Source organism: Nicotiana tabacum, chromosome 19 (genome assembly GCF_000715075.1).
Source record: "Nicotiana tabacum cultivar K326 chromosome 19, ASM71507v2, whole genome shotgun sequence".
In the NCBI taxonomy this organism is placed as follows: Eukaryota; Viridiplantae; Streptophyta; class Magnoliopsida; order Solanales; family Solanaceae; genus Nicotiana; species Nicotiana tabacum.
Genome location: NC_134098.1, coordinates 79,806,458 through 79,878,546, shown reverse-complemented (window position 1 = coordinate 79,878,546; position 72,089 = coordinate 79,806,458). Strand labels below are relative to the sequence as shown.

General features: G+C 36.5%; 3 protein-coding genes across 4 annotated transcripts in view; all 3 read left to right on the top strand.

The window, feature by feature from the left end:
- The first annotated feature begins 34,932 nt into the window (after positions 1-34,932).
- LOC107760595 (cyclase-associated protein 1) lies at positions 34,933-39,890 on the top strand. The gene is made up of 10 exons (XM_016578669.2): positions 34,933-35,348; positions 36,666-36,831; positions 36,905-36,969; positions 37,890-38,199; positions 38,270-38,417; positions 38,499-38,608; positions 38,704-38,759; positions 38,843-38,899; positions 39,033-39,176; positions 39,448-39,890. Exons 1-10 carry the CDS (start codon positions 35,064-35,066, stop codon positions 39,532-39,534), a joined length of 1,428 nt encoding a protein of 475 aa, XP_016434155.1. The 5' UTR covers positions 34,933-35,063; the 3' UTR covers positions 39,535-39,890.
- Positions 39,891-49,318: 9,428 nt separating this feature from the next.
- LOC107760596 (glucan endo-1,3-beta-D-glucosidase) lies at positions 49,319-55,377 on the top strand. 2 transcript variants are annotated; one of them, XM_016578671.2, is made up of 7 exons: positions 49,323-49,632; positions 50,018-50,392; positions 50,953-51,242; positions 53,060-53,383; positions 53,987-54,170; positions 54,277-54,332; positions 55,153-55,377. In XM_016578671.2, the coding sequence occupies exons 1-7, from the start codon at positions 49,563-49,565 to the stop codon at positions 55,207-55,209; spliced, it is 1,356 nt and encodes a 451-aa protein (XP_016434157.1). In that variant the 5' UTR covers positions 49,323-49,562; the 3' UTR covers positions 55,210-55,377. The 2 variants fall into 2 exon arrangements, with proteins under 2 accessions (XP_016434156.1, XP_016434157.1); XM_016578670.2 differs by having other exon boundaries at positions 49,319-49,632; positions 53,987-54,332.
- A 15,424-nt stretch (positions 55,378-70,801) lies between these two features.
- The window catches only part of LOC107760597 (guanine nucleotide-binding protein subunit beta-2), a 3,594-nt gene continuing 2,306 nt past the window's right edge, over positions 70,802-72,089 (top strand). The window contains 2 exon segments of the mRNA NM_001324698.1: positions 70,802-70,980; positions 71,089-71,183. Coding sequence (NP_001311627.1) covers positions 70,875-70,980; positions 71,089-71,183 — 201 coding nt within the window. The 5' untranslated portion in view covers positions 70,802-70,874.

Here is a 72,089-nt window from a genome sequence, read left to right as displayed (position 1 = left end):
ACTACGAAGTCCATGGTAATATGCTCCCACTTGCATTCCGGAATTTCAAGTCTCTGAAGTAATCCGCCCGGTCTCTGATGCTCGTGCTTCACCTGTTGACAATTTAAATACCGAGCTACAAACCCAACTATATCTTTCTTCATTTTTCTCCACCGATAGTGTTGTCTCAAGTCCTGATACATCTTTGTGATACCCGGATGAATGGAATACCGCGAATTGTGGGCTTCTTCAAGAATCAATTCACGCAGCCCATCTATATTTGGCATACAAATCCGATCATGCATCATCAATACCCCATCATCCCCAATAGTAACATCTCTGGCATTAGTGTGTTGAATTGTGCCCTTAAGGATAAGAAAATGGGGATCATCATATTGGCGCTCTCTGATGCGGTCATATAAGAAAGACCGAGAAACCACACAAGCTAGAACCCTATTGGGCTCCGAAACATCTAACCTCACGAACTGATTATCCAAGGTCTGAACATCAACTGCAAAAGGGCTTTCATCAACAGGAATAAATGCAAGGCTACCCATACTCACCGCCTTTCTACTCAAGGCATCGGTCACCACATTGACCTTCCCGGGATAATACAAAATAGTATTATCATAGTCTTTTAGTAGCTCCAACTATCTCCGCTGCCTCAAATTTAGATCCTTCTATTTGAATAAGTGTTGAAGACTCCGGTGATCTGTAAATACCTCACAAGACACACCATAGAGATAGTTCCTCCAAATCTTCAATGCATTAACAATGGCTGCCAATTCTAAATCTTGGACAGGGTAGTTATTTTCATGTGGCTTCAACTGGCGCGAAGTATAAGCAATCGCTCTACATTCCTGCATTAAGACACACCCAATACCAATCTGAGAAGCATCACAATACATTGTATAAGAACCAGAAGTTGAAGGCAAAACTAGAACTAGAGTTGTGGTCAAGGAAGTCTTGAGCTTCTGAAAGCTCTCTTCACACTCATTCGACCACCTGAATGGAGCACCCTTCTGGGTCAATTTAGTCAACGGCGATGCAATAGACGAGAAACCCTCCACAAAGCAACGATAATAACCAGCCAAGCCAAGAAAACTCTGAATCTAAGTAGCTGAAGATAGCCTATGCCAACTCTGAACTGCCTCTATTTTCTTCGGATCCACCTTAATTCCTTCACTGGACACTATGTGTCCCAAGAATGCCACTGAACTAAGACAAAACTCACACTTGGAGAATTTGGTATAAAGTTTCTCATTCCTTAGTCTTTATAGTACAATACTTAAATGTTGTGTGTGTTCCTCCTAGCTACGTGAGTACACCAGGATATCATCAATAAATACTACGACAAACAAATCAAGATACGGCTGGAATACACTATTCATCAAGTGCATAAATGTTGTTGGGGCGTTGGTCAACCTAAAAGACATCACGAGAAATTCATAGTGACCATAACGAGTCCTGAATGCCGTCTTTAGAATATCCGAGTCCCGAATTTTTAACTGGTGATACCCGGATCTCAAATCAATTTTGGAGAATACCTCGCTCCCTGAAGCTGGTCAAATAAATCATCAATGTGCGACAAAGGATACTTGTTCTTGATTGTAACTTTGTTCAACTCCTTGTAGTTGATGCACATCCACATAGTACCATCTTTATTTTTCACAAATAGGACTGGTGCACCCCAAGACGACACACTAGGCCTAATAAACCCCTTATCAAAAAGTTTCTGAAGTTGCTCTTTCAATTCTTTCAATTCAGCTAGTGCCATACGATACAGAGGAATAGAAATGGGCAAAGTGCCCGGCACCAAGTCAATACCGAAATCAATATCCCTGTCGGGTGGCATACCCGGCAGGTCTACAGGAAATACATCCGGAAGGTACACTATCGGTACAAAATCAATAGTATGAGTATCTGTATCAACATCTATTACAAAGGCCAAATATGACAAACACCCATTCCCAACCATATGTTGGGCTTTCAAATAAGAAATTACCCTGTTGGGAACATAATCTGGAGAACCTCTCCACTTGACCTTCGGTAATCCCGGTATCGCCAACGTCACTGTTTTTGTGTGACAGTCCAGAATAGCATGACATGGAGACAACCAATCCATACCCAAGATAACATCGAAATCGACCATACTAAGCAATAAAAGATCAACTCTAGTCTCCAGTTCCCCAATAGTTAGCACACACGACCGATACACACGGTCCACAATAATAGTATCACTCACCAGTGTAGATACACGAACAGGTGAAACTAAGGACTTATGGAGCATATTCATATAATGAGTAAAGTACGATGATACATACGAATAAGTAGAACCAGGGTCAAATAATATAGAAGCTTCCCCGTGGCACACTGAGATAATACATGTGATCACTGCATCTGAAGCAATGACATCTGGCCTGGCAGGGAAAGCATAAAATTGGGCCTGGCCGCCACCTGATCGGCCTCCCCCACTTGGGCGACCCCTAGCTGACTGATCCCCACCCGAGCTGGCTGGGCGGGTGGTGGAGCAGCTAGTGCAGGAGTTGTAGCATGACTCATATACTAAACTGGACCTCGCGAAAAGCGGGGATAATATTTCCTCACATGACCCATCTCTCCACACTCATAGCAATCTCTCTCGAAAAATAGTGGCGAGTTTTGAGGCGGGCCTCAAGAACCAGAATAACTACCAGAAGAACCTGGTACCGATGAACCCTGAACTGATGGGGCACGAGATGAACTCGGAACTGGAAGTGCACGAAAAGAAGACTGACTATGTCAAGCATTGTATGGACCATGGCTAGTTGATGCGCCACAATGAGCTGAACGAGCCATCTGAGCGGGCCTATAAGGTCAACCCCTGTTGTGATAGGACTTTCCCTCAGAAGGAACACCACTGGAATTTCCCGGTCCACAAGACCTCTTGGACTCCCTCTCCTCACACTCCTGAGTATGGACCATCTCTAGTCGTCGAGCACTGTCAACCACCTCGTCGAATCTAGCACCTGCTATATTCCCCATAGTCATAACAAAACGAAACTGTTGGTTGAGGCCATTAATGAACCTCTTGATCTTTTCCCTCTCAGTGGGAATCAACCAAACTAAATGATGAGCCAACTCTAAAAATCGCATCTCATACTGAGTCACGGACAAGTCCTCCTGACGTAAATAGTCTAACTACCTGCACAGTTCCTCTCTGCGGGTTTCTGGCACAAACTTCTCCAGAAATAATACGGAGAACTCATGCCATGAAAGTGGTGCTGCACCAACTGGTCTACTCCTCTCATAAGTCTCTCACCATCTAAAGGCAGCCCCAAAAAACTGAAAAGTAGTGAACGAGACCCCACTGGTCTCCAGAATACCCGCTGTCCGAAGCATTCACTGACATTTATCCAGAAAACCCTGAGCATCCTCTGACACAGCACCGCTAAATGATGGAGGTCGAAGCCTCCAAAATCTCTCAAGTCTCCTCTGCTCATCATCAGCCATAATGGGGACTACTGGGGCCTGAGCAGCTGCAACCGACTAGACTGGTGGTTCTCCCGGTATATGAAGTCCCTGCACTACCTGCTCTGGAGTACGGGAAATAGGGGTATGAGTACCTCCCCCGGCCTGAGAAGTGGCTGGTGCGGCCTGAGCCGAAACCACCTGAGCAAGGCCATTGAAAACCGTCAATATTTGTGCTAGAGCCTCCTCAAGACCTGGAATCACAATAGGCACGACTGGTGCCTGAGCTGGTTCTGTTAGCTCAGCTATATATGGAATCTGCTCCTAAGCTGGAGCAACTGGTAGTGCTACGGGTGTTGCTCCAACTGATGTACGAGCTACACCTCGACCTCTACCTCGGTCTCGGCCTCTACCACGACCCCGGCCTCTCGCGGTCCTAACTGGTAGCACTGGTGGCTGGCCGTCCAATCCGATAGTACGTGTCCTCACCATCTGTGAGAGAATAGAATAACATGAATTTAGTTTTCGGAATCAACAAATCCGCACGACAGAATACAAGAAAGTGAAATTTCCTAAGGGTTTGGCAGTCTCTCGAAGATAAGTACAGACGTCTCTGTACCGATCCGCAAGACTCTACTAAACCTGCTCATGACTCATGAGACCTATGTAACCTAGGCTCTGATACCAACTTGTCACGACTGAAAATCACACCTGTCGTGATGGCGCCTATCTCAATACTAGGTAAGCCGGCAACCTCAATAAAACACAATATCTTTTAAATTTGAAAACATAATATTTGGATTCAATAGAAAACCTCACAATTTATGATACAAAACACTCCCAAAACCGGTGTCACTGAGTACATGAGTATCTAAATGATAACAAAGTCTGACTGATAAAAACATTGTCTGAAAATATAGAACATTACAATAACTAAAAGGAAGAGAGTCAAGGTCAATGGACGCCAGGCAACTACCTTGATAGTCTCCCACTGATAACGCTCTAAGATCTAACAATCATCGTGTCCGGAAGCACCTGGATCTGCACACGAGGTGCAGAGTGTAGTATGAGTACAACCATCTCAATAAATAACAAGACTAACCTCTAGGTTGAAAGTAGTGATGAGCTCAGCAGGTACAGTTCAGTATAAAAATAATAATACAGAAATATAGGCATGCTTTCAAGTTCAACAGTTAACCTCAGTACAAGTAAAATAGATCAATACTGAATAATATGAGGAATATGATATCTTAGTGGGAAAACCTCGTGTACTCACGATCACAAATTACTTGGCACTCAGTACTGTACATGGCCCATCCAGCCCAGGGATGTTCCATCCCATATATATATACATCAACTGACAGGATGACTCAGTACCGTATAAGACCAAATCCAACCTAGGGGTAAATTTATCCCCAAACTATAATGATTTGGACAAAATCCATGTCGAGAAAAATTCATCACAAATATAAATAAGTAAGTCAAGTCCATGCCCTGGGAAGTCCATCCCGAATATAAATCATCTACGCGAACTGTGGGGGGTGTCACGACCCGCTTTTCTCGCGAAAATCGGGCTTCGACAAGTGACAACTCCTTTTAGAATGGGAGATAGAGTGCTAAAGGAGAAGAGTCGCCACCTAACAATTTTTTAAGGTGTGTTAGGGCACCTATTATACAGATAACTTTGTTTGACTAGTTAACGCTACCAAAGATCGGGTAAGGGCTCAAGTTACCTCAAAGAGAAGGTGTTAGGCACTCCTCGAGGTCCACAACTGTGGGTCCCGACTGAACTTTAGATTATGTGGATTACGATTAAGCTAGGTGATCAAGTAAATAAAGGGAATTCAAAAGTCAAAGAACTTTATCACAACATGATTAATGCAGAACTTAGTGCGAATATAGGGATACAACTATTTAGATCTAATAACAACATATAAAGAGGAGGGGGTCCTAAGTTTTTTTAGCCTAAAGGATCACCCCGTGCAACATAAATAATACTTCATAACTCCTTCAAGATGGGGTGTTATTCATATTATTCAGCGGGCACAGACTATCATCTCTTGCTACCCGATTACTATGTTAAAGTTGTTACATAAAAGCGTTCTAATTCAATTATAGGTCGTACCCTATGCGTGCACTTCCCGTCCCAAACCTATGGTCCAAGAGGTATTGGACCTTTACTTTGGATGGTTCTAGACCTCACTTAGGCTGCTCAGAAATGTCAAAACTAGTAGACATACAAAACATATTGGACCTCACATATAGGCAGTCAAGGCTCAAGTTTCCACACTTAAGCAACAAATGCACGCAAGACAAATTGTATGTTGAGCAGTCAAGAATTAAGAACTTAGATCCATATAGACCTAATTTCTATGTGACAAGGAATTAAGGCATGCAAGCAGTTTCAGAAACTAAGCGTCGCCCATAGACAGGATTGTACAGTTGTCGCATATTGATTGTTAAAATTGCAGATTTCCAGTTATTAATCCTGTAGATGTCGTGTCGAAGTGATTTATGTAGTAAAGACAGTGGAATCTATCGGGAGAAACCCAGAATTACTCACGCTTTTGATAGTGGTCTAAGTGAACAATAAACAATGTTGAGAGGGGCATCATTAACAGTTATTAAGGCCAATTGTGGTATCCTATAGGCAGGATCTTTAACGATTAGCACTTGGAACTGATTTTATTGTTATACTTAGTCCTATAGGCATGGTTTCTAGTGAACAATGCGATACAGCATACCCAGGCCTTCAACAAAGCGCCACATTTAATATATGACTCAGGGATCCATAGAGGGGTCCAGAACCAGTTTACTCAACCAAGGAACCAAGTGTTGCACCATTTAAATCTGCCAATTCAAGTACACAATACATAACAGGGGGAAGTAGAGTGAATAGGAACAGTTTGAGATTGAGGGAGTGACTAAGGACCAAGCCCTAGTCTGTTAGAGTTCACAAGAGTCTCAATTGGACCTCGAGAAGTGCTTACACTAGGGAGACCAATAATAGAACCTAGGTAGCCTTGGCTTTCAGCCGGCTAAGAATGAAGAGTTCAGAATAGCATAAGTTGCCAGTGAGGAAAATGGACAGAAGTTAGGAGACACATTCATATCCTAAAGTAGATATAGCCAAATTGAGCATATAGAGTAATTAATCAAATAGGCCAGTAGGTTCAGCAGGACAGCAAAGCACCACATGGATAGCCTCATATTGAAAGAAATTGGGGATGAAACGGATTTGCAAGATATACATAGATTATGACATTAAACCAATTGAGACCTAATAGGTTCGGATTAAGCTAAGCATGCATCTTAGGGTCATGCTAATAAGTATTTAGACATTGTGATAAACACTGGAAGAGACAGGGTATCAAATGAACAAAAGACATACTGGAAACATATTAGCATGGAAGCAAGATCATAGTCGATAGAAAATGGTTTTAATACAAATTACAACACATTGTACATGCAAGACAAACATTGCAAAGATTCAGGACAGTGTGTGATAGCAAACACATGTAGGTATTCTGGGATTAATATAATAGACTAATCTACTAGAGAAGATCTAAGTTATGTCAAAAAGCAAAATAGTTCAAAAAGGGCAGAGAGATCAAGTTGAGATATCTGTCAAGATTTTAGTCAATCACTAATGGGGTAGGGGGATCATGCTGAGTGACAAAAGAGCAGGTGAACATGTCACAATTACCACAGGAAGTTCTAACACAAGTATGAAGCATTCATTATAGAGATTAAGGACAAAGCAAGTAAGCATGTATTAGGGAACATCCAGACACCCATACACTTAAGAGGATCAGATTATCCAAGTTGGACTTAGGCATACTCAAAACTAGTAGCATTAGGAAGAAGTTAGATGCTAAAAGACTTAGAACAAAGTAGAATTAACAAAATCATGTACAAAAGTAATCTAGAAAAATATATTAAGCTAGGAATTTCAGAGGCCAGAACATATGCAAATCAAAGGCACATAGGGATGAAATTGCAAGAGTCAAATAGCTTACTAGTTAATGGAAAATAATAAAGAACAAAAGATCCACAAGAACCCAGAAACCTCGATGCGTCAAAGTTCCCAAGAGCTTCGATGAACTCAGGGCAATGCTCGCACCAAGAATAGGTAACAAAATGCTAATGGCCTTAGCTTTCAGCCGGCCAGTACATAATACCAAGCAAGAGAGTAGCAACACCCAAATTTTAGTAAGAATCGATTCTTCCCCCCTCCCCCCCCCCCTAAAGAAGGAAAAATGAGGGGGTTTATATAGCAGTCAAAAATCGAGCAAACACATAGAGAAACGGAGTAAATTAAGTAACAAATAAGGAAAGAAAATATGCAAATCAATTTGAAATTGATTTAAGAGAGAAATCCGGTAAACCCTAGGTTTTTAGGGAAAGTGTAAATCAGCAGAAATTCAAACGAAATCGGACTCACACAATATAGTATTGAATGTATGTAGACACGATATGGCGCAGATTCAAATGATTGAAATTGAATGGGCAGAATCAGAGAGATAGTACTTGCCATATTTTGGCAAGTACCAAGTGATACCATGGAGGAACTACTAGTAGCGGAAAAGCACAGATATGGCAAGTAAATGAGAGGAGAATCCCATTAGGAGAGGGATTTAGGGAGTGACAGCGATTTATGGTTCTTCAGAGAAGGGGGAGGGTTCCAGGGCGGCAGGTGAGAGGGAAATAGGGATTAGGGTTTGGGGGTTGGGCAAATAAGAGGTTAGGTTAGTTGTGGGTCGTTGATCTTAGAGATCAACGGTCAGGATTTAAAGAGGGATTGGGGCGGGTTAATTAAACGGGTCGCGACCGGGTTGGATTAGAAAGGTTGTTTGATTTGGGTTGGGGTTATTGGGCTAAGGTACTGGGCTAATTTAGTCCGAAAAATTACTTAGAAATTGGGCCAGCCTTTTAAACACATGTAATTTAGCAAAAGAAAATAATTTATATAAAACAAATAATTAGTAAATGAGTGAAATATTTTTTTATGCACTAAAATGATTGAGAATGATGATTTAACATTATAAAATATAAAATACTATTTTTGACACAAATAGTATAAATTAGGAGCATTTGTATATGAATATAGGCCGTTTTTGCAAAATTAAATAAATCTCTTAAACAATTCTAACGTAATTATATGGAATGAAATAAAATGTTTGAAACATATATTATAGGTGTAAAATAATTATTTTAGGTAACTAAGTCATTAAAAATAATTTAAAAGGATAATTACTAGATATTTACATATAATTTAAATATAAAAAAATTAATTTAAAGCTTTAAAAATTATGAAAGATTATAGAAAATGCTTGTATAGGTTTGTAAACTAAATAATAATGCAAAAAATGCTATTTTGATAGTATATATATATATTTTAAAAAATATGAGGGCAAAATTGGGTATCAACAGCTGCCCCTCTTTACCCGAGAATGATGAAAGAGTTGTCGGGTAAAGAATATGATGACCAATTCTGGCCGGATTGAGTGAGGGATGGTGTGATTTGAAAAAATGGGGGCCGATCCCTGGTTCCTGAGTTGCCTACATATCCCTGGTGTTACGGGAATCAGGTCGTGTGTAGTTCTGGATCCAACGTTAACTGAACTGATGGAGTTTTTATAGGAACGGTCATATGCTTCGGAAAGAGTTCTTTTGAGTCTGACAATATCATATGGATTTGCGCGAAATCATGAATGTGAATCTGAAATGTTATGGATGTATCTCAAACGTTAAGAGAAAAGTTACTTCCTGGATTACTTGCAAAACTTAAAACACGATGCATGCAAGTATATATGGATTATTACGAGAATTTAAACATGATGTAAATTTCCTTTGGACCATGAAAGTTGTCTTTGGACGGTGAGGATGATGTCCTTAGACCATGACGTCCTGGGTCATAAATCATGTGATAAGGGATTCACAGGCCATGAAATGATGTCCTCGGGCCATGAAAATGGTGCCTCTGAACCATGACGACTTTGAATAATGATATGCAATACTGAGAGATCCTCAGGAAATGGAATGGTATTTTTCGGCTATGAGGATGATGCCTTCGGACTATGACACCTTTGGACAAAGATGGCGATGTTTCAGCCCATGAGATGCAAAGATATGATGCTAGGTCGTATGTAAAGCGAAACAAAGCTTAGGTAATGCTTAGCCGCAGGCGAATAGAAGACAGTGCTAGGTCTTAAATAGCATAATGGAGATAGTATTTAATCTTGAGGAAAAGGTAGTGCTTAGCCATATGCAAGAAGGGGAGGCAGGGCTTAGCCTCATGCAAAATAGGATATAGTGCTTAGTCTCATGCGAAGAAGGCAATGTTTAGCCTTATGCAATAAAGGAGGCAGGGCTTAGCCTCGTGCAAATAGGAGACAATGCTTAATCTTATGCAAAAAAAGGCAGTGCTTAGCCTTATGCAGTTAAGGAGGCAGGGCTTAGCCTCATGCAAAATAGGAGATAGTGCTTAGTCTCATGCGAAGAAGGCAATATTTAGCCTTATGCAGTTAAGGAGGCACGGCTTAGCCTCATGCAAAATAGGAGACAATGCTTAGTCTCGATGTAAGGAAAGGCAGTGCTTAGCCTTATGCAGTTGAGGAGGCAATGCTTAGCCTCATGCAAAATAGGAATGCTTAGTCTCATGCAAAGAAAGGCAGTGCTTAGCCTTATGCAGTTAAGGAGGCAGGGCTTAGCCTCATGCAAAATAGGAGACAGTGCTTAGTCTCATGCGAAGAAGGCAATGTTTAGCCTTATGCAGTTAAGGAGGCAGGGCTTATCCTCATGCAAAATAGGAGACAATGCTTAGTCTCGATGTAAGGAAAGGCAATTCTTAGCCTTATGCAGTTAAGGAGGCAATACTTAGCCTCATGCAAAATAGGAGGCAATGCTTAGTCTCATGCAAAGAAAGGTAATGCTTAGCCTTATGCAGTTAAGGAGGCAATGCTTAGCCTCATGCAAAATAGGAGACAATGCTTAGTCTCGATGTAAAGAAAGGCAATGCTTAGCCTTATGCAGTTAAGGAGGAAATGCTTAGCCTCATGCAATGAATATGAGGCAAGTAGAAAAGTATTTCTTAGTTGAAGATATTTGTGCTAGATAATCTGAAGGCAGTATCTTGATGTATCTGGAGTATTGTTATCTTATTATACCTGCATTCAAAGAAAAATTATGAGTTCTGTGGGGGAAGGTTGGTTCGCGTATTTGCCTTCTGCCTTGCTTGTGCTCATGTCTTTAGATCTTGTTTGCGTTACCCTAGGTAGCATCTAGCTACCATAGAAATAAAGTTTTTGAAAAATATGCGTGCATTTGATAAATATAGTTATTTTTAAATATAGTAGTATGCGATATCAAGTGAGTTAGATGAACCCATGATTGTGACATATTTTAGAGACATTGCGACCTCCTTGCTTTAGAATTTTGAGGGTCCTCCTCAAAATTCTGCCCCAGTTTAAAAGCAATTCTTTGATTGTTCTGTGTATGACGAAGTTGGCTGGACTTGCTTCAGAATTTTGAGGGTCCTCCTCAAAATTCTGCCTCAGTTTTTTACCATGGAAAAATGAAGATCTTATTGAGATGTGACCGAACCCACAGGGCTGCCTACGTATCCCCTCTTAAACGGGAATCAGGTCAAGCGTAGTTCAGTTACATCGAATGAAGAAATGTAAATAATCTAAACATAGTATCTCTTGACTGCGTCTGAGTTAGTAGGTTTTGGTCAAATTTCTCCGTCCATTTCTGCAAGTATGAGCGCTCCTCCTGTTAGTACTCTGTGAACCATGTAGGGCCCTTGCCAATTGGGTGAAAATTTTCCTTTGGCTTCATCTTGATACGGGAAGATCCGCTTTAGCACCAACTGCCATGGTGTGAATTGTCTGGGCCTAACCTTTTTATTAAAATCTATGGACATTCTGTTATGGTAAAGTTGACCGTGACATACTGCGTTCATTATTTTTTCGTCAATGAGAGCCAGTTGTTCATAACGACTTCGTATCCATTCTGCATCACTGAGTTCAGCCTCTTGTATGATTCCCAAAGAAGGAATTTCTACTTCGGCGGGAATGACGGCTTCAGTACGATAGACCAGCAAATAAGGAGTTTCCCTAGTTGATGTGCGAACCGTGATGCGATATCCAAGTAGGTCAAATGGTAACTTCTCGTGCCATTGTTTGTGATTATCTATCATCTTCCTTAGTATCTTCTTGATGTTCTTATTGGCGGCTTCCATAGCTCTATTCATTTGTGGCATGTATGTTGTGGAATTCTTATGCTTGATCTTGAAGGTTTCACACATGGATCTCATCAAATCACTGTTAAGGTTGGCGGCGTTGTCGGTGATAATTGACTCCGGTACCCCGAATCGACAGACAATATGATCCCTAACAAAATATGCTATGACCTTCTTAGTTACAGCCTTGTAAGATACGGCTTCAACCCATTTTGTGAAATAGTCCATGGCCACTTGAATGAGCCTGTGCCCATTTGAAGTGGCGGGTTCGATTGGACCGATGACATCCATCCCCCAAGCAGAGAAAGGCCAAGGTGCACTTGTTGCATTGAGTTCATTGGGTGACATTCGTATCATATCAGCATGTACTTGGCGTTGATGACACTTTTGGACAAACCTGATGCAGTCTGTTTCCATAGTCATCCAAAAATACCCTGCTCTTAATATCTTCTTAGCTAAAACAAAGCCATTCATGTGTGGTCCGCAAGTTCCGGCATGTATTTCTTCGAGCAATTTGGATACTTCCTTGGCGTCGACACACCATAATAACCCCAGATCTGGAGTCCTTATGTACAGAATCTCTTCGCTTTGGAAGAAGTGGTTAGATAATCTTCGGAGTGTGCGTTTCTGAGTATGATTTGCGTGCTCCGTGTATTCTCGTTTTGCCAAATATTCTTTGATGTCATGGAACCATGGATTTCCATCAATTTCTTCTTCAACGTGAGCACAATAAGCTGGATGGTTATGAATCCCTACCGGGATAGGGTTGATGAAATTCTTGTCTGGGTGTTGTATCATGGAAGATAGAGTGGCCAATGTATCTGCGAACTCATTCTGGATGCTCAGAACATGTTTGAATTCTATCTTTGTGAATCTCTTCTTCAATTCTTGTACATAGTACAAATACGGCAGTATTTTTGTATTCTTTGTAGCCTATTCTCCTAGAACCTGATGTACCAAAAGGTCTGAGTCACCAATTACCAGCAATTCCTGAACGTTCATGTCAATGGCCAACTTAAGTCCCAAGATGCAAGACTCATATTCTGCCATATTGTTGGTATATGGAAACTTGAGCTTTGCGGATACTGGATAGTGTTGACCTGTCTATGATACTAAAATTGCTCCAATACCCACTCCTTTGAAATTTGCAGCTCCATCGAAGAAAATTCTCCAACCATCATAGGTTTTGGTGATATCTTCTCCTACGAATGATACCTCTTTGTCGGGAAAATACATTTTTAGTGGTTCGTACTTTCTGTCTACAGGATTTTCTACCAAATGATCCGCCAACGTTTTCCCTTTGACAGCCTTCTGAGTTACATAGATGATGTCGAAATCACTTAGTAATATCTGCCATTTTGCTAACTTCCCCGTGGGCATGGGTTTCTAGAAGATGTATTTTAACGGATCCATCCTTGATATGAGATATGTGGTGTAGGCACAGAAATAGTGCCTCAACTTTTGAGCTATCCATGTCAAAGAGCAGCAGGTGCATTCCAACAAAGAATATCGTGCTTCGTAGGGTATGAACTTCTTGCTCAGATAGTATATGGCATGTTCCTTTCTTCTCGTCTCGTCGTGTTGTCCCAAGACATAGCCGAAAGCCCCATCTAGTATAGATAAATAGAGTATCAGAGGTCTCCCAGGTTCCGGTGGGACCAGAACAGGTGGTTTGGATAAATATTCTTTGATCTTGTCAAAGGCTTACTGGCATTCTTCAGTCCAACTTGTTGCAGCGTCTTTCTTCAACATTTTGAAAATCGGTTCATAGATCACAGTTGATTGTGCTATGAAACGGCTGATGTAATTGAGACGCCCTAAGAAACTCATCACATCTTTGTTGTTCTTCGGAGGTGGAAAATCTTGGATATCCTTGACCTTTGACAGGTCTAGCTTAATTCCTCGGTGGCTGACGATGAACCCTAACAGCTTTCCAGCAGGGACTCCGAAGGCACATTTTGCGAGATTCAGTTTCAAGTTGTACCTTCGAAGTCGATCAAAGAATTTCCTCAAATCTGCTATATGATCTGTGCTTCTCTTGGATTTGAGGATGACGTCATCCATGTATACCTCTATCTCCTTGTGTATCATGTCATGGAAAATAGTTGTCCTGACCCTCATATAGGTGGCTCCACCATTCTTTAGGCCAAACGGCATCATTTTGTAACAATATACTCCCTATGGTGTAATAAAGGTTGTCTTTTCGGCATCCTCTTCATCTATCCAGATCTAATGATATCCCGTGAAGCAATCCACAAAGGATTAAAAATCATGCTTGGCACAGTTGTCAATCAGTATGTGTATATTGGGCAAAGGAAAATCATCTTTTGGACTTGTTCTGTTTAAATCTCGATTGTCGACACACACTCTGACCTTCCCATCTTTCTTTGGAACCGACACAATATTGGATAACCGGGTTGGATATTCAACCACTCTGAGAACCTTGGCTTTGATCTGCTTGGTGACTTCCTCCTTTATTTTCAGACTCATATCCAGTTTGAACTTTCTGAGCTTCTGCTTTACAGGCGGACACATAGAGTTGGTAGGTAGTTTATGAGCCACTATGGACATGCTCAAACCAGTTATATCATCATAGGACCATGCAAAAATATTCTCATACTCCTTTAAGAACCGGATGTATTCTTCTTTCTCTAACGGCGATAGGTGAATGCTTACACGAGTTTCCGTGACTGTTTCGGAGTCTCCCAAATTAACGGTTTCAGTCTCATCCAAATTGGACTTAGGCTTGCTTTCAAAATTTTCCACTTCTCTGACAATTTCCTCGGGTATTATATCCTCTTCCAGTTCATCTGAATCACTATCCTTATGTTGCGTTGTCTCGTTATATGTCACAGTCGTAGGTTCATCAGGATAAGTAATAATAACGATGTAGAGAGAAAACGTAAAGGATAATAATAAATACTAAAATAGCAATCCACTCATAAATATTGAAAAATGTCAAACAAATGACGTTCAATGATTCGAGCAATTATTTCAAAACAAAAACGTTAACAAAATACTGAAAATGTCTTAAATGCCCATAAAATTGCTTTTAAAAATAAATGATGCTAATTGCCAGGCTACCCAGGAACTCAGCGGGCCCTTGATGGCGTAGCAGTCAAATTCTTGAGAATAGCTCCCTTCTCCTTTGTCTGAATAATAAGGTCTTCCTCCTCCTCCTCCTCCTCCTCAACTATCACACTGCAGTCCATGTCTTTGTCATCCAGAAATAGCTTCCTTATTCCAGCTAGAGCTTTATCTTCTTCAGACCCCCATATCATGTCAACTTGATGAAACGACTGGCTCAAAAGTGGTACTGGCTGCTCTAGAGGGTAATAAGGACCATGCCACGATGGCGACCAATTCTGATACTCGTGCCAGGTGTATTCATACCCAAGCCCAAAAGTTGTGTCGTGACGCTTTAGTTGTATCGGTTTGGTGATCCCTTGGAGATTCTTACCTAGAACCTTGCCAGGTTCATACCATGTCCATGCCAATATGCCTTCTATCTTACTGCTCCACTATTTGTCTTTTTCAATTGCGTTGATGTGCTCGACGCGATGGTATGTTTCTCCACCCAACTTCCTTCTATTCTTGACGACCGAAACAGTTTGATTGGTGTAAATGGGATTACTTCCATCCCAATAGATGATTACTTCCTGATGGTTCCACTAAAACTTCACGACCTGATGTAGAGTAGAAGCCACGGCCCCAGTGGCATGTATCCACGATCGACCCAACAACAGATTGTATGTAGCAGATATGTCCAATACTTGAAACTCAACATCGAACTAGGGCGGGCCTATCTGTAGGCTGAGGTTGGTCTCCCCAATTGTGGCCCTTTGAGACCCATCAAATGCTTTTACATTCATACTCGTGCAGACCTTTATCCAATCTTTTCATAGTAGTTAGTGGACAGATGTTGAGACTCGAACTCCCATCTATTAGGACCCTGGCAATGAATTTGTCCTCAAACTGCACGGTGGTATGTAGTGCCCTGTTGTGACTTAGTCCTTCCGGTGGTAGCTCGTCTTCATGAAAAGTGATCTTGTGGCTTTCTAACACTTACCCTACCATGTTGGCCATCTCTCCACTAGTGATGTTATTTGGTACATAAGCTTCATTCAACACCTTCATCAAGGCATTCCTATGTGCCTCGGAGTTTTGCATCAGTGATAAAATGGATATTTGAGCAAGGGTTTTGTTTAGATGATCAACCACAGAATACTCTCTGGCCTGCACCTTTCTCAAAAGATCATCTGGGCTAGTCTTAGTGACAGGCAGCTTAGAGGCAGCTTCTTTGATTGTTCCTCCCAAATGATTGGGTGTATAAACCTTACCAATCCTGGTCATGCCTTGCGCTGCACCTGTTTCTTCCATTTTTGCCTTTCCTTTCTTTTTTGCTTCCGCAACATAATCCCAAGGTATAACATTAGACTTAAAAGACGGCGTGGGTGCCACCATCACGGTGAAGGGTGTTGTTACCTCAACCTCAAATGGAGTTGGTATGGCTACCTCAACTTTAATCGGTGCCTGAGTTTGTACCACGATAGGTGTGAGAGTGACTGGAGATGTTTTAGGGTTATTCCCTTCTCGAATGAGTCTAATTGACCCCTCTGAGTCCCATTCTTCATCGGTCTCTATCACGTTTACCCCTTCACCCCTGTGATCTGAGAGAGGATTGTTACGGACATTGGGTGTAACCTCCTCTGCCTGTATGACTTTGGTGTCAATTAATGTCTGAATCTTATCCTTCAAAGTACGACACTCATCAATAGTATGACCCTTCATGCCTGAGTGATAGGCACATGTCTTATTTGGATTAATCCACTAGGAGGAGTTTTCCGTAGCAACAGCGGGAATGGGAGTGACATAACCAGCAGCCTTCAGTCTCTCGTAAGTTGGTCTATGGGATCCGCAATTGGGGTGTATTGTCTGGGTGGTCTGCGGTCAAAATTTTGGTCTAGGTTTTTGGTAGTTTCGGCGGGTTGGTGGTGCGTAGTAGTATGTTGGTTGGGTGTTATAAGTATGGTAAGTGGCAGCAGGTTGTTGGTATCTGGGAGGTGAAGGCTGATATGTGAGTGGGGATGTTTGGTATGTAAGAGGAGACTTTGGACCTTGGGCTACCATCATCGCACCTACTTCTTTCTTCTTGGAGATACCTCCCGACTGTAAGGCTTTATTTGTGGCTTGGAATGCTTCAACATTTGTCACCATTCCGCTTTTGATCCCTTCTTCTATTCTTTCTCCCAATGTGATGATGTCAGAAAATTTATGATTTTCAATAACCATCAGTCTTTCGTAGTATTGCGGATCCTAAGCTCTGACGAAGAACTTATTCATTTGTTCTTCTTCCAGTGCTGGCCTTACTTTTGCAGCTTCAGACCTCCACCGAGTAGCATACTCGCAGAAAGTTTCCATTGGCTTCTTCTTGAGATTCTGAATATAGAAAATGTTTGGTGCATTTTCTGTGTTAAACCTGAACCGATCCATGAAATCTGATGCCATGCTCACCCCAATTAACCCATTTCTTTGGGCTCTGACTGATTTGCCAAAACAGGGCATCTCTGATGAGGCTCCTCATGAATAGCTTCATGTGGATTCTTTCATCCTTAGCAACTCCCACAAGTTTGTCACAATACGTTCTAAAGTGCACCTTTGGATCACCAGTCCTGTCGAACATTTCAAACTTAGGAGGTTTGTAACCTTCTGGCAGTTCTACATCTGGTTGAATACACACATCTTCATAATTCAAACTCTCAATGCACTTGCCCCCTTCGACACTTTGAACTCTGCCAATAAGTTTCTTGAGTACTTCCGCCATGTTCTTGATGAGCATGTCCTTCTCGAAGGATTCGGGTATGTATAGGGTCTGTTATGGGGTGTGGGGTAAAGTTTCCACATGTATGGGATTGCTTTGGTGGACTTCGGGAATTTGGGCGTAATGGTGGTCATTGGTTGAGTTTTGCGGGTCAGGAGTATGTTATGGTACATTCTGAGTGGTGTGGTATGTGGTTGTTTGTGGGTATTGAGTTAGGTGATGATGGTGTTGTTGAGGAGTAGGTACCGGTGGAGGGTTGTGGTTCTGAGGAGGTGTGGCGTATTGATGTGGTGCGGGAGGTTTTTGCGGATTTTGATTTTGTGTGTTTTGGGGAGGTGCCAGGTTTTGGGCGTTTGTGTTTATTTGGTTAATGTCGGGGATGTTTAGGGTGAGGGAAAGGTTTCCAAAGTTTCGGACCTGCTCAAGTTCCCCTTGTAGCTCCAACGTTTTCTGTTCCAGACGTAGGACCAATTCATTCTGTGAGGGAGTATTTCGACTGTCCGAAGTTTCAACGTTCTCTGCATTGTCCTTTCTGATACCACTTAAATCGTCCATCTTTCATTTCCCTTTCCTTCTGCCTTTAGGATCACTTGGTGGAGGACCTCTGGATCTAGTGTGATATGTGGATGATGCCAGTATGCGCGAACCAACCTTTGGGGAATGGGAATAAATAAAAGAAAAGAAAAACAAAAGGGTAACCAAGTCAGTAAGGGATATTGAAAGAATGCTTGCAATATTGAACATGCTTTGCAAAATCATGTAACAGATTCGTGTCCTAATTTGGGGTACCTCGTTGTGCCCGAGGTAGGCCTAAGCGACACATAGACTTAGAGAAAATTGATGCCAATAATTGTGTCATTTCATTAATGCGAAAATGAATCAGATCCTTACTAAAACGACAATAATAAGAAAAATTACTAATGGCATTTTCCTTATTACAATCGAAATCTAAAACTAAGCTAAAAAGTGGTAAAGAACATCATTTCCTAATCTACTTGGCCCAAGAGGGACCTTCTCCATGCTTGGCCTTCTTGGATCCATCAATCAAGTTCCCCAGGTCGCGCATGTCCAATAGGAGGTAAGACCTTGCTAGATGCCCTCCCTCATTGCCTTCCGTATTCTGACAATCCGAGAGCCTCTTCCTCATTTTCCCCTCAAGTTCCATTAACCCTTGTTCCAAATATTCCAATCATTCTGTTGATTTAGTAGCGATTTCTTTCCATTCGTTAATTGCTTCCATATCCACTTTGTGTTGTTCCAAATGCCTAGCTTCAGACTCGAAAACCCTCTTGTCCAGCATCCTATACTTGACTTGTGCTTCAGCAACGTCATCTATAACCCTATTTTTCAGATTAATCCCTGGCTTGACATCTCCCGCTATATCATCTACCAACCATGATGGGTAGAAGTATACGTGGCCGGCATGGTACCTGTCTAGCACGATAGTGTCTTTCTTTACAATGACCTTTTGATTCCACATATGATGTACCTCGAACTTGAATGGAATAATGTTCCCTTTAAAGTCTGCTTTGTACTGGACCATGTTAGAAACCCGAGGTATAACCTGTTTTCTTCCCGCTTGCCTCATTACCCTTAAAGGAGCATAAGGATAGATTCCTCTTAACCTGATCAGCACTAAATGAGTGGTTTCTCTTGACCTGATGATGAACTCGCTGCTAGGGAATCATTCGAACATCCAATGTACCTTTTCGTCAGTCAAATTGCTGAAGAAACGCACCCAGCTCACAGCACTTCCAGGTTGCGCGAACCTATATGGGATAAATGTCGTTCTTTTTGGATGATGGTAGGCTATGTAGTCATTCAATGGTCGTCGCAGAAGCTCCTGACAATATTCACCTCTCGGGAAATGTTCTAATAACCAAAACTGCAGCAATAGATTACAGCCCTCGAAGTGCCCATACCCATGCTTGCATCGATTTAGAGCTCGGTACATTTCGGCCAAGATCATGGGGATGATAGTGTAAGTTTGTCCCTCAATTCCTTCCATTAGAGTCCTAGCGACCATGGCTAAGCGAGTGTGGATCTTCCCCCCTTCATTGGAAATATCAGCAACCCCAGGAAACAGACAATGAACATAAAAACTCGGCGATGTGTCCAACCCAAAGAAGTAACGACAAGTTCATCACGGTGAAGGCGATATGACTTGCTATGCCCATAACGTTCATAAAGGAATTCAAATGGTATGTATGACTCCTTCAGACAGAGTAACTCATCATTTTTCTTGAAACCCATCATTTTCAAAAAACCGCGGGGAGTGCGATTTTCTGGTACTAATAAACCCGGACTATCCCATGGCAGCCTAGCGAAGCCTCCTATTTCCTCTAAGAGAGGGGTCATTTCTACATCACCAAAGCGAAAGACAACTCTTTTCTCATCCCAAAATATATAAGCGGCCTCAATCAATGCGTTATTTGGCCGAATGTCCAATAAGGAAGGTAAATTTTCGAGGACTCTTTTCACATGATTCTTGTCACTAGGTGAGAGGTTCTTCCACTAATCAAGCAGCAAAGGTGGGATGTTTTGAACCATGCTGAACCTGGGGACTTCACGCCTTATTTTCTGTAAAACAAATAGAGTTAGCCCTTTCCACCTCCGGGTCTGACTATTTACACATTAATGATCAATATACCGGCATGTTTTCTCCAAGTAATGCACATAACGTGATGGTGTCCATTGGGATTATAGAAATCCCGTCGGGCTTTGGACAAGGCTTATCTTAGTGGATTGTCACGCGGACAATATTCTAACCCATACTAGGTTTGACATGATGCATGCACAGTTGATATTGGAGCGAGGTTTCTAGAAGGGTCTAGACTGGTACTCTCAAGTGGACAACTTGAGGGGAAAAGGCACGGAACTGTCGACTGCACCACTGATCCACTAGTTTACCGCAAATAAGCCTTTTCAATTTAAAGGGTAATTTTGGAAGAGCGCGGACACTCATCAAGTGCCGCTATTGTATTAGTTGGGCACGGGTGGAATATGATGTGGAGCATGCCTTATGTAGCAATAATAACATGTTGTCAAGTATTTGCATGATAAATATATGAAAGCAATAAACGCACTATTAAGATAAATACAAATGACGTAAAAAGAAAGATAGAAGAAGAAGTTAGTTCGTGGAATATAGGGAATATAATAAAGTAAGAAAGGGAGTAGGGGTGGGAAAGACATGATATAGCTAATAAATAGCAGTTAGAGCAACTAAAGGCGAATAGGTAAAGGGATGTGCATGTTATAATAAATTTAAGCAAATAAAGGTGGAGAAGGGAAGGGATATGCATGTTATAACGGTTTTAAACAAGTAAAGGTGAACGGGAAAGGGATGTGCATATAATAACAAATCTAACAAATAAAGATGGAAAAGGAATGTGTATTTTATAACAAAGAAAACTAATCCACATAAGCCAAGTTCATTATAGTAAGAGCCTAAGCGTAAATCCCCAGCAAAGTCGCCATGCTGTCGCGCCCCATTTTTCTCGCGAAAAGCGGGCTTCGACACTTGACAACTCCTTTTAGAATGGGAGATAGAGTGCTAAAGGAGAAGAGTCTCCACCTAAAGATTTTTTAAGGTGCGTTAGGGCACCTATTATGTAGATAACTCTGTTTGACTAGTCAACGCCACCAAAGATCGGGTAAGGGCTCGAGTTACCTCAAAAAGAAGGTACTACGCACTCCTCGAGGTCCACAACTGTGGATCCCGGTCGAACTTTAGATTATGTGGATTACGATTAAGCTAGGTGATCAAGTAAACAAAGAGAATTCAGAAGTCAAAGAATTTTATCACAACGTGATTAATACAAATCTTAGTGCGAATATAGGGATACAACTATTTAGATCTAATAGCAACATATAAAGAGGGAGGGGGTCCTAAGTTTTTTAGCCTAAAGGATCACCCCGTGCAACATAAATAATACTCCGTAACTCCCTCAAGATGGGGTGTTACTCATATTATTCAGCGGGCACAGACTATCATCTCTTGTTACCCGATTACTATATTAAAGTTATTACCTAAAAGCGTTCTAATTCAATTATAGGTCGTACCCTATGCGTGCACTACCCATCCCATACCTATGGTTTAGGAGGTATTGGACCTTTACTTTGGATGGTTCTAGACCTCACTTAGGCTGCTCAGAAATGTCAAAACTAGGCGACATACAAAACACATTGGACTTCACATATAGGAAGTCAAGGCTCAAGTTTGCCTCCACACTTAAGCAACAAATGCATGCAAGACAAATTGGATGTTGATCAGTCCAGAATTAAGAACTTAGATCCCTATAGATATGATTTCTATGTGACAAGGCATTAAGGCATGCAAGTAGTTTCAGAAACCAAGCGTCGCCCATAGACAGGATTGTACAGTTGTCGCATATTGATTGTTGAAATTGCAGATTTCCAGTTATTAATCCCGTAGATGTTGCGTCTAAGTGATTTATGTAGTAAAGACAGTGGAATCTATCAGGAGAAACCCAGAATTACTTACGCTATTGATAGTGGTCTAAGTGAACAATAAACAATGTTGAGATGGGCATCATTAACAGTTATTAAGGCGAGTTGTGGTATCCTATAGGCAGGATCTTTAACGATTAGCACTTGGAATTGATTTTATTGTTATACTTAGTCCTATAGGCATGGTTTCTAGTGAATAGTGCGATACAGTAGCAAATGAAATGATCCAAATCCTATAGGCATGATTTCTAGCAATGCAAATTGAAGGAAAGTTCAACGATATTTATTTCCTATGGGCATGTTTTCTAATAACATGTAGCAACAAGGATAATTGAAGAATTTGAGCTCATGCTTTGCTAGTAGACAAATAATGTGAGTGTGTGCTTCTCCTAATAGCATGATTTCTATAGTGTACATAGAGAGTGAACGACACATATAGCAAACACATTATTAAGTCCTATAGGCATGTTATCTACCCATCGCATGTAAATATTAAAATCTACCCCATTCCCTCTTACTAACTACCCCAATTGTTTATACAAAGATTATTACAGGCCCAACAATAAGTAAAAGTAACAGTGTTACATAACAGTGATAAGGGGCCCACAGTAGGCCTAATAAATACCCAGCATTTCTTGGCCTTCAATAGCTCTTACACAGCATACCCAGGCCTTCAACAAAGAGCCACATTTAATACATGACTCAGGGATCCATAGAGGGGTCCAAAACCAGTTTACTCAAACATGGCACTAAGTGTTGCGCCATTTAAATCAGCCAATTCAAGTACACAGCACATAACATGGGGAAGTAGAGTGAATAGGAACAGTTTGAGATTGAGAGAGAGACTAAGGACCAAGCACAAGTGTGTCAGAGTTCACAAGGGTCTCAATTGGACCCCGAGTAGTGTTCACACTAGGGAGGCCAATAATAGAACCTAGGTAGCCTTGGCTTTCAGCCGGCTAAGAATGAAGAGTTCAGAATAGCATAAGTTGCCAGTGAGGAAAATGGACAGAAGTTAGGAGATACATTCATATCCTAAAGTAGACATAACCAAATTGAGCATATAGAGTAACTAATCAAATAGGCTAGTAGGTTCAGCAGGACAGCAAAACATCATATAGATAGCCTCATATTGAAAGAAATTGGGGAAGAAACAGGCTTGCAAGATATACATAGATTATGACATTAAACCAATTGAGACCTAAGAGGCTCGGATTAAGCTAAGCATGCATCTTAGGGTCATGCTAATAAGTATTTAGACATTGTGATAAACACTGGAAGAGACAGGGTATCAAATGAACAAAAGACAGACTGGAAACATATTAGCATGGAAGCAAGATCATAGTCGATAGAAAATGGTATTAATACAAATTGCAACACATTGTACATGTAAGACATACATTGTAGAGATTCAGGACAGTGTGTGATAGCAAACACATGTAGGTATTCTGGGATTAATATAATAGACTAATCTACTAGAGAAGATCTAAGTTATGTCATAAAGCAAAATAGTTCAAAAAGGGCAGAGAGATCAAGTTGAGATATCTGTCAAGATTTTAGCCAATCACTAATGGGGTAGGGGGATCATGCTGAGTGACAAAAGAGCAGGTGAACATGTCACAATTACCACAGGAAGTTCTAACATAAGTATGAAGCATTCATTATAAAGATTAAGGACAAAGAAAGTAAGCATGTATTAGGGAACATCCAGGCACCCATACACTTAAGAGGATCAGATTATCCAAGTTGGACTTAGGCATACTCAGAACTAGTAGCATTAGGAAGAAGTTAGATGCTAAAAGACTTAGAACAAAGTAGAATTAACAAAATCATGTACAAAAGTAATCCAGAAAAACATATTAAGCTAGGAATTTCAGAGGCCAGAACACATGCAAATCAAAGGCACATAGGGATGAAATTGCAAGAGTCAAATAGCTTACCAGTTAACGGATAATAATAAAGAACAAAAGATCCACAAGAACCCAGAAACCTCGATGCGTCAAAGTTCCCAAGAGCTTCGATGAACTCAGGGCAATGCTCACACCAAGAACAAGTAACAAAATGCTAATGGCCTTGGCTTTCAGCCAGCCAGTACAGATTACCAAGCAAGAGAGTAGCAAAACCCAAATTTTAGTAAGAATCGATTCTTTTCGTTCCCCCCTCAGAAGGGAAAATGAGGGGGTTTATATAGCAGTCAAAAATCGAGCAAACACATAAGAAAATGGAGTAAATTAAACAACAAATAAGGAAAGAAAACATGCAAATCAATTTGAAATCGATTTAAGAGAGAAATCCGGTAAACCCTAGTTTTTTAGGGAAAGTGTAAATTGGCAGAAATCCAAACGAAATCAGACTCACACAATATAGTATTGAACGTATGTAGACGCGATATGGCCCAGATTCAAATGATTGAAATTGAATGGGTAGAATCGGAGAGATAGTACTTGCCATGTTTAGGCAAGTACCAAGTGATACCATGGAGGAACAACCAGTGGCAGAAAAGCATAGATATGGCAAGTAAATGAGAGGAGAATCCCATTAGGAGAGGGATTAGAAGAGGGATTTAGGGAGTGGCGGCGATTTAGGGTTCTTCAGAGAAGGGGAGGGGGGGTTCCAGGGAGGCGGGTGAGAGGGAAATGGGGATTAGGGTTTGGGGGTTGGGCAAATAAGAGGGTAGGTTAGTTGTGGGCCGTTGAACTTAGAGATCAACGGCCGGGATTTAAAGAGGGATTGGGGTGGGTTAATTAGACGGGTTACGACCGGGTTGGGTTAGAAAGATTGTTTGATTTGGGCTAGGGTAATTGGATTAAGGTACTGGGCTAATTTAGTCCGAAAAATTACTTAAAAATTGGGCCAGCCTTTTAAACACATGTAATTTAGCAAAAATAATAATTTATATAAAAACAATAATTAGCAAATGAGTGAAATATTTTTTTATGCACTAAAATGATTGAGAATAATGATTTAACATTATAAAAATATAAAATATTATTTTTGACACAAATAGTATAAATAAGAAGCATTTGTACATGAATATAGGTCATTAATGCAAAATTAAATAAATAGCTTAAAAAATACTAATGTAATTATATAGAATGAAATAAAATATTTGAAACATATATTATAGGTGCAAAATAATTATTTTAGGTAACTAATTCATTATAAAATAATTTAAAAGGATAATTACTAGATATTTACATATAATTTAAATATAAGAAAATAAATTTAAAGCTTTATAAATTATTAAAAATTATAGAAAATTCTTGTATAGGTTTGTAAACTAAATAATGATACAAAAAATACTATTTTGAAAGTATATATATATTTTAAAAAATATGAGGGCAAAATTGGGTATCAACAGGGGGTGCAGACTCCGGAGAGGCTCCTTCAGCCCAAGCGTGATATAAAGTCGATATGGCATGCTGCAGGCGGGCAGCCCCGATCCATATAATGATAAAGCCGATAAGGCCTGTTGCGGCGTGCAGCCCCGATCCATATAATAATAATAATAATAATAATAATAATAATAATAATAATAATAATAATAATAATAATAATAATAATAATAATAATAATAATAATAATATATATAGCCGATATGGCCTGCTGCAGGCGGGCAACCCCGATCCCATAAATATCCTCACAATTGATGAACATGACTGTGTATGAAATGTACTTATTAAAATAATTAAATTCAACAGCAACACAACCTTATGGGTCCCAAAATATTGGCACGTAGCCTAAACGTGATCTTTAATACGAGTCTCAACTCAATTTCTCTAACATGTGGAGAATATTTGGATAATAACATGATTCTTTAATTTTACAACTCCACAAAATTTATTTAAGTCACAATTTCTATGGTGCACGCCCACACGCTCGTCACCTAGCATGTGCGTCACCTCCAACAATTGATGTAACACAAAATTCGGGGATTCATACCCTCAGAACTAAGTTGAGAAATGTTACTTACCTCAAACCGTGTAATTCTTTATTCCGCTATGCCTTTGTCTCGCAAATTGGCCTTTGAACTCCTCGAATCTAGTCATAATTAATTTGATTTAGTCAATACAAATTATTAAAATTAATTCCATATGAAAACACCAATTTTCCAACAAAATTCAAAATTTAACTCAAAAATCGCTCGTGCGGCCCACGTCTCAGAAATCGACAAAAGTTTCAAAATATGAACACCCATTCAACCACGAGTCCAACCATACCAAATTTACCAATTTCCGACATCAATTCAACCTCCAAATCTTAAATTCTTATTTTGAAATCCTTAGGTCCAAATTCCCGATTTACACCTCAAAAACACATAATCTAGTCAGATTATTCGATGATAATTCAATATTATGGAGTAGAAATGATCACAAGTGACTTACCTCAAGTTTTTCCGTGGATTCCATCTGAAAATTGCCCCAAAACCATGCTTGAAAGCCCAAAAATGGCCAAACTCGGAATCCCTTCGAAATGTATACTTCCAGGGGTTTTGCATCTATGGTATTTTAACCGCTTCTGCGACGAGTCCAAACTCCCCACATTTCCTCTCCTGCAGTCAATAAGCCGCATCTACGACCTCGCAGGTGCGGCAAATCTTCGCACCTGCGCAACCTGCCCTTCCCTTCACTCCTAGCCGCTTCTGCGATGGTCCTTGCGCACCTGCGGTGTTGCACCTGCGATCAAACCTTCGCATGTGCGGTTACACCAGAAGCAAAAATTTCCAGATTTTCATAAGTCCAAATTTTCGATCCGTTAACCATCCGAAACTCACCCGAGGCCCCCAGGACCTCAATCAAATACACCAACAAGTCCTAAAACATCATACGAACTTAGTCGAGCCTTCAAATCACATCAAACAATTCTAAAAATACGAATCATACCCCAATTCAAGCCTAATAAAACTAAAAAAATTCCAACTTCTACATTTATTATCGAAACCTATCAAATCAAGTCCGATTAACCTAAAGTTTTGCACATAAGTCATAAATGACATAACGGATCTATGAAAATTTTCAGAACTGGATTCCGACCCCGATATCAAAAGGTCAACTCCCCGATCAAACATCCAAACTTAAATTTATATTTTAGCCATTTCAAGCCTAATTTAACTACGGACTTCTAAATAACTTTTCGGACACGATCCTAAGTCCAAAATTACCATACGGAGATATTGGAATCATTAAAATTCTATTTCGGGGTCGTTTACACATAAATCAACATCCGAACGACTATTTAAATTTAAGCTTTAAACCTTGGAACTAAGTGTTCCAATTTATTCCAAAACCTCACCGGACCCGAACTAATTACCCCGAAAAGTCATATAGCAACTGTAAAGTACAAATTAAGCAGTAAATAGGGAAGCGGGACTGTAATACTCTAAATGACTGGCCGAGTCGTTACAACTTCTTCCTTAGTTTCAACTATACCAGCGCCTCGCCCTACCCCCACCAACTTACTGTTCTTTGTTCCTTTCACTTATGTCTTCCCCAAAAACAAAACCCTTAATCCATCTCCTTCCATCGGTCTTCCCAAATAATAGAACCCTCAACCCTCATTTCTCTTATGTCTTCTACCTAATCGTCTACCTCTCTCTAACCAAAGATCACCAGACCGAACCTCGATTTGGAGATTTCAAAATTTCTTGAACAAACGCAAGATCTAGGCGGGCGAGTTCTGATATCGGGTCGGGTTCAGGAGAGGCTTGCTCAGGGAAATGAAGTGGTGAAGGAACTTGATGATGAATATGAGAAAGGCAACGAAGAAGAAGTCATTGTCGTCGAAGTCAGTGGCGGAGATAACCCAAGGGCGGAGCGAATCGGCTTGAGGGACTAAAGAATTGAACCGTTTGGAAATAAATTTTTCTTTTTTGTACTTCAAAAGAATATTGACCAATGAAGGCTCCGACCAAACTTCCGGCCATTATTCCAGTGGTAGCTTAAAAAGGTGGAGCTACTGAAATTTTGGGTGAAAAAGGTATAATATTATTGCTGAGAAAGTTTTTAGTGAGAAAAAAATATATAACGTAGGACCCATTCCAAAATTTAATTTAATTTAATTCTAAAACAAGAAATAAAAAGTCTGATAAAACCTCACGCGCCCAAAATGCAATTAAAATACACCGTAACTTGCCATGTCAATGTGAGGTGTCTGCTAGATATACTTAATTGCCACTTGAAGTGTCTAAATGGTAAAAAGGCCAGTTGAGGTATTTGTCTGATTTTTTAGGACAACTTAAAGGGGTCGTTTATGTATTTCACCTTAAAAATATAATAAGCAAAACATTAAATTTTTTCTTGGACATTGGAATTGTGAAAACGGTTACATGCAAACAAGTAATTAAACTCAAAATTCTAATTCCCAAACCTATTATGCTACTCCTACTAAAATTAAATTATTTTTGGCATATTCACTAGCAAGACACAAAGTATTTTAGTGATTATAAGTAGCAAGCTACAATGTATTGAATATATTTTTTTTTGTATGATTTAGATTTATATTTTTGAATTTTTAATCTTCTTTAGGCTTTATTCTTGAGTATCAACTTATTAATATCTTTTTACTCATGTGATTTATATTTTCTTTATCTTTGCTTAGTTTCTTTTGCGTTGTTGTAGAATAATTGATGGGTCTATACTCTGGCCATATTTCATGTTTTATTAATTCATTACCCTTGCCTAAGAGCTTTTCCAAGTCCTATAAAAGCACGTATGTTATTGCATTCTACTTCTACTAGTAATTTTTACATGATAGTTAAGAATATACCAAAAATTAACCTAGCGAACCAATACCGAATAGAAACCGACATGATGGGAACGATTTCGAAAAGTCTAATTTTAGTTATACATAATAGAATAACCGAAATATTAATACGATATAAATTTTATAAAACAATGAAATTGTATTAAGAAGAAGAAGAACAGAAAGGTACAGACCTAGTAGAGAAGAAGAGTAAGAAGACAGAAGAGAGAAGAAGATGATGAAAAATGAGAAATGTTATTCTTGCATTGTGTGTCAAGTGCACATACACGTGTGTATATATATTAACACTTGTCTAACTAACTTAACCACCTACTTAATTCTAATTGGTTGAGTATAGTGAAATAACTAATCTACCCTCTAATGAGTTATGTAACACCTTTCTCAACACTCCCCCTCGAGCTAGGAAGTGCAAAGATGTTCAAAGCTCCTATCTTGGAATTGAGATATTCATGTTGAACTCGATTAAGTCCTTTTGTCAGAATGTCAGTTGGTTGATCTCTTGTAGGGATGTATTTTATTGTGACCAAGCCTTGCAAGATCTTTTCCCTAATGAAATGACAGTCGATTTCGATATGCTTGATACGTTCATAATAAACTGGATTTGTCGCAATCTGCATAGCTGCCTTGCTATCACTATAAAAATTCACATACTATTTAGCATCAATTTTCAGTTCTTTTAGTAGTCCAAGTAGCCACAATAGTTTGTTTATGCAAGGCTCTTATATTCAGCTTCTACTGAGCTTCTGAAAATAATAGTTTGTTTATTAGATTTCCAAGTAACTAATGTCTCACTAAGTTTGATCAAATAACCAGATACAGATTTTCTAGAGTGAGGGCAGGCTGCCCAATCAGCATCACAGTATGTTGTAACTTCATTGCTGCATTTGCTGGATAGAAGAATTTCTTATCCTGGTTTTTGCTTTAGATATCTTACAATTCTGAGTGCAACTTCCATATGAGATCTTTTAGGCTTCTGTAAAAATTGGCTCAATGTTTGAACACTGAAGGAGATGTCTGGTTGAGTCATAGTTAAGTATAGGATTTTACCAATCAGCTTCTGATAAGGATTCTGATCCACTAGTTCTGCATCTTCTAAGATCACATCCTTGTCTTTTTTGACATATTCATCATACTCTCTGGTAGTTAACTTCATGTTGAAATCCAATGGAGTTACGGCAGGTTTGGCTACTCCCAGACATGTTTCCAAAATTAATTCTAGTGCATATTTTCTCTGAGGCATTAAGATTCCTTGACTGGATCATGCAAACTCAATGCCAAGAAATTATTTGAGTTCACCTAAATATTTCATTTTGAATACTTGTTGTAGACTTGTCTTAGTGTCTTCAATTAACTTTAGGCTATCTCCAGTTATAAGCATGTCATCAACATAGACTAAAACTATAGTGATACCTTCTGATATCTTTTTGAAGAACAATGAGTGATCATATTGACTCTGATGGAAGTGAGTTATCGGTAAAGCCTCGGTTAGCTTGTCATTCATTGCCTTGGTGCTAGTTTTAATCCATACAAAGATTTAATAAGTCTACATGCTGGTTTCTTCTCCCCTTGACTGTTAAATCCGTGAGGTAAATCCATGTAGATTTCATCATATAGGTCCCCTTGAAGAAATGCATTATATACATCCATTTGATGTATGTGCCAATGTTTAGCAGCAACAATTAATTGATAGGACAGTCCTTACAATCTTCATTTTTATAACTGGTGAAAAAGTTTCTTGGTAGTCAATTCCTTCTTTTTGGCTAAATCCTTTTGCGACCAACCTAGCTTTAAATCTTTCAATTTCCCCGGTAGATTTTTACTTTATTTTGTAAAAATCCACTTGTTTCCTATAGATGATTTACATTCAGGTAGTGGAACTATATCCCAAGTTTGATTATTTTCTAAGGCTTCAATCTCATCCTTCATGGAATCTATCCATCTAGGATCTTTGATAGCCTCATGGTAGTTTGCAGGTTCAAATATAGAAGAAGATGTAGCAATAAAGGATTGATAGGTAGGGGAAATATTTTTATATGTTATGAATTTACATAAGGCATATGGAGGCTCCTGATGAATGTTTAAAGACTCAAAGTCTTTCATCCAAAGTGGTGGTCTTTTATTTCTATTTGATTTCCTCGAAGTCTCTTCGGTTGATAGAGTAAAATTTTGTTAACTAGATGATTGAACTTGAATAGTATTTGAAGGTAGGGATTCAGTTGCTACCTCAAATACTGTGTTCTGTTGTGATGCTTCAGAGGTAGTATACTGTATTTGATCAGCTGATAAATTTGGGGTTTGTTGATTTGAATCTTCTGTACCATTATCGAAATCACCAATTTCATTTGTTTGAATGACATTATGACTTGGTTCAGTAACTTCAGTAGTGAACTGGTTGACTGGTTCATCTGATATTTGTTGAAGGCTGTTGGGCATGAAAATAGGTTGAACTTTGGTTTGATTGAGAGTTTTGAATGGAAAGATGTCTTCTTTGAAAATAACATCTCTGTTGACAAAAAAGGACTTGTTGTTAATGTCATACAGTAGATATCTTTTTTGAGAAGTTACATATACCATATGAATGGTTGCCTTAGACCTAGACATTAGTTTATCTTGTTCTTGCACATAAACATCCTAGTACTTTAAGATGTTTTAGTGAAAGCTTCTTCCCATACAATTTCTCATATGGAGACTTGTTTGCTAGTACAGAACTTGACATTCTATTAATAAGATAGGCTGCAGCTAATACACAGTATCCCCAAAACCTTATAGGTATGTGTCCGTGAAATCTAATTGCTCATGTGACTTCTAAAATATGTATGTGCTTTCTTTCAGCCACACTATTATGTTGTGCTGTGTAAGCACAAGTTATATGATGGATTATCCCAAGATTATTGAACATATTATTGCGGTTTGTATTGACAAACTCAGTGCCATTATCAGTTCAGATGAGTTTAATTATTTTGTTAAATTGAGTCCTTACAGGCATTGTGAACTGTTGAAGAATAATGCAGATATCAGACTTAAGTTTGAGCCAAAACAACCATGTTGTTCTGGAAAAGTCATCCACTACTGTTAAGAAATACTTGTTACTATCAAATGTAGCTACTTTATATGGTCCCTAAAGATCTACATGAACCAAATCAAATGAAGTAGTAGTTTTAATGCAACTAGTAGGAAAAGGTTGCCTTGTTTGCTTTTCACATGGGCATACAACACACTTATTCAATTTTTCTGCTATAAGCTCTAGTTTAATAGATAGTAACTCCTAAGTAAATTTGTTGATGCATGTCCAAATCTCTTTTGCCACAAATCTATATCCTTTGCTGAGTTGAAATCATAATTGGTTGAACTCTCAGTAGCTGTAAGAGTAACTTCACTTATGTTTCCTGCTGCTTGACTTCTTAGTATGTACAGATCATCATCTTCCTTACCAATCGCTTTCACCTTCTCAGTGAAGAGCTCCTGAAAAATACAAAAATCAAGAAAGAATACTAGTAAGCATCTCAACTCTTTTATCAGTTTAGAAACTGAGAGTAGGTTGTATTTGAATTGAGGAATGTAAAATGCATTAGTTATTGTGTTTATAATTGCTAAGGTACTAGCTCTCGTTTGTGTAACATGTGTCACATCTCGATTAGGCATAAATATTCTTTTTGAATACTGAGTTTGAACTATAGTAGACTTGTCCAACAAGTCCATGTCTGCTACCATATGGTTGGTAGCCCCAGTGTCTATTATCCAGTGTTTAAAATACTTAGATGCACCTGCTACATTGGCATTATAAGTTGGCCCAGCATTGTTGTTTAGCATATGGTGAATTTTCTCATACTGCTCTTTAGTAAAGGTGCAACTGGTCAGCTGACCTTGCAGGTTAAGTTGATTACTCATGTTCTGTCCCATTGATTGGTTTGCAGTATCTATTGATCCAGTGAACTGGCCAAATGCATTTCTTCCAGTCTGATTGTTCTGCAAATTATCTTCATTTAGAACATTATAGGCAATTGCATTATTGAACCTTGTGTTTCCTGTGTATTGATTGTTCTGAGTTGCAGATTCAGTTAGTGTATTATGAGCAGTATATTCCCAACTCCCCCTTTCTTCCGGAGTTTAAAGTATGTGGGACACCCCACAATTTTGTAACAATTTTCTTTGCTATGACCTCTGAGTTTGCAAAACTCACATTGAACATTGTAGTTCTTCTTTACTTTCTGATTAAACCTTTGATTTCCACATGTTCTTGATACATAGCCACATCATACTGTCCGGTAACATTAGTTGGATTTGCACCTAATAATCCTGCTGAAGCTGCTACTGTTTTTTAGCTTTCATCACTTATGATCATTACATAGGTCTGATTGATAGTAGGCATGGGACTCATTAGCAGAATCTGGCTTCTTGCTTGACTGTATGAGTCATTTAACCCCATCAAGAACTGAAACAGTTTCAATTTCTATAAATGCACTATAAATTCTTTTGATTTTTCACAATCACATCCAGGGGATGGAACCAATGCTTCAAATTCTTCCCACAAATCCTTCAATTTTGAAAAATAAACAGATATAGAGGCAGTTCCTTGTCTTAAGGTTGCAATTTCTTTTATGTAAATTAAAGGATCTTGCACCGTCTAATTTGTTAAACCTTTCATACAAATCAATCCAAACAGCTTGAGCACTTGAATCATACATAATTCTACCTAATAATTCACTAGCTACAGAATTCATGATCCAATAAAGGACTGTTACGTTAACTCTTTCCCAATGATTCCACATTATTTATGAAAATTATTTTTTAGTGCAAGAACCATCTACCAACCCCAATTTTTCCTTCTCAATAGAGCTACTCGCATAGATCTAAACCAGATAGAGTAGTTTTCAATACCTGTCAATTGGAACGATATGATTTGAATTCCACTGACATCTGAAGGAGACAGAAATAACGAATGATTGTAGTCTATTCCAGGTGCTTGATTCACTCCCAATGTAGGAGTTGGAGTTGGTGCATGAGTATGGTGCATAGTTGTTCGATTCAGCAAATCTTTGATCGCCATTGTCAACCAAGAATTCAAGAACACTAACAGTAATTGACAAGTAGATTATGTGGGATTAAGATCAAACCACAAGCTAGAGATTACTAGTTATGCTCTGATACCATAAAATTGTATGAAAAAGAAGAAGAACAGAAAGGTACTGACCCAGTAGAGAAGAAGAGGAAGAAGACGGAAGAGAGAAGAAGATGATGAAAAATGAGAAATGTTATTCTTGCATTGTGTGTCAAGTGCACATACACGTGTGTAAGTGCACATACATGTGTGTATATATATATATATTAACACTTGTCTAACTAACTTAACCACCTACTTAATTCTAATTGGTTAAGTATAGTGAAATGACTAATCTACCCTCTAATGAGTTATGTAATACCTTTCTCAACAAATAACTGGCCGAACCGAATAGTTGACACCTCTATGTCTAACTAATCAGTTATTACACGAACTTAAAAAGGAACGACTAATAATTGAAAACCATATGCGTTAATTTTTTTATATATATGTTTGCCTTTTTGTGGCAACTTTGCCCTTAAGTTATGGTATATACTGTCGTATTTTTTCAGCATCCTTTCGATATTGGACTTTGAAGTTCTCATTTCGTATAGAGTAGCATTCCCGATGAACCATATTAGTATTTCCCCGGTCCATTTTAATTAATTTATTTTTGTAGTCTATAATATTTGATTTTTTCAGATATCAAGAAATAATTAACTTAATTTTTAAAGCTGCCATTGGAATAAAGAGCCGATAAGTATTTGTTGTGTTTTCAATGAACAAATTAAAGTAAATACGGTCAATTTTATTATTAATTAATGTTAAAGATGAATTTCTTAATATATATAAAAACAGATCAATTAAAGTGGATCGGAGGAAATGATGAGTAAACTTTTGTAAACAGTTTTCACAACACTTACCTGCAAAAAGGGGAACTTGGATTAAGACAGCCTTTTTCAAATTTCATTGCCATAATAGAAATACAGTTTAAAGGGCTTTCTTCATTGTAAATGACTTGGAACATGCTTTAGAAATTGATTATTATATTTAGTACACAGCTACAGATGTATTACAACGCATAAAAGGCCATAAGTTTCTACTTATCTGACACGTGTATGCCCTCAATTCCATATCCGAACGTGCTTTCTTCGCCTTTCGCCATTTCAGATTAGACCTTTAAGAAACATATATATTCACATTAAAACACTCCGACATCAAACAATCACCAGATCTATGCTACCTACAACGCATTGAAGATCGAGAAACTTCTAGAAGAAACCGGGAGCTTCGCAATGTCAATGGAGGAGAAGTTGATACAGCGATTGGAGTCGGCGGTGACACGGCTGGAGGCGCTATCAGCCACCGGCTTCCATTCCGGAGGTTCCGTCGGGACAGGCGATGATACGGTGGTTTTAGATCCGTCGATTATTGCATTTGACGATCTGAGGTCGGAGTTCCTCGGGAAGGTTACGAGTGCTGCGGAGAAGATCGGAGGAAAAGTATTGGATATTACTAAGATTGTTGAGAAGGCTTTCTCCGTTCAGAGAGAACTTCTCATTAAAATCAAGGAAACTAAGGTTAGGTCAATTCCATAATCAACTCATTATACCGTTTTGTTCACCTCTTTAGTATGTGTACAATGTATATAATATGTACTCGTTCCAATTTATGTGACATTATTTCCTTATGGATTCATGTTTTATTGTATACACTAAGAGTGCAAATATATTATTTTACACTATCAGGAATTTTAACTTGTAATGGCATATTAGTTACTCCCTCTGTTTCAATTTAGAAACACATTTCGCTTATCGAGAGTCAATTTAACTAAATTTTGAAGCTAAATTAAATTAGTTCAACTTAGTAGTTTAAAATTAAAATTTTGATATTCAAAAACTACCCGAAAAGTGTTATAAGTTACAATTTTTCTCATGTCAATACGATAACAAAATATATTTTAAAATATTGGTCAAACTTAACACAATTTGATTCTCGGTAAACGAAATGTTTCATCTAAATTGAAACGGATGGAGTACCGTTTTTATCCGCTAATTAATGCTTATCAAGAGATTTGTCTATAATAACCTAATAAGTGACCTGATTGTGTAAAAAAATTTAATACCATTACGTCGTTGCATATAACTTAAACTCTTTCCTTTCCTTATTAGTTTGTTCCAAAATAATAGAGTACTAGCACATTCCCATATTTGAAAAAAATAGTATTCAAAATTTTCATTTTACCCTTAATGTATGGCACGTTTAAGACCACAAGTTCAAAAAATCTTATAGTGGCAGAAATGTTATGTCGTGTTTAAGATGACAAATTTTAAAAGTCTTCCTTTCTTAAGATATCGAGTCAAATTACGTCAAATAAACTGGAATACAATGAGTGTGCAATTTCAGAATCATGATGTAAGTTTTGTTTGCTAATGTGCATACAATAGGGAAGCTGCAAAGACTTATATTATGCAATATGCATGTATTTTGGTTTTAATTGGAGTATCCATTTCCATATCGTTTGAGCACCATGACAATCTCTTTCATTAGACTTGTTTGGAGCATAGAAACTGTTGCTTGAACCACGTCGAAATAGCACAAATAAGAAATGGAATTGTGCTTGTTTTTTACTGAAAAGACGATCTGCTGTCCAAGTCTTCTGATTGAACTCTGTATTTTTTTCTCGAAAAAGAGGTGTAGGCACAATCAATTTGTATTTCATCATAGCAAGTGAGAAGTGTAATTTCTTACCTTTTACTTGAATGTTTGAAGTTTATGTGCATTAATTTAGTGAAAATACAGAAAGGTACTATTTAATAGTGCACGAAATTGTTTTCTTTATTGAAGATGCTTTTATTTGTCATAATGCTGGTGCAATTTTTTTCTTGATTGTGCAGAAACCAGACAACTCAGGTTTGGTTGAATTTCTCAAACCTTTGAATGATGCGATCGTGAAAGCTACAAGAATGACTGAAGGACGGCCTGATTTCTTTAACCACTTGAAGTCTGCTGCTGATAGTCTATCTGCTCTTGCATGGATTGCATACACTGGAAAAGATTGCGGTTGGACATTTTTTTATTGTTACGCATTGTAAGTCAAAGGGCACCTGTTGAACTTCTTATTTTTATTTTCTAGGCCTAAGCATGCCTATTGCGCACGTGGAAGAAGGTTGGCAGATGGCTGAATTTTATAATAACAAGGTAATTAGGCCTTTTCTAGCAGCTCAGATTCTCCTCTCAGTTGCTCTCTCTTGGTTGAAGGAAGCTTTAAAATATTGTTATAGAACCTGGACAAAATTAGGTGGAGAAGGGACCGTAGTTTGTTATCCCCTCATTTTTCTGGCATGATATGGTGGTTTTTTTGATTGCTTCTGTTTCTTCGCGGTTTGAGTGGTAGAACCACTTTACCCTTTCTCCCTTTTGCCTTTAAATGGCGTACTAAGAAGGGAATGCATTTTTTGTAGTCCCAGCCTTTATTGGTCCTTTCCCAGTATGTTGGGTTGCATCTTTGAGTGTGACATTTGAAAGAAAAGGCTACATTTATTGTTTCCCATTCATTTAGATGGACGCACATAGATGGAACCTTCCATATTGTCTGGAGGAGAATAGCAGGAAGGTATGTGAAGTGCCCTTATATTTCATAGACTTTTCTTGGTGGTAAAGAGGGCCAAGGACTTGCTATCATTGGTGTCATACTTGAATGAAAAGGATACTGTTAATTATTTCCTTCCTGCTATTCTCCTCCAGACAATATGGAAGGTTCCATCTATGTGCGTCCATCTAAATGAATGGACGTATGTAAATGCAACATGTATATTGTCGGGAGGAGAATAGTTGGAAGGTATCTGAAAAGCCCACATATTCTATAGAATTTTCACGGTGGGGAAGAGGGCAGAGAACTTATTATTGACAATGGTTGCTCCAGCTCATTTAGAACACCAAAGAAACTACCAAATAATAAAAAGAAAAATTATAATTTTCAAGCTGCACTTATTTGTATTTTGCTATAGTACACTTTTTGGTCTTGCGAATTTATGCGTACTGTTTGGTTGGTACTACCGCCTAGAACATCTAGAAATCCTATCTTCTAACTTCTGTAAAATATTTTCAATATATTGTAGATTCTTGTGGAGTTCAAAAACAAAGATGCAAATCATGTTGAGTGGGCAAAGGCTTTGAAAGAACTTTATCTCCCTGGCTTGAGAGATTATGTTAAGAGCCACTATCCATTAGGTCCTGTATGGAGTGCAACAGGGAAAGCTGCCGTATCTGCACCATCAAATGCTCCTTCACCAAGTGCTCCTGCTCCTCCGGCTCCACCTCCAGCTTCTCTCTTCAGCTCTGAATCTCCTCAGGCTTCATCATCACGCCCCAAGCAAGGGATGGCTGCTGTTTTTGATGAAATTAATTCAGGAAAGCCAGTGACTTCTGGTAATTTCCCTTCCCACCCTCCTGTATAATAAAGATAGAAGTTTACCCTTATTTGAATATTTCCTTTTAGGATTGAGAAAGGTAACAGATGATATGAAGGCAAAGAACCGTGCCGACAGAACAGGCGTTGTTAATGCTGGTGAAAAAGAAGCCCACATGAGCTCACCCTATATCTCTAAAACTGGACCTGCAAAATTGGAGCTTCAGATGGGCCGTAAGTGAGTAAAGAATAGGCATCAATCTATCTCTATCTGCAATTTGCCTGATCATTTCTAACTTAGCTATCATGTTGTTGGTAGATGGGTGGTTGAGAATCAAGTGGGAGAGAAGAATCTAGTTATTGATGACTGTGATGCAAAGCAATCAGTATATGTCTATGGGTGCAAAGGTTCAGTTCTTCAGATCAAAGGTAACGTAATTCTTCTCTATAGCATAAACTGGACAATAATGAGGTGGACTTATGTTGAACTTGTTTTCCGTAATTGATATATTGGTGTCACACAGGAAAAGTCAACAACATCACAATTGACAAGTGCACTAAGATGGGAGTTGTATGTGCGGTCAGTGATGAACTTCAAGAAAAGTTGATTAAATATTGAGGTTGACTAAATGGCTTACCTGATAATCTAAATTTGGTGAACAGGGTGTAGTGGCAGCTTGTGAGGTCGTCAATTGCAATGGTGTGGAGGTGCAATGTCAGGTATCAAAATTTATGGTTCAAAACTTATATAATGGCCTTGAAAAGCAAAGTGTACTAAAATATGAGTATTGATAATTCTATTATTATCTTATCACGGCACTAATGTTAAATCTCCTTTTATGTGTGCTGCTAGGGCTCGGCTCCTACAATATCAGTTGACAATACAACTGGGTGCCAGTTATACTTGAGCAAAGATTCTTTGGGGGGTTCTATTACCACAGCTAAGTCAAGTGAAATCAATGTTATGGTTCCTGGTGCAGGGCCTGATGATGATTGGGTAATGCATTCTTTGTATTTTGAAAATGCATGACGTTCTTTGTCGTATTTTTCCTTTTATTTTGGCCTTGCTGCTTGTTCCTAATGGATTTCACTAAAGCAAGCAAGTCTAGCATTATCATCTGCAAAAATAATCATGGTTTCGGTGCCTCTTCAGTTCTTTAAATAGAGATTAAACTGTAGCTTAGGAAGCAAAAGGGTGAAATTCAAATACCAGATTTCATGGTTTAGATGACACTAGTTTAAACTTTAACGTATTCACATTGTTACAGGGTGAGCATGCTTTGCCACAGCAGTATGCTCATGTATACAAGGATGGACACTTTGTGACTACTCCTGTCTCCCACTCTGGAGCTTAACTGGTGAAAGTTTCTACATCCAGTTGTTTTACTTTTTATTTTATTTTTTAAATCTTTTTGTTTACTAATTTGATTTATTGGAGAGTTGAAAGATGGTCGATTCTTTTTTATTTATTTATTTATATATTACTGTTAAGGTATGTTTTGTACCTTGTGCCATTTCTTTTTCCTGGAGTTCCTGTTGGCAGTTTGTTCAAAGTAAGGGGTTTTGTGACTTTTCTGTTTGTCACATTTTTTGTTATTTGTATGAGAGCTTGACCTTTTAAAGCTATCTCTCTTTTGTGGAATATTATATATTTTTCACATCTATGTAATCCTCCACTTAATATTTCAAAATAGAGAAGTCTCCTTTGAAACCCGTGGTCTACAATCAATTTGTTCCGTTAAGCATATTAGTTGTGTTCTTACCTTTTTAAAGTATGTAAGATTTATTTGGTTGTACTTTATGCTGTTATATCTACCTTTTCTGGATCCGGCATATCCAGAAATATTGTTTAATTGAGGTTTTAAAATTGCGCTAAGTTTGTGTGTGTGGTATGTCGAACTAGCTTTAAGGATGTGGAAACTAAAGCTATGTAATCAAAGAGCCATTCCCTGTCTTGCAACCCACTTACTACCTAGGATTTCCACCCGTCTGGAACACACCTAGAGCTTGACTAATTGCTTCGGCGTGCTGTAGTTACTTTCTAAATTATCTTTGATCATTTGTGAACAATTAAGAGGAAATGTAAAATCGAGATGAAAAAGAGTTTCAATATTCCCCTCCTCATTTGGGTTAATGTAAAACAATTGGATCTGTAGTTTCAATAAATGAACAATTAGCTTCTTTTGGGTTAAGCTTCTCAAAAAAGAGTTTTAGCCGTCTCTGCATAACAACTCACAATGTTCCCCACCTCATTTTAATGGTGATATTATAAATCCCGAGCTTTCAATAGAATCATGCAGCACTGGCTTATGTGGGGATTAAAGTTCTGGGAGCTACTGGCACAATCCCTGACTGGTGGGTTAAGTGGAGATCAATGAAAAGTCGCTCAACTATGTTCCGGGTGAACTCTGTTTCTTTATCTATTCTGAAATAATTTTTGTTTGATGGATTAATGAATCAGTTATGCCATTATGATCAAATTTGTCTAAGTATAGCAGAGTTAATTAAACTTTCTTTAATTAAGTTGCCGGATTAATCATCTAAAAGGCTTAATTACGTCTGATGGCAACGGTTAGGTCCGGACATTTTAAATAGCTTGACGATTGATAGCTTGTCTGGCCAAGCTTCTCCAAGTTCAAAAGCACATTTTTTTTTTTAAATTTGAAGTGTTTGGTCAAGCTTTTAGGAGAAAAAAAGTGTTTATGAGGAGAATAGAAGCAGTTTTGGAGAAGTAGAAAAAAATAGCTTCTTCCCAGAAGCACTTTTGAGAAAAACACACTTAGAAGCACTTTTTAAAAGCTTGGTCAAATACTAATTGCTGTTTAGAAGTACTTTTAAAATTAATTAGCCAAACACAAACTGCTTCTCACCAAAAGTACTTTTGAAAAAAACACTTCTCAAAATAAGTTGATTTTTCCAGCTTGGCCAAACGAGCTATGAGTCTTGCAAAACAGATTACGCATTAACAATAGAGCATCATGTTCAGTTGTACCATTAATATGTCTCCAAGAATAGCAAATATTTTCAAACTCTTCTGCAATTCAAGTTTATTTCGTGTGGCGTAAACTCATCGAATGAGAATCATATGATACTCTTTTAGTCAGAGAACTGTCATACGCTATCAATTTCATAACTAATTAACTAAACAGGACAAACAAACCTTAAATGTTCCTTCCCTGACAACACGCTTGATGCCTCAATATAGTTAGAATATAATTTGTGTACAGGGATAGTCTATAGAATACTAAGACTTGGTAGTGTTTTAATATGTCGTTAACTGTCTTTTTTTCTCGGATAACTTGTGCGTAGTTATTTTGTAAATGACCTGATAATCTAAAATTCTTTGAACTCATACAATTATGTGCGCCACTTGAAGTTTAGGCGGGTGTTTAGGGGTTGGGGTTGGGCGAGCCTGCTCCTTAGTCTTTCCGTTTTTTCTCTAGTTTTTGGGATGTGGGGGTCCGTTGGTTTGGAAATAAAAGTCAAATATTTGCGATCAATAATATTTTACCGTTATTGTACACATGTATTTCTTTTACACTTTAGAAAATCGTTGCATTTTGAAACTAATTAATGATTTGTAATTAGTTGAATCATTATGGCAGTTGTTAGATAGTATTCACCACGAAGGTAAATGAAAGCAGTAATGGACATTAGGGGTGTACATAGGTCGGGTTGATTCAGATTTTTCAATTACCAAACCAAACTAATGGTGTCGGGTTTTTAAATTTATAAATCAAACCAAACCAACAAAGTCGGATTTTTCAATCTCGGGTTTTGCGGGTTTTTTTGGGTTTTCGGGTTTTTTCGATAAAGGTTTCATAGCACAAAATATGTAACTTGTGCTCCAAATATTTCTTTAATCCTATTAAGATACAATTATATAATGTATTTTTCAAGAAAATGACATAATAATATGAGATAAGTTGCATTATACTAAAACTACTAAATTACATTTGTAAAGAACTTATTAAATTTATGAGCTTTTATTTCATCATTATATTCAAAAACATATTTTAATGATTCTTTTTAATTTTCAATTTTAAAATAATGGATTTCAAATTTTAATCCACGGGCTTATTTGGTATGAGGGATAAGGAATAATTAATCCCAGGATTAAATTTGAGATAAGTTTATCCCATGTTTGGTTGGGTTAAAATCACGGTATAATTAATCCAGAATTAGTTATACCGGAATTGTAGTATTGTTATTATCCCTGTGGGATAACTTATCCCAGAATAACTAATCATGAGATAACTTATTTCCCAACCAAACGACCCTGATTTTTCATTAACTCTTCGTGACAAAAGACTTGGTTCTTAGGAAATTAGCATGTCAATCCAAAAGGAAAAGAAGACTACTTAAATTAGCACCATCGAAATATTACCTATTGTTCTTATTTGTTAGTAATGTTCTTTTATTGTTTTAGTCCCCATAGTGGGCAACATTATACATCTATCGAAAAGTTGTATGAATATTTGTCTGCAGTATAACTTTTACTTCTATGTTGAAGTGTTATTTTGTTGTTTCATTCTCTATTGTGGTACATTTATATTTAGGAATGTGTTTTTGTCAAATATATTTTCTATAAATTGCATATTCATCAGAGTCGGGACTTTTCTCCTATTTAAGGTCTTTAGGCAATCAAGTTAATCTATACATGTAGCTTAAGGCATTTGTTTCTACCAAAGAAACGAAAAAGTAGCATTCACTATAGCAGTGTATGCTTCTTCGTGGTTCCATATCATGTACAGTCAATCGTGTAATTATTTTGATTAGAAAATAGGAGTACTACCATCACATATCTCTCTTTCTGCAAGGAAAAGAGAGCAAATTAATATCTAAATTTGTCATCTGATTCCAACATTACCATTCCAAATATTACATGGAACGTATAACTTTGGGTGGAAGTCTTTATGACAAAATATGAATTTATATAGGCAAAATGGAGGAATGTCATAAAGTGTCATTAACTTACAAATTAAAATTTGACAGTTATGGATACGAAGAGTTTTATGGATAACGAAGTTAAAGAGGTGAGTTATGTAGCGGTACTTTTAAAAGAAGATTACTGAAAAATGAGAGAAAAAGTACCTTTGATGGCTTATAAGATTTGCCATATAACCGATACCTTAGTCGGTCGAATAAACCAGTTTCTATTTGTAGGTTATTTTCTCTTTTGAATTTATAGAGAATATTAATGAGATTTGAATGGAATGAGAGGAAAAAAATAACACACAAGAGAATTCAAAGGTATAAAAGTTGACTTAATATAAACACTAAACTTATATAGTGCAAAAAATATTTCTTCTAATAATAATCACAGAAAAATCACATTAAAGTAAACATATCTAGTTTATCTATGCTAATAAAAAATGATAAAGAGAACTTTTAAATTATGACTTGCTATCTCTTCCCATTATAAACAGTAATTTCAAATGCATAGCTTTTTGCAGAAGTTCGTAAGATCTCATAATCTCAATTTATCCATTGAAAGATTTTGATATATCAATCACTAAAACTTCCTTCTATATTGGATGTTTCCTCACAGAAAGAATGAGACTATAGATAACAACATATTAATCCTTGTTAGAAATAAATAATCAAAAATGGCTTTGAGGCGTGAAAATCGACTGTCCTTAAAGAGTTATCGCCTGTATACTGATTTAGGGAAATACAAAACGATTCTCTTCAGGATATATCAAAGCCTACAATAACATTTGTGATTTTCTATCACTTTGTTGGAAATTCTTGTGTATTTATAGGCAGCGAACAGACCCTTTCAGAAAAGATGTCTTGTTTCACAAACAGACATGACTGTTTATTTGAATTTTTAAAATTTAAAATTCAAATAAATTAATTTTTTTGTCAAAAATTAAAATAATTAATTTTAGGATTCGACCCGGCCCAAGCCCCGGCTTCCAAGTCCAAGTCTTTGATTATATATATATATAACGTACCAATATATAGTGTCCTTAATTGCAGACACTTAAAAGTTTTAAGTATGTGTCTTAAATCAAAACATAAAAGGGACAAGTGTTTTTAAGACTCCAAAAGGACCTTCTCTCACAATCCCAGTTTCCAACACTTAATAATAACAAACTATCTTACAATCCTTACATCAATTCCCATAAGCCTTCCCTCCATCCAAGTTCACATATATACCGCAAAGACATTTCTCTGCTGGCTGATATCCCAATAAAAAGGAACCCCTAGCACATTTGTAAAGTTCAGTGAAGTTACTAAACCAAGAAAGAAAAGTTTTTTAAAATGTGGAATACAGTCAGTAGAAGACAAAATGAAGATGGTAGATCATCAATGAAATAAGAGATTAAATGTATAATCTGCTAGAAGGAAAACCCAATAACTTGCAAGTGAACATATTAAGAATTATTTAAAATGAAGCAACAAAACTATCTGGTATTCAGAAGATAAACAGTATAGCAACATCTGGAACAACTTCTCTTCTGAAACGGCTTAACAAAATGCAGAGAATTACTAAGAAACATATCCACATCACTTAAGTTTTTAAGAACTCTGAAAATGTTTGTCAGCCTCCCAAAAAACTTTACTATATACTAATAATGGTAATTATAAGTAACGGAAGAAATAATAGAGACAATGAGTTACTTTCGCAACGGTTTCGAAACAAAACGATTTATGGCGAAGAGAAACCAAAATAACACGTTAGAACATGACTTTTGGACTTTCTATTAATTTAATTAATAGAATAAATGAAAAATGAGTAAGAAAAAGCAAAAAAAGGAGAAAAAAGATAAATATAATCCTTGACTTTAGAGAGGTGCCACATCATTTTTCTAAGTCCCTCCTTTGTATGAATATAGATTCTTTAATTTGTTGTTCCATCGTATAGCTTCATGTATATTCAATAATAAAGATAATAAAATTACATTAAGTAAATATTGATAATTAATAAGTCATAATGCAAAATTAACATAATCTAAAAATACTATATAGGTCATGCTAAGTAAGTATAGCTAATACGTACTATTAATTACATAACTAATCACTAAAGAAAATGATAAACTAAGTTATGTATTTTCATTGTAAACCATCGTAAAATTGAAAAATAGATATTCAACACTATCATCATTCCTAGTGTTGAATTAAATTTCTTTTTTAGCATTAGTATTGATTTGAACTTTGTTTGAGGTACTACATTTATGGGCTATAAAATTTATTTATCATTCAAGAATGTTAAGTCCAAACTTGAAATAATACGTTAAAAGATAAAACTATGAAAAAGTTTAAAAAATATTTATAAATTATATTACAATAAATATTTATATGTATAAAATATTTTTAAAAAATTGTATAAATGTACTATTAAGTTGGTTTGGTTTCGGTTTGACTTTTTTTAGTTAATACCAAACCAAACCAATTATGGTCGAGTTTTGTTTTTCAATACCAAGCTAAATCAAATCAAACCACAATTAAATTTTTTTTTCTGATTTGACTCGAATTATCGGTTTGATGCGATTTATTGATTTTTTTTATACACCACTAATGGACATAAAGAGCTTAAATGAAAGATCAAGGATATTGCTGCACCCTACGACGGAGTCATATGCGAGATTCAGATAATTATTCCCTCCGTTTCAACTTCTTCAAATTTAAGCAATAAGAAAATTTAGTGCCTTTTGGTGCGCAGAGTTACTCCTACCTATACTGGTGGAAGGTAGCAATTACACAATAGAATAGTCGAGATATGGCGAGCCGACTCGAACGACATAAAAAAGAAGAAATTTTTGTGCCAGATAAACCATTTGTGTAGAAGCCTTTCGTGTGTAGCAAATATGCTTTTCTAAAGTTGGAGAAGTATTTTTAGAAACTCGACAACATCGTCGGACAATAAAAGATGACAAATAAACATGAGTTATTAGCATTTCGGGGATAAAGAGTCGGTGCACTTTCTGGGTTTCTACGCTTCATTCGGCAAAATGGATTACGGTTCAACTAAACTTCTTCAATTGCTATTTGCTTGAAATGAAAGCCACGCCAATGGCCTACTTTGTGTTTTTCTAGTTTATGTATACTCTATTAAAAGCACCAAAGCCCTTATCGAAATATCGTTCGCTTTTTTATCCTTTAAAAGTAAAATTCGTATTGAATAAAATAGTAATTAGATTATTTTCCTAATATTTAATACTTCAAAAATAATTAAAATATTTCATTATTAAATCTTTCATTATTCTCCTCCGTGACCCGTTGAAGATCGGTCTCGAACCGATGCAGCTCAGCTCGAGACCGAGAACATGCTTCTCGATGAACCGCCACGGCCTTGCGAAGAAGGAAGAAAAAAAGTTAGGAAAGAATAACAAAACATGAAAAATAATATAAACAAAGGGAGTTAAGAGCTTTCCCGATTCAGAGCTAGCTGCACTTCACAGAGAAGGCCGATACATCACTAGGGCCAACAGCATCCTCGACCCCGGTAAACAGATCACGGAAAGGGTCCTCCCCTTCATGAGACTGACTCATCTCGAGGGCCCCCAAAAGCTTGGGCTTCCCGAATAGCCCCTTCGGAAAAAGCAGGAAGAGTGGGCGAATCAATATTGCCCTAGGCGACTCGGTTGGGGCGTTCTCGTCATTTCGGAAAGCTTCAGGACCGGTCCCTTCCGATGTACCCACCATTTGTTGACTTCGGTAGGAAGCATCCTCGATCTCTAATGACTCGGAGACTTTGTCTGAACCTTCCTCCGATATCTCCTCGGTTCGGGGCGGAGCCTTATGAATCACCGTCGATTCAGCCATCTTTGGGGCATCGGTGCTTTTCTTCATTTGGGCTGCCAGCGAGGACCCGTCGTTTTCTTCTTCTTCTTCTTCGTCTTCATCCCTTAGACGCATAACTGATTCTATGGTCAATGGAATGATATTCTTCTTCGGCTTATGAGCCGTCCTCTTATTCAGTTTTGGATCTTCAGGAACGGAGGCCCTTTTCCTCTTATTATCCTTCACCAGCTTTGGAACGGACGCCGAAACCTCTTCCTCGACGGACGAAGGCCTCAAAACGCATCTTTGCCCACACCTACGTATGGGAAAATTTATTAAAAGTATATGAAAACATCTCGTTCGAACAACCAAAAAATACGAGAAAGGGACTTACCATGATTTTTGGCCTCTCATCAGCCCTTTGACAAGTCACGCCATGAGCGCTCGGCGTATGTGGAGGTCGAAACCAGATCCCGTACCCAGTTCTTGAGATCGAAAACTGCGCCGGGCATCCAGGGAACCGCTGCATCATAAAAAGGGGGATATCGGTGAGAAAAGAAATGAAAAGGCAAAATAGTAGGAGATAACAACAGAATTACACTTACGCTTCATGTTCCACTCCTCGGGAAAAGGCATCTTTTCAGTCGGAATCAGGTCCGAAGTCCTTACTCGGACGAACCTGCCCATCTAACCTCGATCCATGTCCTCATCTATGCTCGAGAACAGAGCCTTGGCAGCTCAACGCTGAAGTTTTATTAACCCTCCTCGAAAAAGGCGAGGACGGTACAATCAGATGAGATGATCGAGGGTGAAAGGCATCCCCTCGATTTTGTTCACGAAGTATCGGATTAAAATAATGATCCGCCAAAAGGAAGGATGAATCTGGCCTAGGGTTATTAGGTATTTACGACAAAAATCTATGATAACAGGGTCGAGGGGACCTAACGTGAAAGGGTAAGCATACACACTTAAAAACCCTTTCACTTGAGTAGTAATATCCTCTTCGGGAGACGGTACTACCACTTCTTTGTTCCCCTAGTTACAATTTTTTTATCTACTCGATATACCCCCCTCCCCCCAGTTATCGAACAAATATATCTTGATACGGGCTCACATCGACCGGGAACCGGCGAACCTTTATCGAGTTTGAAATCGGAGGTAAGAACACATACCGCCGGAACGCACTCCTCAGGCCGTGGATCCACCGGTGTTTCGTCGGCGGCGGATTGGGAAGAAGAAGCTTTTTCTTTTTGGGGGACTGTTTTTGATGTCTTCACCATTTTGGGTTTTAAAGAAGGTGATAAAGATTTGGTGATTTTTAAGAAAAATTTTGCAGAAAAGAATCACAGATCTACGAATGAACTCAGAAGAGATGAAAAGGAACTTAGAAAATTTGGAAGATTGAAGACGTAAAAGTGATAAATGGTGAAAGAAAGGGCTATTTATAGATTGAAGCAATGGCGGTTTAATATCAGCGGCGGCCGACCACCTTCTGACACGTATTAAATGCCTTGGGAAGCTAAACCGACGGACAACTATCACGTACGTCATGGTCGTGCTCGATGCAAACGTCAGCTTATATCTGATCGGGCCGTTGTGAAATCATGTCGTTTCTCGCTACATCTTTCTCGAGAAACGAGGGGACTATCTGTATACGGTAAAAATCGGTTAGTCCTTTCGTACGAATTGGTTTAAATGGTAATACAGTGGATCGGAGAAGCGTCTCCGCGGTCTTCATTGTAGAGTTATTCTTTTAAACTTTATAAATTGATTCATCTTGCTTAATCCTTAAAATCATCTTCTTTCCAACCTTGTTTATTTTGTATTCTTTGCAATCCGTATTTGATATTTCTATTTGTACTTATGATTTGTATTAAGATATACCACATATTCTTAGAAGTACGTACAAATTCAACTCTATCCGTTTTTCGGATAAACATTATGTATATAATTCTTCTTTTAATGTGCCCTGTTTTATATGGGGTAATTTGCATGAACTTTACGAAATTATAAGTCTTTCGAAATTACTCTTAAGTCTATCTCTTCTTCTTTTGCCATATTTAGTCACCATAATTTCACGCGTATGAATCGGGTATATGGAGGTGAAAGCATGCAGGGGTGGAATCGGGATTTAAACCTTTTGGGTTTAATTTTTAAATTTTTTAGCATTGAACTCATTATAATTTTAAAGTTATGAATTCATATTAATATTTATATATTTTTAATAGATTTTATATATTAATTTATGTTCCGTATCAAATGCATGTAATCACTTATAGTGCTAAATTCGCCTATGAAAGCAAGATATGACAGATTATTTCATATTTTCACACCAAACGTCAAACAATGTAATATAAATATTGACAAAGGGAGCTGTATATAAAGTCTAGTAATCCACCTTAGAAAGACCAAGACCTAAACGAAAACACACCGAAACTCTGTTCTGTACTAGTGTACTGTGCACTGCACCCACGTTCATTCCCTCAAACCTCACTCCTTAAATCTACTTCACTACTTTCTCTGTACTGACAAATAAGCTGACCCCACCCCCACGTGGCCAAACTTTCTCATTCTACTTTCGAATACCATAAATCTCACATTTTACCGTTATAAATCCTTCTACTTCTAACTTCCTCTGCCCTAAGCTTCAATGGCTACACAAAAGCTTTCTAGTTTCTTCTTTGTTTTCTTTGTTTTATTGCAATCTCTTTCTTCCGCAGGTATGTTCACTTTTTTTAAACATTTATTTCACTGATTAAGACGTGAATATCAACTTTTCGTCTTCCAGTTTTTCCTGAGAATATTTACTTGTATGCTTTCTGGAAAAAAGCCTGGCTTCTTTTCAGCACCTTAATTAATTCAATTGTCTTACGGTGTTATCACAGTTATTTAACACTTGTTCACAAATTGTTCAAATTTGACAGCACACGCAGATAAAACTATAATTTATAATAAAATTCATTGTCTTTATCTGAAAATGACGTGTATGATAAAACAAGTTCCAATGCGATTTGTTCGTCAACACTGAGTCGACTCAGTCCGAGTCAGCTAACTCGAAATTACTTCACTCACTAATAAATAATAAATATTCCTTTTGAAATTCAGAATCTCAAGCTTTTATCGGCGTTAACTATGGACAACTCGCCGATAACCTCCCGCCGGTGACGGAGACGGTGAAGCTCATTCAGTCGACGAGGATTGAGAAGGTGAGGTTGTACGGGGCGGATCCAGCGATCATAAAAGCATTGGCGAACACCGGGATCGGAATTGTGATCGGCGCTGCTAACGGCGATATACCGGCGCTCGCATCCGACCCGAATTTCGCGGGCCAATGGGTTAATTCTAATGTGTTGGCTTATTATCCGGCGAGTAAGATTATTGTTGTTACTGTCGGTAATGAAGTCGTGACCTCAGGAGATCAGAACCTTATTCCTCAACTTTTACCCGCCATGCAAAATGTCCAAAACGCCCTTAATGCTGGTAGGTGGTTGAACTCTGTTTTTTTAAGATTTTGACTGCTGTTTCTTACGCGGGGTTTAGAAGTCAAGTCACTAATTTTTTATAATTCGACATAGAATTTTTTATTTTTAAACAAAATGTACCAATCAAATGTTTTAAGTCACAGTTTTGTAATTCATACTCAATTTATATGATTTTCTTTTCTTTTTAGTTTGTTAAGACAGAATAACACTTTTCTATATTAGGAATTTTTTTAACTTTTAAACTTTTATGACATGCTCTTATAATCATAAAATGGCATGGTATGTTAAATCACAAGTTTTACAGGTACTTTTGGTATGTCCTAAAGGCTAAGAGTCTTTTATTTCTTCAAAAACTCAAAGAAAATTATAGTTAAAGAAACTATTTGATTTGTTAAACCTATATACAAATGAAGGGAGTGATTATCTTGCAGTGTGTATAGTAGTAGTAATTTTAATTGAGAAGGAGCTATTGTACTATGGTTAAATAATAATAATCCTGAAATATGTGCAAGTGGTAATTTTTTAACCAAAATGGTGATTAACTACGTGAAACTTCAGCTTCCCTTGGTGGGAGAATCAAGGTATCAACAGTACACGCCATGTCCATTTTGTCTCAGTCCGACCCGCCTTCTTCCGGGTTATTCAGTCCAGTATTTGGAGACACACTGAAAGCTTTGCTGCAATTTCACAAGGAAAATGGTTCACCTTTGATGATCAATCCATACCCATTCTTTGCATATCAGAGTGATCCAAGACCTGAAACCTTGGCATTCTGTCTCTTCCAACCAAATGCTGGCCGGGTCGACTCAGGAAACGGTATCAAATACATGAACATGTTTGATGCACAGGTCAGTTAATTTCTTTATAGTACGAGTAGTAGTTTTCGTGTAGTTTCTAAATATATGAATTTTCTTATATAAAATTAGGAAGTTGTCGAAATTTTCACAATTTACAGAACTTAGATGTGTTAAGCCATGTACATTTGTTGTTAGCTATTCTGTTTACTGCAACTTGCATGAACTGACACAATCTTTCAAGGGCATGTACAGAGAAGATAAGAACATTTTATATAATTAATAATCAGAGAAGGTAAGAACATTTTTCCTATGGGCTTCTTTTCTTTTTCCTGTAGTAGAAATAAATATGTGGTTTATAATAGGCAAGGCAATAATAATTGAATCAATGACCTCTATTGCCTTGTCTATTTTGTGCAATTTGATGGGACTAAAGAGCATCTAGTACTCTTGGATCTTGACTCTTGTGTGTTGATGACAGGCTGGATATGTTTTTAAAATAAATGGACAAGCTACTGATTCCCAAGTGTATTTATAACCCAAGCCGGAGAAATCGGCTTATTTTGAAAAATATTTTTTTCAAAAGTGTTTTTGAAAAAATTATTTTTAGAGAGAAGCAGTTTGTGTTTGGCTAGTCACTCTGAAAAGCACTTTTGAGCAATAATTTATGATTGATCAAGCTTTTCAGAAAGTGCTTTTAAGTATCAAATTACGAATAAGAACATGAATAGATTTACTTAATAGTTAATATTATAAGTAAATAAATAATCTTAAAAATTTGTTATTACATGCAATAATTAAATCTTTTCATTTTATTTAAGTAAAATATGAAAATAAAATTTAAAAGTAATTAATTCTTTTAATATAAGTTAAATATATTAAAAATTATTCAACAAATATAAAAGCATTCACCCCTAAAGTCACTATATATTAGAAAGCTATCCTAAAAATAATAAGAAATATTTATACATTAATACCCTAAGTATTAGGTTTAACGATTATTTTGGTATATAATATATTTTGTTAAGGATATTTTTGGTAAGAAGAAAAGTCAAAACTGTTTCTGCTTCTGCTTTTGGAAAGAAGGTATTTTTTTCTGCTTCTCAGAAACTGCTTTTGCTTCTTCCCAAAAGTATTTTTTTCCCCAAAAAAGCTTGGCCAAACACCTCAAGTTAGGAAAAAAAGTGTTTTTGAGAAAGAAAAAAAAACACTTTTGACCTCTTGAGAAGCTTGGCCAAACAGGCTATTAATGGGAAAGGTTGACTCTTGTTTCTACAAGGACTACTACAATATATTATAAGTAATAAACAAAATCATTATGACATCTTCTGAATCTATTTGGACATATTTAGCTGTGAATTAAAAATAACAATTTTTGCGAAGCCAGGGTGTGCAGCTCCGTAAAATGTAGTTACTTTCAAAAGAACATTTAACATCACAATTATGTAAATGAAAGTAGACATAAAATAAGCATATTATGAATTTGCATATTTACTTTAAAAATTAGTGCACATGTTATGTTTTGACAAATCATAAATGGTACCATATTGTTATGATATTTTCATGTTCTCGAGTCAAGGCAGATTAGGATTTAGAACTAATGAGTTTGGAGTGCAAACTTATTATTTACTCATTTTTGTACACCCACATTTTTTAACTTATTCTTTTCTTCTTCCATATGTATATGTGTGTATTTGTATATCCATATGATCCGAGAAGAAAACAGCTAGTTGAACCCACTGCGCCAATATCATAGCCGCTTCTAGTACCAATATCAATAAATAATCCAATAAATTAGCTGCTTTTGTTCCCAGTATCCGGGAATTGTGGTTTTGTTGCTCACATTAATGTGGGGAGATTCTTGAACGCAGGTTGATGCTGTACATTCTGCCCTGAATGCGTGGGGATTCAAAGAAGTTCAAATTGTGGTTGCAGAGACAGGGTGGCCATACAAGGGAGACCCAAATGAAGTAGGCCCAAGTGTAGATAATGCAAAAGCTTATAACGGTAACTTGATAAACCACTTGAGGTCTATGGTTGGCACTCCAGTGATGCCTGGCATATCTGTGGATACCTATATATTTGCGCTCTATGATGAGGATTTGAAGCCTGGGCCTGGCTCGGAACGCTCATTTGGGCTTTTTAAACCTGATCTTTCTGTGACTTATGATGTTGGCCTCTCAAAAAATGCGCAGGTGAGAACAATAAGTTTCCATCCAACAAGTTTCAAAAACATGTTAGAACCGAAAACAGAAAACAATTTCCAAGGACATAAAGAACATAAAGAAGTAGTTACTCCAGTCTCAAATATTAATCGTTGTGAGAAACTGCATCTGTTTCAAATTATTTGACATTTTAGAAAGGCAAGGTGCATATATTACTCTTTTTTTCAAATTCACCCTTGCTAGTCCAACTAGTGGAGTGTTAATTAAGTGAATGTTTAAGAGAGAATCAAAATTTAGAATGAATTGAAAAAGTTCCTTTTTCAAGGTCAATATTTGAAGAAAACTTGATATTTAAAGATCACTTTTGATCATCTTACGGAAAAAGATAAGTCTTTCAGTTAAATGATAGCTTAGGCATTACTCTTATGATTAAAGTTATTAAATATATTTCTTAGGTAGTGTGTGAAAACCTTAAAAGACTGATAATATGGATCGGAGGTAGAATGTGCTGATGCATTAGTATAATCCATTAGAAATAAAGGAAAGTAACGTTGTTACTCTATCAAATGATATGCATGTGAGATTCATGCTGAAGATCCTTATCGATTTTTTTGTTTCTATGTCTCTTATTAGACTCCTACAGCTCCAGTAACTCCAGTGAGCCCTGCGCCAGCAACAACTCCTACTACACCAACAACTCCAGTAACTCCGGTTACACCAACACCAAAACCAACAGGATCTGCTTGGTGCATGCCAAAGCCGGGAACTCCTGATGCTGAATTACAGGCGAATCTTGACTATGCCTGTAGCCAGGCTGGTATTGACTGTACCCCTATTCAAGCAGGCGGTGCCTGCTTTGAACCAAATACTGTTGCATCGCATGCTGCTTATGCTATGAATCTTCTTTACCAAACTGCTGGCAGGAATCCCTGGAACTGCGACTTCTCTCAGACCGCTGCCCTCACCTCAACAAATCCTAGTAAGTTTCTTCTTGTCTTGTACCAACACTTCTCCACAGCACCATTTTAGTACTTGATCGAATATGTTACCTCTTGTTTGATTACCGGGGGTATGAACTTTGTTTGCTTGCATTTTTATTTTTGTAAAGGGAATAATGGTAAAAATTATACTTAAATCTTGATATATAATTTTATACCTCATCCAATGTGGAATAACAATTCAATGATTGACAGAATTGTCCTTCTACAGACAAGAGTGGGTTGCTCTAGTGGTAAACACCCTCCGCTTCTAACCAAGAGGTTGTGAGTTCGAGTCACCCCAAGAGCAAGGTGGGGAGTTTTTGGAGGGAGGGAGCCGAGGGTCTATCGGAAACAATCTCTCCCCCAGGGTAGGGGTAAGGTCTGTGTACACACTACCCTCTCCAGACCCTACTAGTGGGTTGTTGACAGAATTTTCCTTCTGTCAAAGCCCTTTTCAGTATTCTCAAGGTCAAAATTAGAAACAAAGGTTTATCCAAATTTATACAGTTTAAAACCACACACATGTTTTGGATTATACAATGTTTATTGGTCCTATTTTTAATGCAATGAACCAAACAAATTATAAGTACTAAACAATCCATAGAGTTTTAATTCCAATACTACGATCCAAGTATTTTAATCCCAGCATAATTTTGTCTGCAACCCCTAAGAATTCCATAGAACCCTATCAAAATATTGAACAAATTGATAATTTCTCCAGTTTGCTTTGCAAGGCTGTAGCTGCCATATTTGCGACTTTGATTAATTGGCCCTGTCTTTTTGTCACTAACATCTTTTTTTTTTTCCTCTTCTTCTTAGGTTACGATGGTTGTACTTATCCTGGTGGCAGCTTATGACGCAGAGAATCTACTTTAGTATTTAAATATATTTGATTATGATGGACTAGTTTATGGAACTATAAATTGATCGATAAATAATCCCCTCCTCCCCTTTTTCCCTTTTGCTAAAATGATCTTCAACTATATAAACTTAAAGTGTATAGTTCCTTTAATACTATCAATATTCTTAAAGCCTTTATTGAAATCCCCATTGCAATTGAGTGCAAACAATTGCTGCTCTCGCTTCTTCCTTTTGGCCACGAGTGCTACAATAATTTAATTACTAAGACTACGCGGATGTGTACTGTACGGTCTTCATAGGTTTGGTTTGCTACTGTTTTGCAAAAAGGAATTTTATCATTCTTTACACTATTTGAAAGGTCATATACAATTTACCAATTATATATAAATAAGTTTTAAATGTGTATCCATTTATATTAGGAATTGAATAAGGAATATCAGTTATTTTCTTATCCCTTTATACTTGCGCACTCTCTCTCCGTCTTTTTCTCTCTCTCTCTCTTTTCGTCTCTCTACTCTCGTTCTCTGTTTTTTCCTCAATTTTTCTTCATTTGGTATTCTTTGTTTTTTTACTTTCTTGTTGTATATAGTTTTAATGAAATTCATCAATGGATTTCGATCGTTTTAACTTAGCAATTTCCTTTCATGTTGCACAATTGGTGTTCAAATTGGAATTGTGAATCAATAAATTTTGAAGGTGTTTGACTCTCCACCATTGACAGCCATTAAAAAACTTTGAAGCTTTGAAATCAAATTTGGGTTTTCAAAAACCATTATTTGTTTGGATTGGGTGTTGTTGCAAACAATTGGAAATATTATTTGGAGTTTATATCTCAATTTTGAGGGTGTTTGGTGAAGATTAGACCTTGATTTTGGCTGAATTTCAGATTGAAACTCGAAGAAGAAGAAGAAGAAGAAGAAGAAAAAGAAAAAGACATGACATACAATATACTTACGAAATTATAGTAAAGTTGTCGTATAATTGTATGTAAATTATATTTTGTTGTAGTTATATATATTTTTTTTATTTGAATGTTGTTTGAAAATTGAAAAACAGTTGTATAATGTATGAATCGTTGTATAAAATTTGTATTTAAGTTATCAATACTATCATTACATAAAATTGTTGATATGTATCAAAATTGTATCAAGAGAGAAAGTTTTGATTGAAATTTTAGAGAGGAAGAAACACACACCACATACAAAATATACAAAAGACATATTGTATAAAAATTGTATTGAAATTGTATGATATTGTAGTTGTATTTAACTGGGTAGAAATAATGTATGAAAATTGTAGATAAGTTATAGATTAGTTATAAATAAGTGTATATTGTATAGCTAGTTGTATGAAAATTATTTTTTGTATGTATGAAAGTTGTAGATAAGTTATAAATAAGTTTTATTCTATATAATTAGTTATATAAAATAGAGAGAAAGAGAGAAAGTTTTGATATGAAATTTATTTTTACTATGTATAAATCAGATACAAAATATACAAAAGACATATTGTATAAAATTTGTATAAAAATTATATTTAAGTTGTATGATATTGTAGTTGTATTTAACTGGGTAGAAATAATGTATGAAAGTTATAAATAAGTTGTAAATAAGTTGTAAATAAGTGTATATTGTATAGCTAGTTGTATGACATTTATTTTTAGTATGTATGAAAATTGTAGATAAGTTATAAATAAGTTTTATACTATATAATTAGTTATATAAAATATGTTTTTAGTTTATATGTTGTTATAGATGTATCCAATGAGTACGATTTTTATTTTTAATTTGTATATTATTATATCATGCAATTATATATTAAGCATCCACTACTAGAAATTCGGTAAAAATCGACCAAAAAAACCGACCAACGTTGGTCGGTAATGGCCAAAACCCGACCAAAACGCGGCCATTTATGTGTGGACGGTATTTTTGTGATTGGAAAGGCATACCGACCAAAGTTGGTCGGAAATTACCGACCAACTTTGGTCGGTCAATTAAATTTAAAAAAAAATATTGCAAAAAAAACCGACCAAAGTTGGTCGGTATTTTAATTATGTAATAAAAAGATTCACCATTTGGGAATCGAACTGGGGTCTATACTGTGGCAGGATACTATTCTACCACTAGACCATTAGTACATTTTGTTTTAAGACTGTCTTTTATTTTATTTATACTCTTTAATTGTATTTTCGCACGAAAATAACCAACCAAAGTTGGTCGGTTTTATTAAAAAGTAAAATTACCGACCAAAGTTGGTCGGTTTTTTTAAATAACCAGCCGAATTAACCGACCAATTTTTGTCGGTTTTTTTAATATTAATTTTAATTGAAAAACCGATCAAAGTTGGTGGGTTTCTTAAAAAATAAATTTCGCGGGGCTCAAAAATAGTTTCACGCATTTTTGCGCCAAAGAAAACCGACCAAAGTTAATCGATTTCGTAAAAAAAAAATAAAAAAAAAATATTTTAGAAAACCGACCAACTTTGATCAGTATTTTGGTTTTTGCCGAATTTTTAGTAGTGATCATTGATATGATCGAAACTCTCTTGTAGTACTCATGATACTACAGTTCGGAGTACAGACCAAGGTGATTTTGTTGAAACTCCTAGATCTACTGAGAATTTGTAAGATGGGCAACCTACGTCTACTTCTCCTAATAAAATTAGGCCAAAGGAAAAAGAAGTTGGGTATGAATTACTGGCTGCACATTCCAGTGACAATGAGGATGTTGAATGCTTATGAGATCACGTTGAATGGGATGAACTGGCAAAGGTATGAAGACAATTAATGAGGAAGAGTGGACTGATGTGCACGCAAAAAGAATGCAGCAATTCAAATGCCTTCTTCAGATTGAAATAGGGTACAACTAGGTGATTGAGTGGATGGTATTAAGGACTATCTGAGTCCAAATTCTTACCATGTATTGATGACTAATGATCCAGTTGAGGCTACCAATGATTAGGAGATATAACTGAATACGTGGAGAGAATTAGGAAAAAATAGAGAAGAGAAAAAAGGAAAAGTGTGTAATTGAATCCCGTAATTTAAAGCATTAATACTGGATTGTATATAAATCGTAAGCAAACTACAATTACGGCGGGTAATATACAAATCTAGGACAATTTTGATAAATAAATTTTAATTATTGTAAATTTCAAGTACGGTATATTTGTTTTTCAGTTAAAAATATTAAACTAATACTATACTAAAATAAATTTTGGCATGGTTTGATTTTCATTGTTTGGTAACTTCGGTATTGCTCTTTAAAGTTATATTCTATTAACCAAATATAAAATAGGCAATTAAAACTTGTAATCGTGATTCACAAAATTAATCTTTTAACTCAAGCAAAAAAGAAAAAGATTAAAAGAGAACAAATTAAACTAAAACGTTTAAGGAATTAGACAATATATTATTAGAAGCCAAATGTAAAGAAAAAGGAAACAGACACAATATTATTAGAAGTCAAATGTCATGAACTACAAAAATTAAAACGAATATGTTGCAGCCATTCAATAAATTAACTTTAGGGTAACAAATTTCACTTACCATGTATAATGTATAATAATGGGATTGTTACACAAATAGCCGGTCAGATTTAATGTTCACATTTTTCAGCCTATACATTGATTATACACAATTATATGAATTATACATCCGACGGCTATTTATAGTTTAAGAGATTAGGTGGGCGACTATTTGGGTTAATTCTTCTTTAACAATGCCTCTGTTCCATTTTATGTGACGTTTGTTGATCGGGCACGGAATTTAAGAAAGAAAGACCTTTAAAACTTATAGTTTTAAATATGTCATAGATATTTGAGTAGTTGTAAATCATCTCATTAAGGGAAAAAAAAAGATGTTTAAAGTTAAATTATTTTGAAGAATTAACCCAAATAGCCGCTCACCCTACCACTTAAACTAAAAATAGCCGGTGAATGTATAATATATGCATAATTTATGTATTACATATGTATAATTGTGTATAAAATATATAATCTATATATGGCTAGAAAAGTAAATAATTAATATGGCTGGCTATTTGTGTAAAGATCCCAATTATTTTTAATATAAAAATATATCATTCTTTTTGAGATATGCTTAAAAAGGAAGAGGCACCATATATATTGGGACATAGGGAATACTAAGGAATCACACAATAGCTAACGGTCAAAGCTTCTTTGACCACCACTAAAGATACCCATAAATAAATAAAAAGTCTAAGGTTTAAGTTTACGGAAAAGGGTAAAAAATATCTCTCTACTATGCGAAAAGTATCATATATACGCTCCGCTATACTATTTGTCCATCAAAACCTTCGACGTTATAAAATTGGTGCAAAAATACTCTTCATCCGTTAGGACCTCCACCATATCCAATATTATCTACGTGGCCTGATATTTTGCTGAGATAGATGTCACTGTGTCAATGCCACTTCACCGTCCTAACCCCATTTAACCCCCTCCCCCACCACTTTCCCCTTCACCCAACTACCATAATTGTTGGCAATTTGGCTTTGTAGGTCGTTTAGCTCATTTGTTAATATGTTAATTTTTTTACTGACGTAATGTAGGCAACAGTTAAATTAGTAATTTCCTTGTCTTTAGGCTACATGTGCTAGTGGAGTTTATGGTCAAGTTAGTGGAGTAGTTTTCTCTTCAATTTAGGAGTCATGGACATCTTCAATTATTAGTTTTCTTCTATTTAAAGTGTCTGATGTATTTGATATATTACTCAAGTCAATTAAGTACTTTCATTGTTTGTTGATTTCTCATAAATGCTACTGACAATTTTTAACATTTGGTATCCGAGCCAGGTTGAGAGTTCGGCAGATCGAGTCCGAGTGTTGGGTACTGCTTACTGTGAGTGTCTATTCTGCAGTTTTATTGCAACTGCAAGACGATGGCTTCTGAAAATTTTGTTCAGCCCGCCATTCCTCGCTTCGATGGTCATTACGATCATTGGAGCATGCTGATGGAGAACTTCCTTAGGTCCAAGGAATTTTGACCAGTTGTTAGTGTTGGCGTGCAAGAGCCACCAGCTAGTACTGCTTTGTCGGAAGCACAAAAAGCAGAGTTGGACAGTCTAAGGTTGAAGGATCTCAAGGCAAAGAATTACCTTTTCCAAGCTATTGATCGCTCAATACTGGAAATAATTCTTTGCAAGGATACTTCTAAACAAATATGGGATTCCATGAAGAAGAAGTATCAAGGAACGGCGAAGGCGAAGCGAGCGCAACTCCAAGCGCTTCGTGCTGAGTTTGAAACTTTACGTATGCAAAACAGTGAGTTGGTGACTGAGTATTTCTCAAGGGCGATGGCTATCGCAAATAAGATGCGAATTAATGGAGAAAAGCTGGAGGACGTTACCATCATTGAGAAAATACTTCGCTCGATGACAGCAAAGTTCAACTATATCGTTTGCTCCATTGAAGAATCCAAGGACATTGATACTCTTTCTATTGATGAATTGCAAAGTTCTTTGTTGGTTCATGAACAGAAGTTAAATCAACAAGACAAGGAGGACTTAGCATTGAAGACAACGACTTTCTCAAAAGGAGCAGATCATGAGAAAGGCAAATGGAAGGGAAAATACTGGCATCACAAAACGGAGAAGATCAAATCTGGTGATTCTCAAGGAAAAGAGAAAAGGCGTGACAAATCTCAAGGGAAATGCCATCGGTGCCATAGGTATGGACACTATCGCTCAGAGTATCGTACCAATTTAAATAAAAATTATGGCGGAAGGTCTAACTTTGCAGAGACAAAGGAAGATGCAGAGACAAAGGCGGAAGAAGAGGTTTCTCTCTTGATGGCATATACTTCTAGAGAAAAAGTTTCTGCTAATTTATGGTATCTTGATACTGGTTGCAGCAATCACATGTGTGGACACAAAGTGGCATTCTCAGAATTGGATGAAACTTTTCAAGATACTGTGAAGTTTGGAGATAATTCAGCCGTCTCTGTTATGGGAAAAGGGAAGGTACAAGTCACAACCAAAGACAACTCCATTCTTACTATCAGTAATATCTTTTATGTTCCTGCTTTAAAGATAAATTTATTGAGTGATGGATAACTTTTAGAAAAGGGGTATAAGCTTAATATCAAAGGTGGAGTTTGTCAAATACGACATTATTATTTGGGGTTAGTTGCTCAAATTAATATGTCGACCAACCGTTTGTTTTATATATATCTTTGCAACACCACAAAGTCTTATTTTTCTGCAAAAGTGAAGGATGATGCATGAAAGTGGCACTTTCGCTATGGGCATCTGAATTTTAGAAGCCTGAAATCCTTATCTCGGAAAGAGATGGTGTTGGGTCTGCCGCAATTTGAACCTCCTAACGGAATATGTGAAGAGTGTGTTGCTAGCAAACAACACCGTGAATCATTTCCTACAAGCAAGTCTTGGAGGGCAAAGAAGGTGCTGGAGCTAGTACACTCAGATATTTGTGGACCCATAAGTCCTACATCTAAGGGAGGTAGACGATATTTCATCAGTTTCATTGATGATTATAGCAGAAACACATGGGTTTATTTCTTAAAGAAAAAATCAGAACCATTTGAAACTTTTAAGAAGTTTAAAGTGCTTGTTGAAAATAAAGCTGGTTGTAAAATTAAAAGCTTGCGGACTGATCGGGGTGGAGAATACAACTCAAATAAATTTGTAGAATTTTGTGAGAAGCATAGAATTAGAAGGTAACTTACGGCAGCCTACACACCTCAACAAAATGGTGTGTGCGAAAGGAAGAATTGCACAATTCTTGATATGGTGCGTAGTCTTTTGAAGAGAAGCAACTTACCAAAATATTTTTGGGCCGAAGCAGTTCACTGGAGCATTCATATATTGAATAGAAGCCCCACTAGTTCTGTTCAAAATATGACACCTCATGAAACTTGGAGCGGGTGCAAACCAAATGTGAAATATTTTCGTATTTTTGGATGTATTGCATATGCCCATATTCCAGATGCTGCTAGAAAGAAGTTGGATGATAAAGGCCAAAAATGTATTTTTCTTGGTATTAGTGACAATTCAAAGGCTTATCGTTTATTGAATCCTATTACCAAGAAAATTGTTATTAGCCGTGATGTCCTTTTTTATGAAGAAGCAACTTGGAATTAGAACAATGCTGGTTCTTCCCAATAAATTTCAGTTGGTAATGAAGAAGAAGAAGAAGAACAACCTTTGGAGATTAGTTCACAAGCTGGTTCCATAATACAAGATGATGGAGCTGTTGAACATGAATCAAATGATGTTCAATCCAACAATGAACGTCCTCAACGTAGCAAAAGTGCACCGACATGGATGGAAGACAATGAAGTATATGGGATTAGTAAATCTGGAAATTCAGCTAGTCATTTTGCTTTAATTTCAGATTGTGATCCTATAGCCTTTATTGATGTTGCCAAAGATCCTAAGTGGAAGTAAGCCATGGATGAGGAGATTAGAGCAATTGAAAGAAATAATACTTGGGAGTTGACAGATCTTCCAAAAAATCAGAAGACCATTGGTGTCAAATGGGTTTACAAGACAAAGTTGAAGGATAATGGAGAGGTCGACAAGTATAAAGCTCGCTTAGTTGCAATAAGCAAGAGCATGGTGTTGACTATGAAGAGGTATTTGCTCCTGTTGCACGGTTGGACACCATAAGATTAGTAATTGCTTTGGCTGCTCAAAATGCATGGAGTATCTTCCAGTTAGATGTGAAGTCCGCCTTCCTACATAGTGAGCTACAAGAAAAGATATTTATCGAACAATCTCCTGGCTATGTGAAATCTGGTGCTGAAAATAAGGTGTACAGGTTGAAAAGGGCTCTATATGGGCTAAAACAAGCTCCAAGAGTTTGGTATAGCCGTATAGATACTTATTTTTTAAATGAGGAATTTCGAAAGTGTCCATATGAACATACTCTTTATATAAAGAAGAATGATGCAGGAGTTCTAATAGTATGTTTGTATGTTGATGACTTAATTTATACCGGAAGTGATATGGCTATGATTAAAAATTTTAAGAAGTCAATGATGGTCGATTTTGACATGTCGGATTTGGGTATGATGCGTTATTTTCTTGGTATAGAAGTGAAAAAATCTGCTGGTGGGATTTTTATTTGTCAAAGGAAATATGTACAAGATATTCTAGATGGATTCCAGATGAAAAATTGCAACTCTGTGAGCACACCAATGGAGAAGGGTCTGAAGCTCATTAAAGAACCTGAAGGTAGAGAGGTGGACAACACTCTTTATAAGCAAATGGTTGGAAGCTTGATGTACTTAGCGGCAACAAGACCTGATGTCATGCATGCTGTAAGTCTTATTAGCAGATTCATGGAGTGTCCAAAAGAAGTACATTTACAAGCTGCTAAAAGGATCTTACGGTACTTGAAAGGTACTAGTGAGTTTGAAATTTTTTACAAGAAGAACGCAACGGGAGATTTGCTTAGTTATACTGACAGTGACTATGCTGGAAATCTAGATGACAGAAAGAGTACATCTGGATATGTTTTTATGCTAGGCTCTGGAGTTATTTCTTGGTCTTCAAAGAAACAACCTATTGTTACTTTGTCGACTACTGAGGCGGAGTATGTAGCTGCAACATCATGTGCTTGTCAAGCTATTTGGTTGAGAAACATCCTTGAAGAACTTCTTTTTAAGCAGGAAGGGCCTACACCCATTTATTGTGACAATACCTCAACAATTAATCTTTCAAAGAATCAAGTTCTACACGAAAGGAGTAAACATATAGATGTGAAGTATCACTTCTTGCGTGATCTCACAAAGGATGCAAAGATCAGCTTTGTTTATTGCAGAAGTGAGGAGCAGGTTGCAGACATATTCACAAAGCCCTTGAAGCTAGTGTCATTCCTAAAGCTACGTGACTTGCTTGGAGTTTGCAAATTAAACTGAAAGATGTTTCAGTTTAAGGGAGGGAATGTTGGCAATTTAGCTTTGTAGGTCGTTTAGCTCATTTGTTAATATGTTAATTCTTTACTGATGTAATGTAGGCAGCAGTTAAATTAGTAGTTTCCTTGTCTTTAGGCTACATGTGCTAGTGGAGTTTATGGTCAAGTTAGTGGAGTAGTTTCCTCTTCAATTTAGGAGTCATGGACATCTTCAGTTATTAATTTTTTTCTATTTAAAGTGTCTGATGTATTTGATATATTACTCAAGTCAATTAAATACTTTCATTGTCTGTTACTTTCTCATATATGCTACTGACAATTTTTAACAATAATCACTATCACCACTTTTAAATCCACCACCACAATCCTCCATCAGCTGCCCCTTCTCTCTGTTACAGAAATTTCATATTACTGACATCATTCATATAGTCTAACACATAGTATATTTTTATGCAAATTTGTTTACTCAATTCTTTCTAGGGCTCAGTATCGCAAATAAAGTAGACGAAACCATCTGCAACAATATTAAGCAGCTCTATGATAAAAAATTTACTTTAAACACAATCAAATTAAAAGATAATACTAACATAAGTGATGTTATTTATATAAATAATCTTATATAAGAGACCTACCGTATAAAAATCTCGTAAAATATTTACTTTAAACACAATCAAATTAAAAGATAATAATAACAAAGTTCAAATTCAATTAATACAATTTCGCAGACTTAATTTTCGTTCTTAAAGGTTTAGGGAAATCAACAAAACCCTTATCCAAATCACAACTACATTCATCACGATTTAGGCGCAGAGTTCCAATATCACTATCCACGAGCCGAAAGAATAAAACATAAGAACAAAATTTAGCACTAAACCAGAATCACTGGAAGAATAAAAGTAGAGATCGAATATTTACTTAATTACAAACGAGTAGAAATTCAGAAGAACAGATAAATTAGTCGGATGAACAATTGAACAACAAAAAGAAACAAAAGAGGAATTTGAATACGGTCCACAGATTGTTGTTGAAGATATGTAGCACACATATATTATTTTTTTGGATGGTGCTGAAGCGAGTTCGAAGAAAATTCAAAAGGAAACAAGAATAAAAAAGGAAATTATTTTTGCAATTACATAGAGAAGGGTTATGGTGGCAGGTTTAAAGTAGTGGAAGTAATTTGGTGATTGGGTGATGGTGATGATGGTGGTTGAGTGAAGGGGAAGGTGATGGTAAAGGAAGAAGGGGAGGGGATAAACGGGGTTGGTGCAGTTAAGTGGCATTGCTACGCTGCGTCTACCTCATCAAAATATCAGGCCATGTGAGATGGTGTTAGATATGGTGGAGGTCCTAACGGAGGAAGGATATTTTTGCACTATAACATCGGAGCTTTGATGGATAGATAATATAACGGAGAGTATATATATGATCCTTTTCGCAGACACACGCAAAGAGAGAAAGAGGCCGGAGTGTTTACATGCACAGGCGATGAACAAAGCTAGCTCTAGCCTAAGGGCACTAAAAACAATTATTTTAAAGCTCAAAATTCAAATGATCTAAATAGATCAAGTAATTTTCACTTCGAAATATATTTGAATTATCTAAATGTATTAAAATTATTGACATTTTATTTAATAGTAAAAAATTGAGATCATTACATGATGAAATTTAGAAATATATACATACATATGTGTGTGTGTGTGAGAGAGAGAGAGAAGTTTTACATAGAAATATGTTTGAACTATTTAAAACGTATGAAATTATTTTTGACATTATATTTATATGTAAAAATTCAAACTACTATGGGATGAGAATTTTAAAAAATATTATGTAAAACTTGAATATTCGTAAAACGTTACATAATTTTTTTGTGAATGGTAAAGATACGTGCAAGTTGGCTTGAACATCATCATTAAAAACAAGTTTAAATAAACATATATACGAATCTAATTGTATAATTTCAAACCACTAATACTAAATTTGGGTTAAGACACTAATTTTATCAAGATTTTATGTATTATACTCAGCCTTAGATCGGCGCTGCCACATAAATCTTGGTCTTAAACATAATAGCAAAATAAATTTTGATTTTAAAAAGAATAGGTATAATATGCTCGAAGATGCAACTCCATTAGAGTATGTATTTAGCGTATAATATATCGTATTTTGTGTAACTGTACCCAATCATTAGATCAACACCATCTTTTCCAATGTTGCCGCATCATCATGACCTGCACTAAATTGTGCAGTCATATTTAAACTGGAATTTTTGGCTCACTTTTTTTCTATAAAAAATTATTGATTAGTAGGCAAAAAAACTCGTCTCGAGATGAGTAATTTGATATCATTTCGAGCCTAACAACCTCATTTGTGCAAAGGTCTTCAATCTTCTCTTATAACCTTTATTATATTTCTCTCTCTTTTTATAAAACATAAAAGATTCTAAAATTCAATAACATTCTCAATTTTCTTATGCTAACCTAAGTGTCATCCATTAGATTAAGAACTTGGTTGAACAATTTGAAAATTTCATCATTGGTAGTTACCAAGCCACCAATAAAAAGATGAAGAGTTTTGAAGGATGAAGAGTTTATTCAAGAATCAAGCTTTTTTTTCTTCTATTTTTCATTCTTAAATATTTTAGTAGGTTTTAACGACTCATTTCTATTTCATATATTGTTTATAGCATTGGAATTTCGATCGATGCAAAATTTGTTATGCACAACTATTGATGAAGAAGTCAAATAATTCCCTTTTGACTAAAATTGATGAAGAGGTCAAAAAAATTCTTTTTGGTTCACGCGGTTCCCTCTAACCAATATAGAAACAAGTTTGAAGAATTATATATGTAGCTTTTCTATATTGCAATCTCTAGTTCATTTTGCATTTTTTTTTTTATCTTATGTTTTGGCTATGATAATAGCAGGAGCCCTTAGAGGAGACATTTGATATTCATTTTGTATATCTAAGGAAGTCAAATCTTAATCCTTGTTAGAGAAAAAAGTATCTGGTATAAAGTCGACAGGTTTGGCTGCTCCCCTATGGCCCCCACTTCCACTGTTGATGCGTATGAAAGATTATTGTCCATTATTCCAGAATTTTTCAATTATGGAAAGGTCTTCAAGGTTCACAAATGATATTCAACATTATTTATTTTCTATAGTGATTTCTTATTCACTTACTTTAACTAGTCCTTTTTCCATGTATGATCAGTCAAAACTCTCACAAGACACTTCCTTTTTTGTTCCAGATTGATTATTTTCTTATTTTAAAATTATTATGGGCTTTTAAAATTATTCAATTATGAGATATTTACCTATATATGCGAATATGAAAGCCTATTTACCATTATTATGGACATCGGCACTTAATTACCTAATATAGAACCTTAAGGGTTTTTTAGGTAGCTATCTCCTCCTTACGCATCTCGTCATGTAAAGACATCCATCTCTATCTATACCAAATAAATAACTCCATCATTCCAAATTCCTCTTTATGCTCTTATGTTATTAACGACGCGAAAAAAGTGGGCATTTAGGTTACATGAATCAGTGAAGTTGAATTTCTAGATAGATCTTTTTGTGTTCTAAAGAATATCGATTAACGAGATTTGTATCGAACTCTATTTATCTCTGTATAAAGCTAAACTCTCGTATAAATAAGTAGAGAAGTACTTGATTAATTACATATTTTAGATCATATTTTGCATTGTTATGGCTGAACAAATGATGGTTATGGTAGTTTTCGTGATGAATATGGTGGTTTTTCTGGTGGTAGTCGGGTGGTGAAATAGTTTTATATCGGATATATGTTGGGGATATATTGGGTGTATATTTTATGTTTTCTCAATGTATCACTGGATAAATAGTGATACACACACGACATACAAAATACATACAATAACACAATTGTGTGCAAGTTGTCTATGTTGTATGTTTTTATCGGATTGTATACAACAATATAATTATATGTTATTTGCATGTAAGTTGTATGCTTTTACCGCTTAGTATATATTTGATTAAAAAACTCTTGCTACTTTTGAAAATTAGGCTTTCTTGTTAAATTGAATAATTAAGGGGCCTAATTTTGTATATCTTAGACCACACGAAACCCACACTTCTAAATTTTACCTATATCTTTATTTGAGATTCAAACAAAAGAAAAAAATTCTTTTTGTATGAAATGTTTAATATTCGTTGATAGATCTAAAACTTATGCCGTAGAAAGTAGAAACTGACATCAGGCTATTGGCCTTGCCTTGAACAGCCCAATTCGACCGAATGGCCCATTTCTCAATTAATTCAAAATCTTACATACATGAGGCGCAACATTCAACTATTGTGACACGTAGCTCATTTGTCTAAGAAATACTCCCTCCGTCCCATTTTACCGGCGCTTTGGCTCAAAAAATTTATTTCAAGATTAAACTTGTTAATTATTTTCAACTATACTCTTGATATCAAAGGACTGGCAGTTTTTTTAATACTACTGAATTTCCAAAAACTATTTAATACGTATAACTTAATAAACTATACCTTGTATTTATTATTTTTCTTAATGAACGTGAAAAGAACTAAAATGATAGCTGAAAAATTGAACGAAGGGAGTAATACGCCGTTTGGTAGGATGCATTAGAGAAAATAATCCATGCATTAACTTTTGGTATTACTAATCCCTTGTTTGGTATACTTTTTTAACATATATATTACTAATGAAAGTATTAGTTATACAACATATTTGGTATTATCCTATGTATAACTAATACATAGCAAATTATAGTATTAGCATACCAAGGCTATTAATGCATGCATTAGCATGACTAAAGAAAAAATTATCCTTAAAATCCTTTAAAGCTAAAGAATATGGATGGCACTTTTGTAAACAACTAATTTTCTTAAAAATTATGCAATGCATTTTAATTTTTAATACACCACACCAAACAATGGATAAGAAATAATCTTTGTATAACTAATGCTTGTATTACTAATCCATATATTACTAATCCCTTCATTACTAATACACCTTATTCGTCACTATTTTTATACACCCTACCAAACGACAACAAGAAAAAGAACAAGGACAAAGGCACAAAGTCATTAGTTGCTATAACTTACAGCAGTTATGTTAAAAACAATGTAACAGCTGATGAGTGAATTTCACCTGTTCTATGTGAATTTCCGTATTGCTTAATAGTATTATCTTATTTGCAGTGATAATAAGTAGCGGAAAATTTCTTTTGAAGAAAATGAGGAGGAGTAGAAAGAGGACTGCTAAAGTTTAGGGGCGGATACATATGGAACTAAGCGGTGTCACGCGACATCGTTTCGTCGGAAAATTTTACAAAATATATGTAGTAATTCAGTACGGTAATAAGAAAAAAAAGATACTACTTGACATATATTATTGCTTGGCACACTGGTCAAGCTCTTGATATTTTTCTAAGAGTTCAGATGTTCAAACCACAACTAGATCATATTTTTTTAAAATATCCGAGAGAGTTTCTATTGCTAAAATATATGGTAAGGCAGAATTAAACTCACGATCTCTTCTAACTTAAGACTCTATACAACTAATGGACTAAGGCTATCTCTTGTTAAGTAAGATAATAATTAATATTATTTATTTTTTGCTCTTATATAAATATCGACACCGCTTACAAAAAATTATATGTACGCCCCTATGCTAAGGTGCTAGTGTTCCACCAGAAAATCCACAGCTTCTTTTGCATTTTACTAATATATGTTTGTCTTCTCTTTTACTTTTCCTTCCCTAATTAGGTTAATTGTTTGAAACTGGGGCCTTCTTAAGTTAGAATTGTGTTCCTCTTTTGAATCTTTCTTTCTTTCCCATTTAAAATCAGAGCTTTAGCTAAAAACGTGTCCTTCTTTTGGATTCTTCATATAATATACTGTCTGTTTTATTTGTCGTGACAGAATTACTATTTGGGGATTTATTTAAAGTTTTCATTGATCATATTTTTTATAAGTACTTTTTAGTTATTTTAAATTATTAATTATTATGATTTATAGTATTTTTTTATGTAATTTTTAAATATGTAAATTTTATTTTATAATTTTTAAAAATCTTATGTCCGAATTCGCACTAAAACTTAATCTGTTTGACGTTCATATTCCGAAAAATTCACATTTTTGGGGTGATCTTCGGAGATGAAAGATTTAAAGAAAATCCCTGATTCCGTGATTGTCGCCACTATTTATTGAGGGATATTTTCTCTTACTATTTTTTAAACTCTGGGCTAGACAATTTATGGCTAAATTATGTTATGGCTAACTGAAAGTAAACTATAGTGTGGGCCTGGCTATGTTTTTTTTCCCTAAACTAAAACGAATGGAGTATACTAATCCCAAAACATATTTTTATATTACGTATAAGAAAGAATTGCTTTGTTTATGATTTGGTAGTTAACTAATCCTAATGGGTCAACGACTTAACGAAGAGACTTTCTATTGGGCCGGAAGCCCAAAAAGGACTTGGAGTCGCTGTCAACGAAGTCGTTGTGGACCCCATTTGAACAACAAACATGTCACGCCGCCACGTCATACAGCGTGGACCCGGCGGCTATCTGTCAAACAGCAATCTGTAAAAGGCTGAAACCCATCTACCACCACGCGCCCACCACCAACTTCCCTGACTCGCCACTGACTCAGCCTGACTCGTTCTCTCCTTTTCTCCTTTCCTCTTCAGAAAAAAACCCTAATTTAATCAACCCTTTTTCCACGATATTGAGATTTTCAGAAGAATTATGTTTGAATTTCCTTGAAAATGTCAGTGAAAGAGCTGAAAGAGCGGCATATGGCCGCTACACAAACTGTAAATGATCTCCGTGAAAAACTTAAGCAGAAGCGTCTCCAATTACTCGACACTGATGGTTATTTCTTGCTTCCATTCCTCATTTATTGTTGATTTCGGAGTTTTAAGTTACTTTTGTTTAGAGATCTGATTTTTCATTTTTATTTTTTAAAAAAAAATTTGGCAGTATCTGGGTATGCAAGGTCGCAAGGTAAAACTCCGGTCATCTTTGGCCCAACAGATCTGGTTTGTTGTAGGATCCTGCAAGGACACACTGGAAAGGTAGATACTTTCTTCAATTTGTGAATTTTATTCCAAGTGTTGTCTGTATTTGCACTTTATTTTCCTCATTTTGTTCCAATAGTTGTCTGTATTTGCACATTTGTTGCCTATCCCAAAAAGAATACAAATAAATTCATGCTTTATATTTCCCAATTTTTCTAACACTCTTTTCATCCGGGACATACAAAGTGTTTGATCCATAAATTTGACAACTTAAATCGGAATTCATTTAACTTGACAAATTTTGTCTTTTGATGTGATATATCTTATGAAACCAACTTTCTAACTATTACTGTAGTATTTTGTTCTCCTACCAGTAATGTGATAAATAAGCTAGATTTACATCTTGAGCTTCTCATTCTGTCAAACACAGTCATGTAAAAAAGGGAGAAAGGGAGTATTAGTTAGTACTATGATATTTAAGAATAGGATAAAAGATTTTAAGCTTTGGTGGATTTTACTCTTCTGGGCTAATGGTTGTTAGATTTTTACAGTTAGTGGTATATCAAAGCAAGTATTTTAAAAGTCTTACTGCAAGCTTATACCCACAACATGTAGGAAGCTGGCAAACAATTTTTGAACTGTGCATGAGTTTAAGAAGTGCTGACCACGATGTTAAACTACTTGATTCTCCGATGTTGTGTCTGCTGAATTTGGATTAATACTTGGTCAACTAGTTAGTTATATTCCACTCAGAAACTTGGAGATTGAGCAAAGATGATTGTGAAGTCAAGCTAATTAGTTGGAAGCTGTTAGTGAAACGAGTTTGCTTTTCTAAGGGCGGCTATAGTAATAACTATTAGACCATGAATGTAAGATCAATTGGAGACTTCACCCATACAGAGGCCAAAGTTAATTAAGAAACATCATACTTATCGTGAACTAACAAAACAAAAGCACCTTAAG

Coding starts and splice junctions, on each gene's coding strand:
- LOC107760595 (XM_016578669.2), top strand. CDS start 35,064: ATGTCAATGGAGGAGAAGTTGATACAGCGATTGGAGTCGGCGGTGACA. Junction 38,609..38,703: donor TTCAGTTCTTCAGATCAAAG/GTAACGTAATTC, acceptor GGTGTCACACAG/GAAAAGTCAACAACATCACA. Junction 38,900..39,032: donor GTGTGGAGGTGCAATGTCAG/GTATCAAAATTT, acceptor GTGTGCTGCTAG/GGCTCGGCTCCTACAATATC.
- LOC107760596 (XM_016578670.2), top strand. CDS start 49,563: ATGGCTACACAAAAGCTTTCTAGTTTCTTCTTTGTTTTCTTTGTTTTA. Junction 50,393..50,952: donor CCAAAACGCCCTTAATGCTG/GTAGGTGGTTGA, acceptor GTGAAACTTCAG/CTTCCCTTGGTGGGAGAATC. Junction 54,333..55,152: donor CCTCACCTCAACAAATCCTA/GTAAGTTTCTTC, acceptor TCTTCTTCTTAG/GTTACGATGGTTGTACTTAT.